Below are 66355 nucleotides of genomic sequence, written 5' to 3' on the forward strand. Positions count from 1 at the left end.
CTCAGAATCTCATGTTTGCTTAGCAGGTCTGTCACTGAGCCTTACCCCAGGCCAACAGGGAACATCTCTGTCAGTTACCTTTTTGTATTCTTTTATATTTAAATTCATAGCATTTATATTTAATTACTTATAAGCAACATATATAACTTTTATATTAAAATGGGAGTCTCTTCGAATCTGAGTAAGCTGTCAGAATCATAAAATTGAATATAAGTTTTCCATAATTCTCATTTTCACTTGAAAGCCTGACGTTCCTTCATCTGGACGCAGACACCTTCAGTTGTTTACCTGTCACAGTGCTATTCTGACTTTCCCTTTGAAACCACAGCCACCTCATAGTCCAGCTCTGCTCCTCTCGAGAACCCTGCCTCGTGCATGATCTAAGTAGTCAATACTTGTTGTTTAGGGAATAAAGATAAGAAAAAATATGTACATGTTCTGTGGACATGCAGCATTTGTTTATTGTATTTTTGAGCTGTGGTTTCCCTCCAGCCCAGCCCTGCCTCAACCTCCACTGTTCTGGGGTCATAGATATCTTGGTCATAGATCTATTGGTGGAGTCTGTGAACACAGAAGTTGCATCTGCACACAGTGTGACAACTTACACAGTGTTGTGTCACTGCCTTCTCGGCTCCTGGTAGTTTACCCACATTGCAACTGTCAGGACCATTATGAAAAGTGTGTCCTTGCTGAACCCTGGGTACAGTTCAGCTTCCATAGCTCATGCATTATGAGGCTGCTGTTTACTGTGTCCCCATTTACAGTGCCCGTTTACAATGGCCCCTATTCACAATGTCCCTGTTTCCTTCACCAGCCTCTCTCCCCACTGCCCCATCTCACTCTCAGAGCTTACACATTTATACGTCTACATCTTTTCCATGTTTTTCCTCTACCTTAATTTCTTTCCTGAATTTATTTATTTATATATTTATTTATTTATTTTTGCCCCTCAAGATGAAGTTCAGGTATTATTTCTTCCAAGGAACCTTATTTACTGTCTGAGCTTGGCTAAGTACTATTTGCTGCCTTTCCCATAAGAATGCCGTGTGCCTGTGTTCGATTTTAGTGTGTGGTATTGATAATATTTATTGAGTGCTGCTCTAGGCAAACACATGTCTTCATGATTTTTGTAAACTACTGCCATCTTTACCTTTTTTTTTTTTCATATAAAGTAGCTTATGTTTTGATTTTTGATATTCAATCCATCTTGAAGAGTCTGATCATTTAGCCAAGCATATGCTTTAGCGCTAAGCAGTACTTCTAGCACCTGAATCTTCATTTATAAAAAAAAAAAAAAAAGGAGGGGCAGGGAGGGGGGAATTACTCTCTATTATTCAGGTGAAGGTGGATGTATAAAATTCAGTAAATTTGTATTGTTGAAGAGCAACCTTGACACCACAATCTGAGGAAGACAGAATGGTGAAGCGACTGACAGGAGTCAGTGCTGGAAGCAGCTGGCAGTTCAGATGGGGGAGGGGCAGCCAATGATTAGAGAAAAGGGGAAAATTATAGACACCCACACAGTGGATGACGCAAAAGCAGGCTCTAGCAACTTCATACAGATGGACAGACAGACAGGCAGACAGACACATACATTCACACATTCACTCCAACAAACTGGCTCCAAGCATTGGACATAACATAAACACACACACACACACACACACACACACACACACACACACGGTTGCTGGCTGGAGCAAGCCCCCAGCAGCTCTAGCTTTCCCTTCAGTCAATTTACATCCCCAAGGACAAAGTTTCCTACGTAAGAAGGAAATGACCTCATAGCCACAAGTATCTGTGTTTCTCTCCACAAGTTCCTTACAACCCCACAGCAATAATTCTTTTGTCATTAATTAACATTGTTTAGACAAGGCAAGTCTATAGTAGCAAGCTTTTCCCTATGCTTGGCTGAAGACAGGTGGTGCTCTATATTTACTAAGGAACAGGTCATTTGTCTTACACCTTATTTTTGAAGTCTTGATCAGCTAACCTGATTAATCTGTTCTTATAATAGAACTTTACTCTTACTCATAACCTTCTTTTCATGGTGCACATAGGAAACCTGTTACCACACCCCTAGATCACTGATCATGGAACTCAGGACCAACCTAGAAGAAATGTTTTCTTTAGTCATTAACTTGTCCCGAGCCTATTTTTCTTGCTACTACAATGCACATGCTCACTGCACTCCTTTCTCTGCCTCATTCGGATCTTGCAGTCACACCCTCTTCTTGATTCTAACTTTAAACTGTCAACTACCCTAACTTAGCAAATGTATTTAAATCAGGCCATCTTCCTAAAACTACTTAAATTAGTAAATTCATAAAGTCATGAATTCATCTAAAAGGCATTATCTCAAGAACGTTTATCTTCATGTCGATCTGCAGGAAATTTGCCCAGTAGAGTGAGCTAATGTCCAGGAAGTAATCACCCCAGACTATAGGCAGTGAGGGTTTCCCGGTGTCTACTCACCCCACGCCAAATATGGACGTGTATAGTGATGGTCAACCTGAGAATCACATCAGTAGCAAACAGCAGCCCTGCGCTGGGCCTGTGCAGAGTGCACCCATCGCAGCCTTGCGAGTGGGGCACACCATGTTGAAGTTTAACAGTTCTTTTAATAAATAGGTAACACACATATTACTTTAGAAATAACTACAAGAAATTTTTGCATAAAATTCTGTCCCTTAATAAACATATTTCATAATACCATTTCTGGTAAGCATAATAAATATGCTGACATTAGAGGTTTTTCTTTGCTTGTTTTGTTTTGCTAAAGATCATGGCCCTGTATAAGACCATGTTAATCTAGAAATTATTAAAACTAGCACTTTATCACAGACAGAACTTCAAATAAGGAAATAAAATTCTCCAAAAATATTTAAGATTACCAGACACTAATGTTGAACTTGCTTTCAAATTAAATAATGCATGTTTGTACCACTAGATGGCAGTAGAATTTAAGAAATTCAAAGTTAATGTCCAGAGAGAACTATCCATTTAAATGCCTAGAATATAAGCTGTGCCATTGGAATATGACCTATAATTGAAGATACAGTGTGTGTGTGTGTGTGTGTGTGTGTGTGTGTGTGTGTGTGTGTGTGTGTGTGTGTGTGTGATGAAACAAAACACATGAAACTCCTTCACAAAGTTTGCAAAATGTTCATTGTAAAATAGTGCCTCCCTATTAACTTCCTGGCCATTGGCTCTATAAGCCATACCTTCTCCTGAGTCTATTAACAGCCTCCCTTCTTACCTATACTCTCCTGTGCTGTGAAGCAACCATAAGCATTGAGGGCTTTCTGCACAGGATACAGTTAGCTAAGTCTTTTATAAACCTTTGGAATGCTTGTTCCTAAGATATACGCTGTCAGGTGCTCTGGGATATCACAAACAAGGTTAGTATTCTCAGTTAAATCCCTCTACTGTGATAAAATTATATTCTCTGACAACACTCCTATTAGCCCAGCAATAACAAAGTATTTTTATGAGTAATACAGATTTCAAAAGTTGGTATTCTCAATAATGTATTAGCAAAAGCCATGCAGGTAGAAGCAGCTGCCACTTTACCCCTTTGTGTTCCGCAGGCTAAAGATCGCATTCAGTATTACCAACTGGATGAAGTCTTCATTTTTCCTTATGATATGGGAAGTAAGTGGAAGAACTTTAAACAGGTGTTTACATGGTCGGGAGTCCCTGAAGGAGATGGACTTGAGTGGCCAATACGAGAGGGCTGTGACCAGTACAGCCTTACAGTGAGTAGTTCCATCGCAAAGGCCTTCCTCTCTCTCCGTTGTGGTTACCTTGTTAACTCCCACTAGTTCCCGAGAGTTTGTAGTCATATTGTATGTAGTGCTTGAGTTTTCCATATGTCAAAATGAGTGTAATATCCATAGGGATTCTTAGCATCTCCTTTATTAAGCTCTTTCCTGAACGGTCTAGACTGCTGTCATGAAGTCCCAAAAAAAAAAATCTGACCTTTAACTACCTCTGTCGTGCATGAACACCTTGCTCGACCTCAGCACTCATGTCTGCCCCTCAGTTGTTCCTGCAGGCCGGGTGCAAGCCGGTATTTCCCCCGATGTGTCTAATACAATTCTATTAGTAGGTTCTGACTAAAGGGGAGACTCATTAATAATGAATGAGTTTTCTAGTTTGTCCATTAGAGAATCACTGTGCATCCCTAGCTCTGATCCCTTGTGAGCACCCCAAGAGTGCACAGAGGTGAAGACTTCAGAGATCAGATTCTGAGAAGGCTCCATCCCAAACTGTGGCTCAACTAACCAGTGCCAGAAGCTGGGGCTCGGGATACCTTAAACACTCTGATGGAAGGGGAGAGCCTGTTCAGTCCTGACACAGGATACTTACTCTCTCTCCTTCTATGTCTTCCAAACAGATAGAACAGTTGAAGCAAAAAGCGGACAAGAGAGTCAGAAGTGTAAGTAGCTTATTTGCAATGGCACTGATTCCTGTTTTCTCTAGTTGGGCACTGCGTTTCGGCATAGCTTGAAACAGTGGCTTTTATTAAATAATCTTCCTTTCTCTCACATTTATTATTTATTGTGCATGCATGTGCAGCACAGGGAGTGTTGTGGGCATCTCCTACCATGTGGGCGCCAGGGATCATTGTTTCCTTTATATTTGTTGAAATACAATGCAATTCACTTTTTTTCAGACTGTCTCACTTTGTATCCATGATGGTCTCAAACTCAGAGACTCACCTTCCTCTGCCTCTGAATCAAAGTGCTGGGAGCAGAGACACGTGGCGCCACGCCCAGCTGAGAATTGTGGCGCCACGCCCAGCTGAGAATTGTGGCGCCACGCCCAGCTGAGAATTGTGGCGCCACGCCCAGCTGATACTGTTGACTTGTTTTCTTTGAAATGCTTTAAGCTAGAAGTTCCTAAGTCATTTAGTCAGTGTATACTGCTGACCTAGAAAAATACCTTTAGTCAGCTGATGAAACCACATTTATAACCACACTGTTAGCTAGTGATGATGCCATCTGTGCCCTAAGGGGGTCTTAATTAAAAAATAAATACAATAAAAATTAAGGTCCTGTTTATACTGGCCACACTAAGCACCCTGTAGCCGCAGGTGTCTAGTTAGCAACCCATTTAAGACCAGAATGAGACATGCAGAGACTTCCATCGTTACAGAAAGTTCTCCCGAACACAGATCATATTCGTAGCAGATGTGTGCTTGAAATGGTGGATCAGAGAAGCCTGAAAACAAGAAATATCCTTCCCTGATGAGAAATTGGGGGGAAAGATGTCTTATCACTGGATAGTTTGGATCTAAACTTAATTTTTTTTTTGGTTTTGTTTTTTTTTTTTTGGGGTTTTTTTTTTTTTTGGTTTTTCGAGACAGGGTTTCCCTGTGTAGCCCTGGCTGTCCTGGAACTCACTTTGTAGACCAGGCTGGCCTCGAACTCAGAAATCCACCTGCCTCTGCCTCCCGAGTGCTGGGATTAAAGGCGAGCGCCACCACGCCCAGCTAAACTTAATTTTTTTATTCAAGCTTGAAAGAACTCAGATATGGTAACTACTGAGCTTATTTTTCTGACCACTGACGGCAGGTTCGCTATAAAGTCATAGAAGACTACAATGGTGCCTGCTGCCCTTTGAATAGAGGAGTGAGAACCTTCTTTACAAGCCCCTGCACTGAGGAGCCTCGGATCCGGCTGCAGAAAGGAGAGTTCATCTTAGCAACAAGAGGACTGCGGTAAGAGATGGGGCTGTCCCATCTGTTCAATAGGAAAAGTGGCATTAACTTCAAAAATATTTAATTTAACCTTTTAAATATTTCAGATACTGGTTGTATGGAGACAAAATTCTTGATGATTCCTTCATAGAAGGTATGGAAGTGGAAGGGTATGTTTAAAGTATCATGCATAGTCACATGTAAAATGTATTAGGGACTGTGTAGACATACAAGGATGCATATCTTACATATGTCTCTGCAGCTCTTACATCTATCAGGTTTTGATGATAGCTATCATCTAAGTCTTTACTTGACTATATAACAGATACTTACACAGTTCCCATAGGCATCTGTGTATAATATGGCAGATTAGAAGCCACCTGGACACAACCCAGTCAAAGACAAGGTCAAGATAAAAACATCAGACTCTCTTCCTAGAAGAGAAATATCTGGAGGAAGGCTAAGGTCAGGTTCAGGCCAGCATCTGACTGCATGGTGCTGTGCATGCGGGGCCTGGCCAGCAGCTTCCATGACGGTGCTATTCCCTTCTGGACATGGGTACTGTGAGAGGAATGACCAGGCTGTGGGACATGCAGTCTGTGGAGAGAGAGAGAGCCCTAGAGTATATCAGACTGCGGAGACAGAGGTATGGCTTATAAACTGAGAAGCTGCAATTCTTCATGGGCACCCAGAGTTCCTAAGGGAGAGGCGAGCTCTGCCACTGCATTGTGAGCCACATGTCTTCTGGCAGGCATGTCTGTCAAGAAAAAGAAATCCACAATTGCTTGGAACCTCATCACAGAAAGCCTTGCACTGGGAAAAAAAAAAAAAAAAAGCTTCAAAAACCAAAGTTGTGTTTGACGTGGAGCACAGGGGAGTGGTCTAAGACCTGGGAATTCCAACAGGAAGTGAGCTTTTCCACAGAAATGCCTCTCATCATGAAGAGATCACTGAATTTTTTTGAAATTTGAGACTAGCAGCCCTACCTGCAGACTGCTACAAAAGACAGCTAGGAAGAACTGTTGGCCAATGCCTTGTTTCCACCTTACCTATTTTCACTATTTTCTCTTTAGTTTGATCTCAGCTTCTGTGCTTCATTGTTGGGCTATGTCTCTCAGCAGGGTCTTGCCTGATGTTTCCTTCCTCCTCGATGTCTGACTTCTCTTCCCTCTAAAGCAAGCACTTTGATTCCTGCTTTGCTCATCCTCGCCTTCCTGCCCATTCCCTCTTGTTTCCCTACTTACTGCCGCACTTAACCTAAAAAACGACAAGTTACATTTTCCCCATTCAGAATCCTGTGCTGCTGCCTCAGGCCCCGTAAGGGGCACAGTTGAAGTCTGCATGTGCAGATGACAGCAATGCTGTCTTTCCATGTTACTGAAGTGAAGACACTAGCCAGGAAAACTCACATCAAACGAAACTAGGAGAAATGAGCAGAGGGAGAGGAAGCGGCAAAGGACACACTCATCTCAACAGATACATAGAGCACAGAAATGTGCAAGCCTCAGACCACAGCTGGAGGAAACCTACCCAAATTCACAGCTTCTCAGTCCCAGAAATGAAAGCTATGGAGATAGCTAAAATCACGGTGGGGAAAGCCTTCGGAGTCCTGCATTCTAGAAGGATCACTGTCCAGTAAAGACTGGAGAGCAGGTGAGGGCAGCAAGGAAACCAGTTCAGAACCTTGATGGAAACATTAGTAAGGAGATGTCAGTCACTTGGCAAGAAATTTAAAAGTGCAGGAAAAATTCAGTAAGTAACTAAGACACTGACAAAGAAACAAACAGAAATGCTGCAAGTGAAAGGCAATCCAAAAAAAAAAAAAAAAAACAAAATCAGTGGAAAGAAAGAAAGCAGGCGTCGGCAGGACCAGGCAGAGCATGGTTGTGGACGTAGGGCTCAAGGCAGTGATACTCTCAGACATAAAAACAAAACAGCAGGACGGAAACTTCCAAAACCTCTGAAATGCATTCAGGAAACTAAACCTAAGAAAAGAGACTAAAATTAGGAGAGAGTCTGATTTCAGAGGCAGTTTAGTCAATGAAATTAGAAAGTTTCAGAAACTTGAGAGGAAGAAATGGACACCCAGACATGAGATGCATGTAGAACCCAGATAGTCTTGGTCAGAGAAGAACTCAGTCAACAGTGTCAGACTCTTGTCAGTAACCATAAAAGCCAGGAGCACCTGGCAGGTCATATTCAAACACAGAAAGTAAACAGCTGCCAGCAAGGAGAACAAACTACAAGAAATGTGCTGGGCACAGGGAGCCCCTGCTCACTGCTGTTGGGATGGTAGACTGCTACAGTCCCCTGCAAACAATGTGGAGGATTCTCAAACTACAGCTAGAACTTCCGTATTACTCAGGCTGTGCCAATCCAGAGGATATATTTAAATGACTCTTCAGTCCTACCACAGGGACACTTGCACACAATGATTTATTCCTGAAGTATGCACAGTAGCTAAGGAAAAAACAGCTGAGATAGATAGTCACCAGTAGATGAATGGGTAGAGGAAATACATTACATACACACAGTGGAATTTTTATTCATCTATAAAGAAATGTTAAATGCTATTTCCAAGAAAATGGATGCAACTGAATTTCATTATGAGGCTCAGACAAACACTACAACCTGTTTTCATATGTCGATTCTAGCTGGTGGTTTGGGTATGTTTAAACAAGAAAGGATAAAACAGTTTTTAAAAGAGGTATTTGGATACAGACCTATGACATGAAAACAAACGGGTTATTAGGAAGGGGATTAGAAAGAAGATGAGGGCGGGATGGAAGAACCGTTATGAGAAAACTCATTACTCTGTATGCTGATTTTTAAAATTAATCAAATAAATTCTGATGGATGTTCTAGGCAGGAACCGTCTTTTGGCTATCGGTGAAAACTGAAGCATGGAACTAATATGCAAAAGCAGCTCGCTCACAGCCCAAGCTGCAGATAGGTCGAGACTGTAGGGAACTGTAGAGTCAGGAAATACATTACATACATCCAGCTTCCCTTCCCCTCCACTCTCACCCATCCCCTACCCCACCCCAAGTCATATTCACAACCCCTTTAAGGGGAAATTCCTTTTAAAGCTAAGGTTTAAATTTTAAAGATCAACCTGAGATGTTCTTAAAGAAAATACTTAGGATTAATCATAGTTTACCCCATAAGACAGCTTAGGTGATTCTGGTATAGAAATTCATAGCCAGGGAGCAGATGGCTGTGACCTAGTGTTCAGAAGATCATAGGTTCCCAGCAGAACCCGAACTACATAGCAGAGCTCTCTCCAAAAAAAGAAGAAAACAAGGAAAGGCCTGAGAGGGAAATGCAGAGAGGCGTTAGGAGGGTCATCCTTGGAGTGTACTGTGATGGTGTGCCAGAACAATCACCATATAGTTAGTGACCGCAGATCCAGTTAGGCACTGTCCAGACCACACTAGCACCGGTCCTAGTTGATGGGATAGGAGCTAGAGTCTTCCCATTTCCTAGCTTGGTAGGACCATTTGGAAACCTTGCCCTGGCCTGTGTCTGAGAGCTACTGAGGGGACAGCAGGAAGTCTTAACTAATCCTCACTGGAAGCAGTAGGACTTAATGTCACCTGGTCCTGCCGTCTGTGTCACTGTGCCATCGCTTTCTCCCTCAGGTACTTCAAGAGTAAGAGGGTGGTTTCCTAGAAACTGTGTGGAAAAATGTCCCTGTGATGGTGAATCAGATCCAGCCCCAGAGGGGGAGAAGAAGAACAGATAGCCACTGTTAAAGTGAGATCATTAAGTCTTCATTACTTGAAAATCCACATGTAGTACCTGAGAATTATGCAACGAGCCTACTCTGCTTAAGGTATTCTTTTCCTCAAAGATACCCTAGTGCCATGACTTCAAAAATTTTTATTACCATTTTGAAACAGAAGCCATTCTGCATATGCCTTTGAATTCCTGCCGTCTTTCCACTTCTTCCTACTGAAGGAAGGCCGTTCCAGCCAAGTGAGCAACTTGCCCTTTCTGTGTGCTGCACATCTGACTTCCCCTGCAGGTCTAATTCCCCACTGGACAGGAGCATCTTGCATGTGGTTATTCTGTTTCTTCCTCCGCTGACATTTCCTTCATAATCTTCTAGAGACTGTAGAACTTGTCAGATTCAACATAAACTCAGATTTGGTTACTTTTAATAATACAGATTTTGTCAAATCCAATAAAGGTCAATGGATGTTCTGTAAAAATTATAGTTTTCACACAAAAAGCATTGTTTTTAGTTTGCTTTTTGGTTTGGTGGTGGTGGTAGTGGTGGTGGTGGTGGTTTATTTTGTCGTCTGAGTAAAAAGGTTTCTCTGATGTCCTTATGAAAACATTGCCCTGCTGCCAAGTGTAGTCGTGTTGAGTCATGAGCTTTAAGACATTCAGTTCAGTATATGAACCTGTTACTGCTAGATTGACTTTACAGCTTTACATCTAGTGCAAATCACTAGTGACCGCTTCTGTCTACTTTAATATCAAAGCCTGAAGCTTGTGCAAGTTCTAGGATCTAAACTTACAGGTGAGCTTTTCGAAACAGGTCGGCAGAAGTGCAGGAGAAAGTCTCCCTCACTTGAGTAAGCTGATTGAGCATTCCTTAATTCTTGCTTTCCTGGAATTAAGGCCTCTGGGGCAGCCAAGCCTACAACACTAGAGAGGAGTAAGAAATGGGCACCTGGGTGCTCAGCAAGAAGCAGGTGTGGCTTTGTTGCCCTGTTGTAAGAGCAGCAGCTGAACATGAGTCAGATACAATTGTTTCTGAAGGCAGGATGCTCTTGAGTTGACAAAGCAGATGAGACAAGTCATGTGCCTGTGGGAAGTGTCTATATTTTAGACAAAAGCAGCAAGCATCCACACTGTGGTACGGCCTGGCAAGTTTCAAGACCAGGGAGGCAGCCATTGAGGTCAACTGGAGTAGAGGGCGTATAGAGAGGGAAATCAGAGCTGAGAAGGCACTAACCACCATGCGCCCTAGAGCTTAGTCCTGCTTTTCCTTTGTTTCTAGTACAGACATTGTTTCAGCCTTGCTAATAAGCTCAGGGCATGGGGAAATAGTGACTATTCTTGATCCAGTTAGTAGCCAGAAAGGAGTACAAGTTAAAATTAGAATACCACAGCCACGCCTGGTGGCACACACCTTTAATCTGAGCACTCCAGAGGAAGAGGTTGGTGGGTATCTTAAGTTGTAGGCCAGCCTGGTCTACATAGAAAGCTCCATGCCAGTTAAGTTTATAGTAAGACCCTATCTCAGTAGAAAAAAAGAAAAGGAGAAAGAGATTAACATACAGCAATGGTGGTAAAGGGGAAAGGTAAACTTATTTAGAATGTGGACCCGGATTAAAGGCCTAGTACTCAGAACTGTAGATAGGGTGAGAATAGCTGCTCCTATCTGTTTACCCCAGTAATTCCCCAAATTTGTACCAATGGTTATTTAATTTTGACACAGTTCTCATTGTGTAACCCAGCCTCAAACCTGCAGTGCTCTTGCCCTGGCCTCCTGAGTGCTGAGTTGTAGGTGTGTGTCACCGCACCTGGCTACAAGCCTATGTAACTCAGACACCCCAGAGAAGTGCCTCATCATTTTCAAATCAAATAATTCTAGCGTACAGACAACATTGAAAATCCAGCTGATTGTTCACATGATTCTTTCTTCTTCTTCTTCTTTTTTTTTTTTTTTTTTGTGTGTGTGTGTTTGTTTGTTTGTTTGTTTGTTTCGGATTTTGGTTTTTGTTTTTTCGAGACAGGGTTTCTCTGTGTAGCCCTGGCTGTCCTGGAACTCACTCTGTAGACCAGGCTGGCCTCGAACTCAGAGATCCTCCTGCATCTGCCTCCTATATGTTAGGATTAAAGGCATGCACCACCACTGCCCGGCCATATGATTCTTTTTTGATGCTAATTCTCATCACAGTTCACAAGACTGCAGGCACAACATAATATCTGTAATAGTTTATTTCAAAGATTTGACATTTACAAGTAGAGGCACCACATGCTATCTTACAGTAAAATACTGCAGGGACTGAAGGCCAAGGAGAGAGATCCAAAGCTTCCATCACAGAAGACAGGCCTGTAGTGCAGGCATCGCATCGACCTTGCCCACATTGCTTTGTTCCTAACTCAGGACAGTACTTTAGCGCTTGCTTCATTCACTGGACATAGTTTCCACTTCTTTCCCCACAGCTTCCAGCTCAGCAAACTGTAGAGAACAGACAATGTCAAAAGCTGACACTGCAAATAACACTTTAAAATAGCATTCCCTTCTGACCCTATCTGCTGTGGTTTAATATTCCCAACTTAGAAGTCTTAACTAGAGAATTTATACTTTGTTATACTTGACCTTGTTCCTTCATTGCATAAACTTTGATTACACTTAAGTACATAGAAGTTTGTCTTATAAATACAATTAGTATGGGTGGTAGGTTAAATTTCTAATTAGTAGTTTCATGGAGTAACTGAAAAACATGAATTATAACCTGTTAAACCAATGGTTCTCAACCTATGGGTCACGACCCCTTTGGGGTCACATATCAGTTATCTGATATTTCAAATATTTTTTTACATTATAATTCATAACAGTAGTAAAATTAGTTATAAAGTAGCAATGAATTTTTATGGTTGGGGGTCACCACAATGTGAGGGGCTCTCTTAAAGGGTCACAGCATTAGGAAGGTTGGTAACCACTGTATTGGAGGCCTCAGGAAGTGCTGAGCTGCTAGCAAACAGTTTTTATAAAACAGGTGTACCCTGTGACACTAGAACTGGTGATCAGTAATGAAGATAGCACTGGCACGGCAGTCGTGAGGAAGTGATACAGAACACAGGCCTGAAGAACAGCATGGTAATAAAGCAGCCCTAAGTTCTAAAATGTCCAAGAAGTCTGAGATGAGAGGAGGGTCTTTTATTCTGGACAAGGGTCTTACATTGTATGCTGCAGTTTACGGGCATAATGATTAAACAACAGGAATGATGAAAAGACAAAACATGGGATAGATTTTAGGCCATACTTCTGCAAGGCAGCAGAGTGGGCAGGCAGGCCCGGAGCCCTCATCAGTTAAGTACCTTCAGCTACTCCTCGATGCTCTCATAGAGGCTCTTGATTTGCGTCTGGAAGAACTTGGCAAGCTCTACTCGTTTGGCTTTCAGTGTCGGTGTCAGAAGTCCATTTTCGATAGTGAACGGCTCTGGATGCACAAAGATACTTTTGACCTAGAAGGTGAGCACATGCTGATGATTGGCACTTCGTCTGTAAAGTGATAAACTGCAAAATTTATTTCACTTTATAAAAGAAGCTGTACAGTGGGACAGTAAAGACACAGACTCATGCATTCAGAGATAAGGTCTTCTGCTGTCCAGGCTGATCTCCAACTTGGCTATATAGCTTTGGTCGATCTTGAACTTCTGATCCTTCCCCTCCCACCTATCACTGAGATCACAAGTATGTCTGTCCTACCATATCGGGGGTAATGTGACCCTGGAGACTGAATGAAACCATGCATGCTAGTCAAACACTCTACAAACTGAGCTATACTTGACATTTGTGTAAGTGGATGAATAATAAAGAGGGGGGGAAGAACACATAAATAAAATCTGTGCCCTTGGGAGTTACAGGTTTGAAACCAGTGTAAGTGGGAGCTTTACATAAAATTCCAGTGGTACTTGAGGGACCAGAATGGTATCAGCAGTACCTACCTGTTCAAAGGATTTCAGGCCACCCTCTTTCCCAATTTTCTGCAAGTCTTCTAAAATGGCTTCCTTTACACACTGAAACACAAAAACATCACAGCATGTATGCCTGAAGAGAGGTTTAAATGAACGGCTAAGCAAGAACCAACTCAAAATGCCTGAAAGATTGGATAAAATTGAGATACAAAAAGTATGTTGAAGCATATGTACTTTGCATTTCCCAAAGGAAACAAGGAAATGGAAAGGCAAACCGAGGGGCTATCAGGTTCTGTCTAAAGGCATTTTCCAGTCTATATTCCATTTTCTCTTATGCAGCATGTTACTGCTTAATAAAAAATCATTCTATGTTTTAAACTCTACATTCTAATAAAACTTACCAAATGCAGTTACCTGTCACAGAAGCAGAAAGAGTGTCCCTGCAGAGAGGAGGCTCAGAGAACCCAGAGGTGCCCCAGCTGGGAGAGCCTTCCCTCTGCTCCAGCAGGCCAGGATATGCATGCAACATTCTCTCACAGCCATGCTTGCTTAGAGAGCATTCTCAGTCATGCTTACTTGGAGAACATTTTGAGCCATGCTTACTTGGTTTTTGCACAGTTCTTCAAATGATCCCTTTACCCCGATCTTGGCCGCAAATGAGGGAAGTGAATCTGGGTCGGGAACCACCACTCCGATCAGGAACGACTGTGGGAAGGAAGTGGATTGTGATAGGTGAGACCTTCAGACTACTCTGGTACTCAGTTCCTGTCCCATTCTGCACTCCACTGCAAAGACGTTCTATCCAAACCTGACTCCTCGAAAAGAAGCAGTTGTCATTAAGAATCGAATCCCTAGCCAGTCCATTTTGAAATTTGCCCTACCCAATCCCCAAAGGACCAGTTTAAGTGTAACATACAAAGAACAGTTTTGTGTCAGAGGAGCTACTCAGAGTGGACACTAAGCGTCCCAAGCAGAAAGTCATGTGAGATAAAAGCTACCTCTTAAGATAGTTGTTTTAACGCCAACAAATTATCGCCTGGATGTTTATGATTCGGAATGTAGTTTTGTAGTTAGTATTGTAAGCTGGGGCGTCTTATCTGAACCCACCTATACAAATGTCTTATGTGGCTATGAGAACCAACACAGGCCATAACACTGGAGTATTACCCGTAAGCTCTCCCCATGGACAAAAACTTGCAATACTGGTCTGCTCCTGGAATAAACATTTTCAATCTTCTCTGGAGCAATGTATTCTCCTTGTGCCAACTTGAAAATATTCTTCTTCCGGTCAACAATTTTCAGAGTTCCATTCTGTATGAAGCAGATAAAGGCATCAGTGTTTTGAAGCCTTGGAGATTGTATCAGTAAGAAGGCCACGGGTGTTGTCCTTATTTAAAATAGGTTCTCTGGAGATTTCTGTGTTTCTCTTGGCTTTGGAGAAAGGAGAAGTGGCTTCCACAAAGCCTGTCTGTAGAAAACCAAGCAGCAAGCCTCGGGGAAAGCCCCAGGGTCCTGCTGGGTTATGCAAATGGCTGTGAAAACATTCTGCAGCCCCCAATTTCTAATAACTTATTTCCAACTACCCCCATCTCGAGAACTTTTTGAGAAATGGAGGAGTTATCTCTTCCTGCTGCCAGGTTACTTCCTGTTAAATCGGGGAGCAGGCTAAAACAGCTGGGTGCTGCTGATCAAGCCAGCCTGTAATTGGCTTGTTAAGACAGAAGCAGAGCTGGCAGGGCATTGACCACCATCACAGGTCATATGCTGCTTCATTTCCCTGAACTCAATTCCTGAGGCACTTATCTTCTTAGGGATTTGAATTGTATGATTGGGACATGGAGCAAACACAGTCCACTTGAGCAAACCATAAGAAGGGCTGTATACTGAATTAACCCTGGAACCATCAATGAGCCAGACTTAATTTAGACTGAAGTGATCAATAATCAGCAGCCTATTATCACTCATGGTGGTTGGAGGGAGCCCATCTTTTGCCTGCCTCCTGGGTTTAGTTTAGAGCAGGGACAGTGATTAGACAAATTTGTAAACCCAATCAATAAAGTATATCATGGGAGTCTCATGGTCAAGTATTCCGAACCTCTTAAATCTTGAATAACAACAAGAGGTAGTAGTTACAGCCCCACTCTCTTAACACAGTGAAGAAAACTTTAGAAGAAGGAGACCCTTGGGAAATTCCCCTGTGGGGCTTACACATCTTCATTATAACCATGCTGTTTCAAGAAAACAGATGAGATTTTCAGCCACTACTGCTAGTTGTTCATCAGCAAGCCATTCTATAAAAAAAAAGTCTCAGAACTTGGGAGGCAGAGGCAGGCGGATTTCTGAGTTCCAGGCCAGCCTGGTCTACAGAGTGAGTTCCAGGTCAGCCAGAGCTGCACAGAGAGACCCTGTCTTGAAAAACCAAAAAAAAAAAAAAAAAAAGTGTTCCACAGAGAGGAACTGTGAAGGTCATTGAGAGGCAGGCATTGGCCTATGCATACACATGGTTTAGAAGTCTGTTTTGATATGTCTCCATGGGTTAATTAAAAAGAAACACTCCTTTATTATGTCTAGACACAGCATCAATAGGACTACCTATGGTATACATTGTATTTGACAAGAAGTATGGAAGGAAGAAAAGCCTTTCAGTTGGTTTACTTTCCACTGTCTTTGTAACGTTGTGGTCAAAATCATGAAAGTGCTCCAGCCTAGAAGAAGGACTAGCTTTGGCAGCTCCTAATCACGTATTGGCCAACTTCTTCAGGATTTCACACTATCAATCCATGAGAGAGCTAGGACTAGAACACAGATCTCCCAACTCCTAAGCTAGGGTCTTCCAATTGGTATGCTCCGCTCTTTGTACTTGGAGGAAATGCCAGAAAAGGAGGCAGCAAACCCATTTCCCTGCAGCTGCCTTTGCTGATTAAGCTTGTATTGCTAATCCCTCTTGCAACAAGTAGATTATTCTCCCCAGTCCCATGGCAGAGAGCCTTACAAGTTAAGGAGAAATACCCACTGGAAGCCAGCGACCAATGTCCCCAGTGTGAAGCCATCCATCCTTGTCCAGTACGTCCTGTGTTTTCTCTGGGTCCTTTAGGTAGCCTTTGAACACATTGTTACCTTTGATGCAGATCTGTATACCAGACAGGAAAGGGGAGATAATAGAAATGTCTGCTACTTGTACCTTATAAAACACCTATTCCGAACAAATTCACTTAATGGTTTCCATTACAGTCCCCACTATAGGAAAATGCAACTCACTGATCTTATATTGCTTCCTAAAAGTTGAGGAATCAAACCCAAGCCAGGTCATAGATTTATTCTTTTGGACTAAGCTTCCCCACGTCAATCATCTGAGTGCTGGACATGACCTACTCACCTCGCCTTCGTTGTTTACTGAAAAGTAGTTCATGTCAGCCACATCTTCCAGCTTTACAAAATTGCAAGCCACTGGAGTCCCAACATGACCTAGAACATAGCATATATTCAGGGCTAAGCAACCCTAGAGCAAGCACGTTTCTAAGATGTTTATGGGACTGACTCTTAAGAGTGAAAGCAAGACTTGAGTTTGCCATTTACCACATTCATCCAGAACACCAGAATTATTTAAATTCCTAAACCATGGTTCAGCTAGACGACTTCTCCCAACTAGCAAATGGAAAACCCACCTGCTGTCCAGTCCCCAGGTGATGTAATTGAACATCCACCTGTGCATTCTGTTTGGCCATAAGCTTCAAACACCTGGGAAACCAAAGAAGAGCTTTGAGACTTAAGATAAAGTATGACTGGCCATCCCTTATGGCCAAGACAGGAAAACAAACTATAGAAACAAGAGATGAAAATAGTTTTGCAAAACCTCAAAGGCATGCCCAGCTGCTAGTTCTTCACAACATCTGGTCTCTGTCGCAACAATGTAACTTTGCCAGTGTAACATAAAAGCAGCCATAGACCATGTATAAATGAATGAGCTTAGCTGAGCTCCAGTAAAATGGCAGCTGTAAAGCAGGCAGTGGGGGTAGTACTGTCGTTGCTAACCCTCATATAAAGAAGATAGTCTTGACCAGAGAAAGGCTGGTGGCAGGAAGCAACTTGATAGGCAGTTTGGCCAGGCTGGTAGAAGTAGAGATACTGAACGATGGTGTTTCTGAGAAGAAGTTGGAAGAACTTTTTATTAATCTTTAGGGCTGACAGAAAGGTACTAAGAATAGCCAATAGAATGGCAATTTGAAAACCCCAAAGACCCTTCACTGACTGGTACCAGGCTTTTGATAATGGGTACATGTATGGGGACTAGTCTCTGTGAGGCTGAGCCTGTTTCTGTCCTGTATTTTGGGTGTGATATATGGTTGGCTGAATCAGCAACCTAGACACCCGTTTGGAACAGAAGGGGGAACACCCACAGCCAGATCCATATATTTCAGATGGATGAGGCATAAATGAAAGAAGTATAAAGCCATAAAACGACCAGAAGATGTGGGTAAAGATGCTCTTAAGAAAATGTGGGGATTAGATAGCCTTGTGGGAGCTGGAGAGATGGCTCAGAAGTGAGGAGCACTGGTTACTCTTCCAGAGGATCTGAGTTCAATTCCCAGCAGCTCCAAACCATCTGTAGCTCCAGTCCTACAGGATCTGCTGTCCGCTGGCCTCTGAGGGCAACAGGCTTGTGTGTGGCAAAAAACCTATATACATAAAATCATTCTTTTATATTTAAACAAAAAAGCAATAACAAAATTAAAAGGAAGAAAAGAAAGGCCTGTCTCAGCAATTTAAAAACCACTACAGAAAGCTTTCATCAATTGGCATGCATATCAATTCCATTTTTATATAGCTATGAACAAGGCAAAGGAAAAAGATAGACCAAGAAAAAAAATGTGTAGCATTATGGAGATTAATTTTTAAGTATGTAAGGAACTCTTAGCAATGTTCGAGGGAACTAAATCACCCACTGCCTGTTTTCTGTAAGGAAGTAATCCATGGAAGAAATACATGTGTCAGTGAGTAGTGAAGTTTGGTATCTGTGGTGGATTGAAAAGATTTGACCCCTGTGTGTCAATGCATGGCCCATGAGGAGTGGCACTATTAGGAGGCGTAGCCTTGTTGGAGGAGGTGTGCCCTTGTTGGAGGTAGTATGTCACTATGAGGGTGGGCTTTAAGGTCTCCTGTGCTTAGACTACCTCCAACAACTCAGTCTTTTTCTGCTGCCTTCAGATCAAGATGTAGAACTCCTTCTCCAGCACCATGTCTGCCTCGATGCTGCCATGTTTCCCACCATGATGATAATGGACTAAACCTCTGAAACTGTAAGCCAGCCCCAATTAAAGGTTTTTCTTTATATGTGTTGCCTTGGTCATGGTGTCCCTTCACAGTAATAAACCCAACCTAAGACATATTGATAAAAGAAATAGTATGAAATGAAGTATTTTGACTAGAGGCAACTAACTGGCTGAAAAACTTATCATTGGCAAGTGTGTGGGGAATAGTACTTTAAGTATTACCTGAGAGTGTATAAAAGACCTGCCTGAAGTTTCGTGATGTGCATTAACATGTAATAGGTAGGGCTGACAAAATGGGCAAAGGCACTTACTCCCAAACCTGAGAGCCGAAATTCCATCCTTGGGACTCACATGGTGAAAAAAGAGAACCCAAACTCTTAAACTGTCCTCTGACTGCCACACATGTGCTGTGGCCTGTGGACAGACTGACTGTCAACAGTGACTCATCATTTGGATGCTACTGGGAAACTGTGAATGACACTAACTAAGCTTTTTGGTAAGGAGACCAGTGGGGATGGCATGATGGGAGCTTTGGAACCCTGACTCCATTTATGTAAAGATTTCTATACTTGATACATGAAGAAGTGAGTAGTGGGGTCAGGGGTTTTCTTTTGTCTAAGATCTGAGTGTGGCCTTCTCTTCAGTGCCTTTCATTTACAATTTCATCGTTATTTGAATAGTGTGCTTCACTGATGTAAATGTGAAATCTTACCCAGCATCCCATTGCAGCCCTGAAGAATGTCAAGACTGGAGGGGAGATGGGGGCGGCTCCAGTGATCATGAGGCGAACCTTCCCACCCAGGCTGCGCTGTTTAATAGAAACAAAAAGAGCTGTTGAGCCTCTGTTCTTCCTTTTCCTCTACTGTAAAATGGGTGAAATCGCATGCCCAGCTGTCCAACGTGGTTGACTTACAAGCACATACAGTACAGCTTGGCACTATAGAAAATCACTTAAAATGCTTTCTATTAGAGCCATCACCATTCCTGAGAGAACTTGAGGGTTTGTTGTTGTTGATTTTTAGGTTCTTCAGTTTATATCACTTATAAACTGAATGAAACCATACTACAACTAAGTAAATCCAACTTAACAAAACTCAACTAAGACAATACTACAGAGTGCTGACACCTACATCAAATCTGCTGTACGCTTTCTCATTCCTCTGCAGTGCGAAGCTGCACAAGAGTGATCTCAAAAGGTGGCTCAGTGGGTAAGCATCTGCTGTGCAAGAGGACCAATATCCAGACACTTAGAGCACAAAGAAAGCCAGATGCAGTGGCACACACCTGTAATCCCAGCTCTCTTCTGTGAAGAGGTGGGAGTCGAAGGCAAAAGAATCCCTAGATGCTAGCAGGCCAACTAATAGCCTAGTGTATACAGCTGTGAACCAGAGAGACACTGTCCCAGACAAGAAGGAAGGTGAGGCTCAATATCTGAAGTTGTCCTCTGGACCTACACATACAGCATGCCACAGGCTTCCGCACCCCCACCCAAACACACATATACACAAAAGAAAAGAGGCACCAAGAGAAAGGTGGGAGTGAGTATCGAAGATCTATGAAGATCTCTAGTTAGGGTGCCACTGCAACCTGAGGGTGGGGGGTGGGGGGTGCTAAGTGGCAGCCAGCCCTGCTGTCCAGGATCTATTCAACTTACTTGGATCTTTGAAAACACGAGCTTGTCCCACAAACTGTCCCGCCGAATGATGCCATTTTTCACTTCGTTGAATTTACTGATGATAGCCAAGTTCAACAAGAACTTCTTCAAAGGTGTCTTGGCTTCATTTTGTACCTGGAGGGTGATAGGGCCTCTTGGTTAGAAAACTACTGGAGGTATTTATCAAGGCATTTGGTAATAGCCAAGATTCTAATAATTCCTTGCTTCATAAGGAAGTGACGAACACTTGTTAAGTTGCTTACTAATGACAAGCCACAGAGCTATATGGCCACACTCGGAAGCAAGTAACATCATTACATAATGCTCCAGACCTCAAAGACTCCAGGTCCCCAGGAAACAACTTCGATAACAAAAATAAACTAATCAAAAGAGATGGCCACCACCACAGGCTTAAAATCAGATAGGAAATCACCCTGGGCCATGACCCGGAAACAACTTCCATAACGGAGATAAACAAATTTAAAAAAAAAAAAAAAAAAAAAAAAGATGGCCACCACGGCTTGCTTAAAATCAGATGTGAGGCATTGGGCTATGCACAGACAGGCTGGGTCTCCAGTCGAGTTGAGGTCTGAACCCCAGTAGAACCTGAGTGGTGATAATTCACCTATGTGGGACGGTAGGTGTTCCCTCATATCTCCTGGACCTCTGGCTCTGTTGAAGTTACCGCCCCCCACAGCTCCCACAGGAGAAGCATGGCTAGTAGACAATGTCCCAAGCTTCTGACCTTCAGGCTACACTCCTCCCCAGTTACCTAGCAACAATAAGATAACAGCCCACCATAAGAGGGGTTGCTTGGCCCCACCTTGCTCTCTCCTCATTCTCTCATTCTCTTTTCTCACTCTCTTACTCTCTCTCCCTATTGCTCTCTCCCTCTTACTTTAGCCTTTCTCTCCTCTCTCTCTCTCTCTCTCTCTCTCCCCTTTTTCTCCTCCCTTCTTGGCCATGGCCGGTCTCACTCTCTCTCTTTCCACCTTCTCTCTTTCCCCCTGTCTTTCTACAATAAAGCTCTAAAACCATAGACTGTCTCTGTTCATCAAGGCCTGCTGTGCTTGGATGATGGGATAGGCTTTCTCCTGATGAGCCGTTTCTAATATCCCAATGGAAGGCCTTCCTGTGCTCCAGTCAAGGCTTGGACTAAGGACTCTTGCCTTCGTGAGAACCTCTCCCCCTCTGCCCTCTCTCCTGTAACTCCAGGGCTGAGGGTGTCACCCTGGGGACCCTGGTATCTGGGGCTGCCCCTTGTCCACCCCTCATCGAGTGGGGTCAGTGGATTAGATGCCCACCCAGGCCGAGTGGAAAGCGTCTGGCAGCCCTCCCGCGTCTGCCTGCCCAGAGCACAGGAGAAACTCTGGCCAGACGTAGGCTCTTCTCCCTTCCCACTCCTACCCCTACCCCTTTAGCCCACAATTAGATAGGAAATCACCCCAAGGCCGTGATCACCCTGGGGCTTTTGACTTAGTAGCCCAGAGAAAGGTTTAGGAATCTGGCTTTTAAGAATTAGTCCTACCTCTCCCTTCCTCCACTTTATGATATTTTTATATCCTCCTAACCTAGAGAATTACCATCATTACAGCAAATGTGCCTTTAGCCACATCATACAGAATCTAGCAGAAATCCCTAATGACGTTATTACTCCCCTTTGGGCTCACACACTTTGGTATCATGTTTCCCTGTTCATGTTATTTCCTCTTTTTCATGATCCTGGCATCATTGTAACCCTACAATCTATCAACACACTCCTGTGAGAAGAGTGGCCCCATGTATAGCAACAGGAACCTCTTTATTTTCAAAACTATACCCTAAACACTACTCCAGCCTTTAGGACCTCTCATACTAGAAGTTGCACTCAGAGACAGTAGAGCTCTTTCCTGTTCAAAACATACAGGATGCTTCTCCGACCTGTGCTTCTAATTACAGGCCTGGAGTCAGCTAGAGTTGTACATTCTTGCCTCCCAATTCAAGCCGGGAGCGTCCACTCCTGTGCTTGCGACATCATTTACCTGTGTCTGGCCATGTGATTCAGGTGCTGCCTACTTTATGACAGGCCTGATGCCCCTCTCTACCACAAACTGCTTACCTTCCACGATCTCATGACTAGCTCTCCTAACAAGTCACAGACAAAAAGCTAGGACCAAAACTGTATCTAATCAAATGTCCATTTTTTTTTATGAAATAAGTTCCAGATTAAAATTATCCATTATGTATTACTTATTTTAAAATACTTCCTTTCAAAATTAAAAAAAGTTCAAGAATATGAACCTTAACAACCCAATCTGATGATTCCACAGTCTGATGAGGAACTGACTGGGAGAGTGTAAACAGGGCGTAGCGTGTCCACGCACCATCTGCATTCTAGAATACTTTCCATGCCTACTACAGCTCAGTTTGGCCTCTGGTAAGATGGAGTACCAGTATCAGAATGTGAGAGGTAAGGTCCAAAGTACATAAGTAATGGTGTCATTCCCTTGGTCTCCTGGTCTATGGAAGAGAAGGTTTATACCTAAGCCTGGCTTCAAATCCCAGCTCTCAGTAGCCAGTTGCAGTCTAAGGCTTGGCTGAGAAACACACAAATTGAGCTTAGGATATCTGGTACCAGGAAGAAGGGACCCATCATAGACTACTGGGGTCATGTCAAAAGGACACAGAAGAATTTGACGGGCACACTAGGAACATCAAGATGAATGACTAAAATGAACGGAAAAATACAAAATAAAAACGAGTTCAAACTAATATTGAAAAAATCCTCACTGGTCACTTATGAGGATTGCTGGGGCATGAATTCATTATGCTTATGAGTAATAAATTAAGGAGAGAATAAAATATTTGTTAGGTCTTTATGGTAGAATGTAGCTAAGGAATGTAAAAGAAGAGTGTTGCAGTTAGGAAAATCGCCATTTTGCAACCTCAGTGAACAGTGCTTAGTGACAGCTAAAACTAGTGTGAGAGTTTATTCTGGCCCCTTTTCTTTATTAAATTCTTTAACAGCCAGGGTTCTGCTTCCACATTGTGATTCTGTGAACAAGCATGGTTTACTATGTTTCTTGGGAGGGTTAAATGAGCAAACACACCTGAAATGTTTACCTCCGTCTGGCACTTCAGCAAAAGGTTAGATTACTGGCACATACAAAGCCGAGGAAGAACGTTCCCGTGTGCTGGTTAAAAACTGAGGTACTTCCCCAAGTCTGAGTGCAGCACTTCCTCAGATCAGCAGTATTACCCAGAGAAAAGGCGCATTTCCTATGGCTTCTTACAGTTGTAGTTCTAGCATGCTTAGATAGATACTTGTCGGAGCTCAGACAGAGCTGGAATCAATTGTCAGGATCCAGTCCCTCCGAGCCTTCTCAGTATAATGCCAGCAGAAGCAAGTCTCATACCTTATCATAGACCCTGTTAAGGAGTCGAGGCACTGTAGGAAACACTGTGGGTTTCAAAGCCTTCATGTCATCAGGTAGCAACCGGATATCTCCTTGGAAGAACCCAATTTTGCCTCCACAGGAAAATAAGATACCCTGGAACAAGATGGAAGATGAGGCTCAGTGCCCTGGATCACTGAAGACAGTCCTATCTCTGATGGAAGTGAGAAAGAAATCAGAAGTTGGCAGGCATATCCCTCTGCAGAACACCTGCTTCCTGCCAATCTACATACCCAAGTAGGTCTCTGAGAGGCTCCCCCCAAGAAAGGGTGGAAACTTATTACTGTTGAAGTGGCAAGACAGATAACAGACTGTGAAACTATGGGTCCCACCCTCAGGTTCTGCCACAGCTCTGTGCCCCAGTCTAAGATACCATCCTTGGTGAGAAGTACTCATCTTGGAGCACTAAAGAAAGTGCGGCCAGTTAAAATAGAAAAACATGCCTTCCGTTAAGATGGTTCCCATTTGAGAAATACTAAAATAGGTATAAATTTCATTAGAAGCAACGTGGCATTTTGTACATCAGCTGAGCATATATGGGGTGAAGAGATGCTCAGGGCAAAGGGAGGGAAAATGCCTCTTTCCCACAACACCTGTGACATTGAGATGTTAGTGCTTCTGTCCTCAAACAAGCTTCAGAATGGCTGGAAATTTTGGAGACTACTCCAAGAAGGAACACACACTGTGTCTGCCAATACCACCTTATACACTCAAGTTGTATGTAAAAATGCTCCCTAGGAAGAGCGGACCCTTGATCTGGATCAAATGCTTCCACCCTGCTCCCTCAGTGGACACACTTTTCTCTAACCCTCGATCCTCTCAAAACTCTAGCCAACATATAAGTAAAACTGTCTGGAGAGTCAGCACGGGATTAAGAGAAGACAGGCAATGTGTGCCCCGTGAGGTCAGGAGCAAGTAATAGCCTCCTTAGTTATTCAGACTTACTGGATGAACTGATGTAAGTCAGGATTCAAAGAATCCAACGGTGTGCCTGTGCTTGATTCTGTACAGAAAGGATGTCCTTCGTCCCTGAATTTTGAATAAATGTGGAGCCAGCAAGTCGGGAACCCCCTTCCTACCTGCTAGGCAGGCAGGACACTCACCTGGACAAGCCTCTCAAACATATGAGCCAAGGGAAGGTAGGATATGGTCACATCATCAGAGGTGGGCTGGAAGATAGGCTGTAGACCGGGGACAAACGACAGTGGATTGATGTTAAGTTTCTCTTCCAGTAGAGATTTTAAAACTCCCTTTCTCTTTTTTCATTAAGCCTGTCTGTCTGACTGAAACCATCCCATCTACCTGAGAGAGTGGTAGCGTAGAGAAAAAACCCTTGGTATTTTGACATCATCCTTAAGACTCTTAAAATGTGTAGAACATAAACACCTCCCTGGGTACTTAGTTTATTATTCCACAAGCTGATATATCCTATAACCATTCAGTGCAGGAATCCTGAAACAATGAGGCTTGACATGCAGTCTGAAAGACTACATCAGTGTTTTCCATACTTTGCTATTGGTGTGGTTTACATGCAAAAGACCCTGTAGGCTCCTGTGTTTAGACACTTGGTCCCCAGATGGTACTACTGTCTTCTGGGGTTATAGAACTTTTAGGGGGTGGAGCCTCACTAGAGGAAAGGGATTACCTTGGGATGGGTCCCGAGGTTTTAGATTCCAGCCCCACTCCCTGTCTGCTGGTTCTTGATCCACTAATTTATGAAGAATCCCAGTTGCACAGGCATCACAATGGAGCTGCCTGGCATCGTGTCATTCTGCAAACTTTAAGCCAAGTAACATCCCCCCAAAAGTCACCTACATCAGGTGTTTTGTCACAGTGATGAGAAAAAAATAATAGACTTTTAACTGTGTTCCTCCTAAAAATCTTATAGCCAAGAGACATTTTAGCAAGGGCCTCTCCTTTCTCTGATCACTGACCTCCAGAAATTTGAGGAAAGCAGCCATGTTTGAAACAACATTTTCATGGGTTAGCATAGCTCCTTTGGGGTCACCTGTAGGAAAGCAGAAGTGAAGAGAAAGATCCTTAGTGTGGCTAATTTGTAACATTTGGCCTTGAAAGAAGCTAAATTCAGTTTGGTTCTGTTCTAGAGACTAGAGTTGTCCTCTTGACTGTAGCTTTCTGTAGACATTTATTTATTACAGCCTCTTTTTGGGAATGATTGGTGCCCCCAGAAATCCTCCCACTCCACGTATTGTGTAACTGACCTCTTCCTTAACCTACAGCACAGACAGAATCTCAGATGATAATTGTAAAAAAGAAAGTTACAAATAAACTCTTGCCGGGCGTGGTGTCGCACGCCCTAATCCCAGCACTTGGGAGGCAGAAGCAGGTGGATTTCTGAGTTCGAGGCTAGCCTGGTCTACAGAGTGAGTTCCAGGACAGTCAGGGCTACACAGAGAAACCCTGTCTCAAAACAAACAAACAAACAAACAAACAAAACCAAACCAAACAAACAAACAAAAAACCTCTTGTACTATTCACAGGTTTAAGACTTTATACCTAAGATCTCCCAACAACACTGCTGTGAACTTTATAAACCAGACATATTGGAACAGTCCACAATAAATATAATTAAACCTTCTACTAAATGTTGTTGAGTAAGGACACAGCCATCTGTGGAGAACCAACACTGAGTTACCCTGACTGAATGAAACCACCCCAGTGGTACATCCATTAAACCATCCCAACAGTATATTCTATGAAACTACTCCCATGCTACATCTGATTGAAACAGTGGAAGGGTAGAGGAAAAGCTGACACTCTGACACCATCTTGAAGACTCCTAAAGTCCACAGCATGCAGATGCTACCATTTGTATTCAGAGGAATCTGTTTCCTTATGCTTGTGTTTTTCTACCTGGAAACCCATTCATAAGTGACTCGGGTTGTGAGCACACATGGACAGGGTGATGGCATGGTAAGCTCAGGACTTAGCCTTGTTTCTGGCTCCCTGGGAGCTCTGTCAAGGAGTCACAGGCACTGACCTGTAGTTCCACTGGTGAAACAGATGACACTCAGATCCTCTGGCTTCGGAGGCTGGAGGAGGAACACAAGGATATTAGTCCACAGTGAACTGAGAGTGGACTATACGAAACTCAAACTCAGGAAGAACACTTACCACTGGTTTTTTGAAGTTCTCTTTGCCTATATTCTAAGTGCACAGGAAATCAAGGAAAAGAAAGAGTCGTTAAGGATGGACAGACTTATGACCAAGTCAGCTCTTCCTTCCCCTGTTCTCACCCTTCCAGTTTCCAACCTGGACTTAACCCATAAGCCAATGTTAATATACAACGGGAAAAGCATAAAGTTTTTGAAGAATGTTAATCTAAAGAAGGCAGACCTCAAGCTTATCGCCATTTTCTTAGGGTCCAGTCATCTAAGGCCATAATTAAACCTTTCGTGGATAATATAAATCATGACTATGCCAGGATTTATGCTATGCTCCTCACTTTCCTGAGCAATTCACATTCAAGAATTCATTTAACCCTTGCCAACATATCTGTGAGATTAGGACCACTTTAATCCTCCATTGATAGCTAGGGAGGGGTGTGGCTTGTTAACAGGTGGAAACTAGACCGGGAACTCAGGCAACTTGCATCAGGGAGCAGATTCGTAAACATCCTTGAGTTTCTCCACCCATACATTCTACACTCAGAAGGGCATACAGCTAGCCAAGGGTATCTGTCCACCTATGTCATGAGCTTTGTACTTGCCAGAGAAATTGTTCTTCAGACTTCTGACTCTGGCTTATGTCCACTATCCTTGAACAATAGTCCTGTGCTTGTGTGTAGATGGCCTGCATCCTGCTCATACTAACAAACCACCTACCTAGCTGCAAGCTGTTTTTGACTCATACCTCCGCATCCTGCAGGGATAATATCTCAACTCCACACTGCTCTCCTCTTTTCTTCAGGTCGTCATCAAAAGGGTCCATGAGGATGATCGTCTTCAGGCCTGGTGTGAGGCCCTTTTCCACATTTTCTACTAGCATTGTTGCCTTTTGGGGTGTATCACAGATGACCACGGGGATATCAGCTAAAAGCAGAAATCAAGCCAGAAGTCACCACACTATTCTGTTAAATACATGACTCTTTGAAAAAAAAAAAAAGTGGGATAGCGGTTAAATGTCAAAAACAGTAGGTTCCTGAATGAGATTGCATCTATAAATGCGATTTACAGAGTTCAAGCTGAAATACTCTATAGACTATAAAAAGGAAAAAGAAAAACAATGAGTTTAGCTGAAATACCAGCCCTTTTATTTTCCAATGTTGCTGGCACACTTTAGTGTCTAGGACTATGTAAATCCTTTCATTTAAGAAAACTCATTCTAATCCTGTCTCCTGGGTATATTCCTGCTGCTGCTTTGCAGCGCAGGGGACAAATGCGGAAGGTGAGTGCAAATGGACTCTTTAGAAGGCAGATGGTTTGTGATTCTCAACGTCATCATTCCTGTAGTGTGCATTACTCAAACAAAGCTACGCAGCCAGCAAAGCAGAGACAAAGACGCTCCCTTAGATGGCTGAAAGGATGCTGTTGCCAGTTGAACTTGGTCTCCTTTGTCTAACACTTCTATGGATTTACATGCATGTTGGTGCCTATTGTTTACATAGACTGAATTAAGCTTTCAAGCTATCAAAGAATAGGAAAGAATCCTTCCTATTTGTGACTTAGGCAAGCCTATCGCGTGCAGACTTCTATTCTATGTATTCAAAGTAGTCTTGCCTCTAAACTATCCTAGGCCATCTTAATTTGCCGAACCTCTTATCTAAGCATACCTCAGGGATTTTTGTAGTTTCTATGTAAATGCTATTCTAAATACTATAATATCAAAAACTAAGAAAAACTAAATAAAGAAAATTTAAGAATTATTCAGCATTAGGAAAGAATAAAATTATAAAATAATAGTAAAAACTTACCCCTGTTGATGACAAAGATGATGGCTTCTGCACCCAGCGTGTCATACAGGGGGACAGCTACCATGGAATATGTGTAACAGGCTAACTCAGAGATGACCCACTACAGAGAAGAAGTTCAAGTTAAGTACCAGAAGTTGACTTTGAAGAGCATTTATTCAGATATTCAACTAACAAATACTTATTTAGTGTACTTATTATTTTAAACCTTTAGGAATAGCCATAGGACTGTCACTTATCCTGCTCTAAGGAACATTTAAATAAATAAGTTAAGATATGCACAGAAATAACCATAAAACCAAGGTAGACCAGCACACAAGAGAAGAGAGCGGTAATTTCACCCATAAGAGATATGGAAAGCACTACTGAGACTGTGAGAGACAGAGACCCCTTTCAAGAGTAGAGGGCAAGATTATCTGGTCCTAGGAAGCTAGGGAAGCTGCACAGAACTTCAAAGGACTGCTAATATTCGAGATTAAAAAAAATCCATCTAAATACAGTGGAAATGAACACAGGAAAAAAAGCCATACCAGTATGGCCACACACAAGCATGACGAGTGTCACAAAGAGAACCATTGCTCACAACTGGCAGATTAAGTCTTACAGACCGATCTGCGTCCCCACCCCATTCCCCCAAATCCATGTTCAAACTCTAATCCTCTATATGATGTGAAGTTAAATATGAACATAAGAGTATGGCCATAATCCAGAGATGAAAAAGACACCCCGGGGAGTATGTGCTCAGAGAAAAGACAGAAGGAGATGCATAATGAAAGGCCTGCATATCAGTGGGGGCTGCATCAGGAGAAACTCTACTGTGGGCACCTTAATCTCAAGTTTCACTATGGCAGTCCTGGAAGACTGACTGATACACTGGCTTTGATGTTAAGTTCTTAGTCTAAATAAGGAGACTTTTTCTTACTGTAGCTCCCGCACCGGGGTACATAGTACTTTTCAGGACTAATTTTAAAACCCAACTAAAGCAATGGCTCTAGTAAATGCATGAGCCCCACGAAGTCTCTTTCTGAGGGTATTGGGCCTACTGACTTCATTGGAACGTGGGAATAAGATTATTTCCAACGATCTTAGTGTGTAACATCTGCTTTCAGCTCACTGTGGAAAGATGATGATGGCCAGACTCAATAGCCACAGATGCATTGGTTTACCAGGTCAAGTACAAAGTACGAAGTCTAATTCTAACACTGATTCGTCTTGTTCTCCAACACCTGCAAGATTTTGTGGAGCCATTCCTCTTTATTTTCCACATATGAAGATCAGAGTGACTTGAAATAATCCACACTGAAGTCCAACCACATAGGCTAGAGCATCAGACACTCAGCAGAGATTTAAGGATACTTGGAAGCCCAGCTCTTCTGGACCAGAAGAATAAGCATTTGTGGAATCTTTACATGGCTTGGGTAAAATCATCAGCAAGGGTCAGAATGCTGTATTGGGGGACATCAGTTTATATAATTAGCTTCAACATGGTACCTCTGGCCTATTTTGAGCAAAGATGCCAACAAATTGGTCCTGTGATGACTTATATCCTTTATGCAAAAGACAGGAGCCCAGGTACTCTGCTCGATCAGACACCTAGGAGAGAAGAGAGTAAGGGGTCAGGAAGAAGAGGTCAGGATCAAAACAAGGCCAAAGCAGCTCATGGCACACAAGCAGAGGCAGCTCCTACAGCACGAGCTTGGCTTACCTGTTTGTAGGAGATCCATTTGTAGGGCTGGTTTGGCTTTCTGTATCCCAAGCAAGGCCCATTGTCTAAAGCATAAAACATCGGAAGCAATCAATTCTATGCAAATCATTTGGATCAGAGAAAAGAGCACCCAGAAAAGGCCAAGATACACAGGGCTAAATCTAGCAAGAATCTGAATTTCTCTGGGGTCCATGAAATTCAAGGGCAAACATTTAGGAAACATTACGAAACAGGGTAGTTCAGTACTAATTCTGTAGCTACTATAAGATGGACATTCAAGCCACCAATAAGGGCAAGCCCATGTAACATGAATAAAATAAGCTGCACATATAAACACAAATAGCCTGTATCGAATAAGAGAAAAACTGAGCATCTCTACAATAAAAACATGCTACCATAAAATCAGAAAATAAATTATTCTCATTCTTTTTACAACATTAATACTTCTCCTTCCGTTGTTCTTACCCATGGTTCTGTACAGATGTGCTCACATCTTTCAGTACAGATGTGCTCACCCACATCTTTGGAACAAACAGAAGAATTTGCTGTTTCCCCTCCCCATTTGTTATAAGCATTTCCATGCTATTTTTCTCTGTAGAATGCCAACAGCCATCTGACAAAGGACTCTACAGTAGTTGACTTTATTTCATTGTGGATCTGTGTAATGGTTTCAAGTACCTCGGTCCCTCTAAATAGTGCTATGGCAAATACTGTCAAATTTATCATTTCAATTTAGAGTATTTCCTTAAACATTGTTCGTTAGTGTGAAATAAGAGGGTTAGATAGGATAGGTGGTGCCATCCCTGAGCAGATGGGCCGGGAGAATAGTAAAACCCAGGCAGGCAAGCATCATTCGTACCTCTGCTTCCTGCTTGAGGTCCAGCCCTGCCTTGCCTTAGTAACCAACTAGGAACGGGAAGTGTTAAGCCAATCAACCCCTACCTTCCCCAGTTACTTTTGGCCATGACTTTTGTCATGGCGATAGAAAACAACCCAGGGTAGAAGGGGCTGGGACTTTGGCACTCAGCTCAGAGCTTGAGTTGACCAAACTGTTGTAAACATTTACTTTTGTTCAACCAATTGAGTTTTAACACATTCACATAGATGTAAATTGTGTTGTTTAAAATTGATTTCTGGCTTCATAGACTTGAGAAGTTATTACTTTCATCTGTTTTAACAACTAATGAAAATAGATCTTTCCCATATTTTTATATTTTTATCTAATCTCATGAGTACACATAATTGTTTCTATGAGCATGCCTTCTAAGATGTGGAGTCTTAGATAAGAACATGTTTGCCTTCAATATTTCTCCAATTTGTGTCTTACACTGGACAGTAAGAGAATTCAGCTTATAAACCTCTAAACCACTTGGCCTTCTTTACAATTAGAATAAGTCTGGGGATTCTGGGAGTGTGTCTCAGTGGTAGAACATGGACCTGGCATGTACCACGCTCTGGGTTCAGTCCTCAGCACCACCAAAAGAAACAGACACGAATGAATGAGTGAAGAGTCCAAGAGCTTAGGCAAATTGCTGAGAGGAATTCAGGGCTTGCCAAGGGAATCACTGCTGAGATCCACGGGCAAACACAGGAACTTCTCAGTTGTGTGATGAAGAAAGAAGGAAGAGAAGCAAGAAAGAGATAGCTACTTCTATCAGGGAGATAAGAACAATGGCTAAGGAGACTGCCTAAGGGAACTCCACCACTGTCTTGCTGGTGAAACAACTCCAGGAAAGATCCAGAAGTAAAACCTCAAACCAAAATATTCCCTGGAGTATGACACGTGGTGATCTGCCCATTGACCACAGCCACTGAGCCTCAGGGACCCTCCGGAGAGATCCTTTGTCCTGCAATTAGTCACTAATAACAGCTACCTTTGATTGAATGCACGTGCCCCAGCAGGCACAAACCTACTCTTCCCCACTGTTGTCATCCCCATTGGACTAAGGACTATGGAGGGCTGGACTGGGCCAACTTGAAGTTCACCTGATAGGAGGGGGAGTCCACGGATGTGGAGGAGACTCTCACACCTTCTCATTACTTCCTAATTAATAAAACTGCCAGCAGAGGACCCTAGCCAAGGAGCAAGTCAGATAATTAGCCCAAAGGGCGACAGCTCAGATCTCATTAAAATCCATGCTCCATCTGCTTTTGCTTGCAAGCTACCTCCTACCTTGTTTAACTTACTCATCTGGCCTTGCTAAGGTTCTAAGGCTTGGCTACCTTCCAAGAGTGCAGGTGAGAACAACGCCATGACCAGGTGGACACCCAGAGCCAAGCAGTTTGAAGGGCATGCAGAATCCCCAGAACCCCTCCTTTGAACTTGTCCTAAGAATCGTAAGAATCATTAGGTCTCATTTTCTGGTATTCTGATTCAATGGGGGAAAAGAAGTTGAATCAAAGACTACCCATTTTAACCAGTATTCCCAGATGAGTCTGGGAGTCAAAAGTACTGGTTGATATATTCAACCACAGATAGCATCAGAACTGTCATTTTCTTCTATGGTAGTAGCCAAGCTGGTTTACAAGCCTGCATGAATAACCCATATTAGCCTTAAAATTTTCAAAAGATCCCAAATAAAATGTCTTCTCAGCCACATATAACATGCAGAATGCCTTGCTTGTAGTTGAAAAACAGCATATAGTCTAGGTGCTTAATAGACCTTCTAAAGACAGGAAACCACAAGGAAATTTGGTTTTAGCCATCTACACTCTGAAGCCCCAGAGAAGGGAAGGCTTGAATGTTTGATTTGCTTTTTATTATCTGCATGGAATTCAAACACATGCTGATTTCCACCCACAAGTGCTAAGCACAGGCCCTTGTGGAGACATCCTATGGAAAGTTTCCTTACCTGACTCTATATTTCTATAGAACCTAGGAACCATGCTGAGAGAAAACATGACTCATGCTTTATTGGGACTGACTCAATTCATATAATAAGATTATTTCCAGTTGCATTTATTTTCCAGTACACAAAAACAAACAAACAAACAAACAAACCTTCATTCTTTTCTAAGGCTGAAAAAATTATATTGTTTGATAAACTGTATTTGTGCAATGTATTATGCATCTAATTTACATTTTAAAAGTCATAGCATGGAGTCTGCTCTAAGTTTAAAATCAAAATTAATAGGCGTGTCTTTGGGTAAATACTGGGTCTTATGAGCTGTCTGTACTCTTGCATAAATATAAACAGGTAGCTGATAAGAATCTACACTGAACAAAAGAGGAAAAATAAGTTAAGTGAACTTCGAAAGTTTTCTATTTCTGTAATGAAACTCCGGGACTAAAAGCAACTTGGAGGTAGAAAGGCTTCTTGCACTTGCTGTCCAGGTAACCCCCGAGGGGAGTCAGGGCGGGAACCCAAACAGGACAGGACTCTGGAAGCACGAACCAGCCAGAGGTCATGGAGGGGTGCTTACTGGATGGCTCATCATGTCTTTCTTATCCTGCTTTGTAAATAGCACCCAAGACCACCAGCCCAGGAGTGACACTACCCATCATGAGGTGGGTCCTCCCTCATCAATCACTAGTTGAGAAAATGCCTGCAGGCTTGCCTGCAGTCCAATCCTATAAAGCCATTTTAGACATTTGCTATCTTAAAAATAAAAATACAAAATATACAAAGAAAATATATATTGTATATATATATATATACACACAATACATATAAAGTAAGTACTTACGTATGTATATATACTACATTTCCTTAATTCCTCCCTCTGTTCTTAGACACCTAGGCTGGCTCCATACCTTCCATACCTTAGCTACTGTGATGGTACTACAATAAATATTGGCTTGAAGGTGTCTCTGGGATGGGCTGAATCAGAGTCCCTTGGGTAAATATTCTGAAATAGTGAAGCTGGTCATTTGGTTTAGTTTTCTGAGGAGCTGATTTCTGAACTTTCTTGTAGGAAGAATGGGAGAAATGCTAATATACATTATATACTTGCAGGAATGTGCCCTTATGTAATAGTGTCATGTACAATGAATACACACAGCAAAAATTAAAAACAAGCAACTAATTTTTAAAATAAAGGCTAAAAAACAAAATAAATCTTTACTAATGAGAAATATCTATTTTTGTTAAAATATTGACCAATTTACGTAACAAAATCATCAAACGGCCTTCTAACCACAGTAAGTACCAACCCTTTCTACCTCCTTGACCTTGTGAGTGTCCTTGAACCTTGGAGTCCCCATTTCCTAATCTTTAAGATGGAGAGTAACAGTAATTAGCTAGTAGGCTGCATAGATAACGTGTATAGTTGCTGCAGAGTTAGTTTTTCTTGAGGGTCGTTGGTACATTAAAAGGGTGGAAGAGATAATCTCCACACAGGCAAACTGACACCAGGCAGAGTGCTGCTCAGGAGATAAAGGTACAGAGAGAGCTGCAAGCCAAGCAGTTGGGAAAGGAGACTTGGGCATCTAGCAATGGGCTCGGCAGTATGACCCATTAAAGCTTCAAAACTTCATTTGTTCGAAAGGAACAGAACAAAGCCTGTTTGTGCTTTGTTTTAGATGACTACTGCATGTGATGTTAAACTCAACCGTATGACCAGAAGTTTGATGCAGAAGTCAAGCTAGAACTTAGACCTTCTCTGGCTTTCCACTGTTAATCCCAACTCAGGTTGTTTATATGTATTTACTGCAAGGAATATATATTATCAAAAGAGGTTCTGTAAATAAATGTAATGTGTATCCAGCTGTCAAAACACCTGCCTACACAATACTGGCTCAAGCCTGGGCAGGCAGGCAGTTTCTTCTTGTGTTGAGAGAAGATTTAGAGAGCAGGGTGCATTGAAACCTGATGTGGAAGAGCTGAGTTCTTCTCTCTTCCCGGCAACCCTCATTCTGACTTGACGTTTTATGCCCCTGCTATATCCTGTGGCTCTTTGTGGGTGTAGAAGACAGTTAGGGAGGACCAGGATGAACCAAAGCCAACTGGGGTTTCTTTCAGACAAGGCCAAGTGACCAGGCTTACCAGACACAGCAAGTCCTCTTTGGAAATTTTCATACAACGTCTTGGCGTCTGAGAAGTAATAAAGGATTAGGTCATTGTTCTTCTGGAAAGCGCCCCTCCGTGCTCCTCCCTAGAACACAAGATCCAGTGTGAGTTTCTCTCCACTCTCTCCGAAACTTTCATGGGCTGAGATATTACTACGGCTGACTTCTGAAATCACCTGGACATTATCTTCCTCAGTCAACTTTCAAAATTAAATTTGCTCACTGAAACATTCATACCGCATATAATTTGATCCGACCACACCCATCCCCTTACCCTCTCTGGCTTTTCCTATTCCCACATCTTTCCCTAATTTCTCCTTTCATGTCTTTTTTTTTTTTAAAGCTCAGAATCTATATAAACTGAGGACATGAGTTCTCCATCACCTTGTTAAGGGGAAGGTTGTTTTTAATTGGAGAGAGAGAGAGAGAGAGAGAGAGAGAGAGAGAGAGAGAGAGAGAGAGAGAGAGAGAGAGAGAGAGAGAACAGCCCGAGGCATCTGGAAGCATCCAGAGCAGAAGACAAATGGATGACCATGGCCATCAGACAAGACCTTGGCTATGAGTGGATGAGAGCAGGAGCGGGGACGGAGGGACCTGGAAACAGACAGACAGACAGACAGCATATAAAAATAGACTTCTACGGAGAAGGAGTAGTGGCAGAAGGAAGTCCTTGAGCCAGAGGGAGTCTAGAGTAAAAGGCGCTAGGACCCTAGCCTGCAGCATGCAGCTGGGGTAAGACACCTGTCAGTATGAAGGATCCGGGAGGCCCTGCTTGGGCTTTGGTATGCTAATAGGTGCTAATAAGTATCACCAGCAGCCAAGTGTGCTCCTGCCAGTGATAAGGGTGAGTGGCTCCTTTGTTAGAGGGAAACTGGCTTCACAAGTTCCTGAAGAATGCTTGCCTTTTCTTCTACATTCCAGGACTACCTTTCGGTGTTGGAGGAAATGGAATTTCCCTGAGACCTGAACGCACAGGAGAGAGAGGGAAGAACAATCCAGGGGTTTGTAGGTCATTGCCAGTGACTACATCACTCAATGTCCTGAATTCTCGAGCACACGGCAGCTTCCAACAGTTGATAGTTCCCTCAGGGAAGGCAGAGCCCACCACCATGAGCCCCTTCTTCCATGCTCAATTTTCTAAAAAAGAAATCAATGTTTTTCTTTACTTATTGCATGCATGTGTGTGTGTGTGTATGGGTTGGTATGTGCACCATAGCACACGTGTGGAGTTCAGAAGGCAACCTCAAGGCGGTTCTCTTCTCCTACCATGTAGGTCTCAAACCTGGAACAAATGGCTGAGAGCCACCATATCAAAGCAGACCTGGCAGCCATGTTCTCCCAACATCCCTCAGTCCCTACCTGTTACCATGTTCATCTACCCCTTGCCCTCCTGGCCTCTTGGTCTAGCTCTTTCACTCCCCTCCCCCACCTCTTCACGTGAGCCAGCTCAGGGTCAATTTTTCCTCTGGACTCTCCCAGATGTCCTAGCCTCTGGCTATGCTCTCCCTCCTGTCTACAATAAACTTCCTTCTCCAAGTCTAGGAAGCAGTAATGCCCCTCCTTTTGATGCCTTTGTTTTCATTCCTCCAGTGCTGGAACCCAGGGTTGGTATATAGGAATTCCCTTCCAAGGAACTTGGCCTCTCTGAACCAAGCTGCTGACTTGACTATTCTAAGGTATGTATGGATCATTTGTTTCTGCTGACTCCTGCCGTCCATCAAATTTCACCGCAAATTCTAGAGTCCACCTTTTCAGCTGCTCCTCCCCTCTGCTTGCTCTAACAGTTCCTTGCCATGTGTGTTTCTCCAGCTCCCCGAGCCTTCTACACCCTCCCCAGGCTCCCGCCTGGACACTCAGCCCTGGCCTGCTGACAGAACAACTCCCCTTTCCCAGGCCTCTCATCTCTCTAGCCTCTCCCTAGGAACTGCAGCCCCGCAGCATCTGCTCTCAGCTCCTTCCTCTCTCTCTCTCTCTCTCTCTCTCTCTCTCTCTCTCTCTCTCTCACTCTCTCTCTCTCTCTCTCTCTCTCTCTCTCTCTCACACACACACAGACACACACACACACACACACACACACACACACACATTCAGGCCCCAGGGGATTGAACTCATGGAGTAAGCACCTTTACCCACTGAGCTATCTCAGCAACCCCTAGTCAATGTCTTCACTCTAAAGTTGTGGTATGGTCATGTTATAATATACATGTACAGACTCATACAAGTACATGTGTGTGAATGTCTATGTACATGTCTACGTGTATGTGTGTGTACTCCTAAGTATGTGAAGAGAGAACTATAACTCATAACCAGAGAGCTTGTCACACTTGGAACTTCACTGATGTCAGAACTGGGTGTTGTGCCTTTACAGGCATTCTTAAATTAAAGTAATTTATTGTGTTGGAATAATGTGTAGGTGTGCATACCACGGCACATGCATGGGTGGCAGGGGACACTTCTGGGACACTGCTTCTCGCCTTCCATCTTCCCACAGCTTCTGGGAATTGAGCTCAGGTCTCCAGCCCGCAGAGCAAGCATCTTAATCCACTGAGCATTTCACTAGCAAAAAGCAGATGTCTTCTCAGCTGTGAGTTATGCAGAATCAGAGTTAGTGGCTAACTCTCTGAGTTGACCTGCTGCTTATTATGAATTAAGTTTTATTAACACAGTTAATTTACTGCCTGCCTCTTACAGAGGGTCTGGTGCTTTAGGGGAATCAAAACATGGTAGAAGGAAACAATAGAAGCAGGGTGGGAGGAGCCTAGATGATTGAGGATGGCTTCCCGAGAACAGGAAGATGCATTGTTGAAGGAGGATGTGGAAGGTGAAGTGGTCAAGATACAAGTGTCAGTCAGTTGAGAGGAAGGCTGAAGGCTGGTGGCTTATAAATGGGGAGGGAAGTTGTGGACAGAGTAGGAGGGCTCAACTGGCCAGAGACAAGGATGCTCTTTTCTCTGAAGAGGAAACTGGATGAAAATGGGTTGTGCTTGCCGCTTGCGGAGGCAGAGGGAAGGAAATGCAAGGAAGGCACAGGAGGAAGCCGGGCATCTTGCTGAAAGCCAGAGGAATGTGCCCCGTTCAGTTTCCACCAGTGCGGACCAGTGAATATTAGCTGAAACTCAGACCTGCAGAAAGCAGCCATTTCAGAGACTGGATGTCTCCATGAAGCTGGCCTCCTAGCAAAGTCTCTCTAAATAGTAAGTAGTTTCATAGAACATATAAAAACTGCTCCTTATAAACAATTCACCTAGTTAAAGAGTTGGACCGCTATCCTTAGTTTACATCTGCATAGAAAGGGGCGTAGTTAGCAACCCACAATCTAGGCCACCACCATATATTACTGGTTTTATTGTGTTTCAAGGGAAATTTGCTAGAAAAAGACATTTGCAGACTGAAGGTTCACTTCCCCAGTTCTTTCCCTTCATATGTTACCCCCACCAGGGTTTGAATTGCAGTTTGTGCTCAGTCAAGGCTGACAAACTGAAGGCTGTTACCTCAATCCCCACAGATTGGTTGTCCAAGTCAATGAGAGGTAAGACTGGCTGAGGTCTGTTGATCAGCCACAGGAAGATGGCCGTTCCAAATGTCAGGAGGCAGATCAGGGCCGGAGTTGGAAGTGGGGAAAACAAGAAGTTAAAAATAAAAAGCATCTTTGTGAATACCAACAGGAAATTCAGACCTTAAAAAAAAAGAAAAACAAAGAAAAAGTTAAAGGAAGTGGGTGCATGTTTATGTTTTACTCTGTTTATAGAGGTGTACACATGTTCTTCTCTCTCTCTCCCTCTCTCTCTTTCTCTCTCTCTCTTCCTCTCTCTCTCATATGCTCTCTGAACAGAACTGGGCCTCTCTAGAATTTCTTGCACTGTTTACCTTGGCAATGTTGGAAATAATGGAAGCAGTCTCCACCCCAGCCACTTGACCGTCCTCACACAAGGCAGAAAGGAATCAAAGAAGACAAGTTAATCATTTCCCAATCTCGAGAACCAACTGCTTCTTTATTTATGGCCCACAGAGCCCAGAAGGCCACCTTGCCACCTAGCATAGTAGGGGAGAATGTTCAGACAGCCTCCCCTGCTCAGGCAGAGGCCAGCTCTTCCACATGGGCTCCCCTAGCATAAACTAAACAGTAGGGATCTCTACAGAGGTGACGTCACAGCTTTCACAAACCAATCATCCTGCATGAAAGACGCATGCTCCTCTGTATCCCACATCGCCATCTCAGAAGCCCTGGGGAACCATTTCTCTTGAGATCAACATTGGACGTACAGAGAAAGGCTGTCAAGAATGTACTCAACACGATGAACAGATAGGATTTGGACCAGGAAAGGCTCTTGAAGGAACTGGAGCACACAAGCTTCCTCTCGTATAGCTTTTTATAGCATTTCAGCCACCCCATAAGTGAGCCAGCCTTTCTGTCTGTCCTTTCATAAGTCTCAGACTTGGATAGGTTAGTAGCAGCCGATAAGTACTGATTATGCCCAGCACTGACCAGAGGTAGATACCAGCATCATGAAGTACTGTTTCACAAAAAAGAACATAAGCCTCAATGGGGTGGGAGGCAGAGACTTTTCCAATTCCACACCCTGGTTTTCCATCCTTCTCCAGGAAGGGCTATCATACATCTAGTTGTTTTCTTATTGTTTCTAGGCTTAGGACTCAGGAACCGAATATCTGGGACCTTACAGATCACAGCAAATGAAGTCCCAGATCTGCATTCTTCAAACTTGACTGCAACACACAGCAGAACAGCATCTCAGAGTCCAGGTCAATTGATCCTACTCAAAATCAAAGGGGCAAAACAAGCCCAATAAAAATCTTTGTCAGATCAGGATCTTAGCTATGCTTAGAGTTTTGTGTTAGGCATCTGGAACCTTCTTCCATGAAGGCAATTCTTCATTCCAGTCCAAAATAGCCTGAACACATCAAGGAGGAGGGTTCTTTTTTTTTTTTTTTTTGGAGGGGGTGGGAGTAGAGGAGGGACAAAAAAGAATTCCAGGTCCCTGTTCTCATGGTTAGTCCCTTGCCTAACTATAGGGTGGTTACTTTCTATTTTATGGAGGAAAACTAAACTCCAGAGTCTGAGATATCAGCTCTGAAACACCATACCTTCTACATTGAATCCAGGGGTAGAAAATAAAAGAAAAACAGGAGCCAGCTATTATCCAAGCTGAGGTGTGAAACATTAAGGAGCAGTCGTGATTCCCTGGCAGGGTTCTGACAGTTGGGGCTTGGCAATCCAGCTATATCTGGACTTGTCCAGCCATGAGGGACTCCAGGAGCCAAAGCCAGTAAGAGCAGCCAGGTAGGTCACCATTTTTAGGACAGCTATTTCAACCCAGAGTGAAAGGGAGATGACCCCAGGGAAACTGTGGCTTTGGCAGCAAGTAGCAGAGCCAGTTAGAAATCTAGTTCGTACTTGTCCCTACCTGCCTCTCCTGGGCTGGGCACGGCTGTTGGCCAAGTTGGATTTTATCACCTGGGGTTTCTACCTTTGTCGCAAGCACACCTACAAATAGATCCTTACCTGACATCTTTCAACGATGGAAACAAATTTGAGGCGCCAAGAATGTTGCCATCTCCTCTAGAGGACAAGCTGACCTTAAGTGAGAGATTTGCAAATTCTATCTTCAAAGCAGGGTCAGAAGATGAAGTGTCTGTCCAGTGGTGGTGGGTGTGTTAGAAGTGTAAGGGGTAGGAGGGCCAGTGGCCTGGGAGGTAACCCCCTGGGAGAAAGGACACTGGATACCCTTGACTAGTCTCAAGAGGGGCAAACGCTGTCAATCACAGCTAATTGTTACCACATAGTCACATGGGCCAAGAGTCACTAGGTTGTCAAATTTTTCCACTTAGATAACCCAGAACACTAGAAATCATAAAAACAAACCAAAAAACCCCTCAGTTTCAACGAGTAGGAAGCTTTAAAAGAAACTAATAAGAACACATCTACTGTAATTTGAACCATAGTCTGCCTGTATTTGGCTAGTCCTTCCAGACATACTTTGGTCATATTGCTTACAAAGAGAGAGCATCTGTCCATGCCACTCCAAACATTGGCCAGATTTACACATTTGAAGAGAATGAAAGGACCTTGGATATGCTGGCAAGGGATTTGGTGAGCTGAAGGTACTGAAGGGTCTGTGTATCTGCCAGCAGAAATGACTTCCTTGCTGACTGAGTTCCCAACTTAAGAAGATTCAGTCATTTTCGATGGTTTTCCTTGCTGCCCTTACTCTGTTTCAAATGTGTAACAAAACACCCAGCAGAATCAGCCCTGCTAATACAGACAATTCAGGAGCGTGCGAAGTCAATCACGTTCTTGCTGTACACGCACCAGTTCCATCCCCTGCACCCATGTAAAAATTAGCTTGTGGTGGCACAGACAACCCGAACAGTAGAGAGGCAGAGACAGTCAGATCCCTGGGGCTCACCGCCCAGCCAGGTTACCTCCATCCCCAAGCTCTAGGTCCTAGCACAGAACCTGCCTCAAAAAGTGAGGTAGCCATGTCCTGAGAAACCACACCTGGAGTTAACGTTGCCTGTGCACATCTGGATGTGTGCACTCTCCCTGTGCACATCTGGATGTGTGCACTCTCCCTGTGCACATCTGGGTGTGTGCACTCTCCCTGTGCACTCTCCCTGTGCACATCTGGATGTGTGCACTCTCCCTGTGCACTCTCCCTGTGCACATCTGGATGTGTGCACTCTCCCGTGTGTACCTGAATACTCACCTGCACACTCAGATGAAATAGCCCTGCATGCGGATGCTAAGGTTACCATTCTAGCATTTAGAATCTACAAACAGCCCCAGACGTGCTCAGAGAAACTGAGGAAGCCACCACTTCTCTTATCCTGTGTCCTATGTGTGCACTTGGGATCCAGGCCCCTCTGAAATCCCCTGTGAGCACTGGCATGGTGGCATTTATTCTTTACATTAATGTCACACCTCTGTGGGGAAAAAACATGCAAGGGAGAATTGCAATCATGGTAAGTAACAATAGCAACAACAAAAAGAGGAAGTATGTCCTGCTGTGCCTAGGAGATTCAGTCCTGACCACCTACAACACAGAGGAAACCACATTATACCCGAGGACACCCCAACTGGACAGCTTCCTCTACTTTTGCACTGAGTGGCAGCAACATGTCTCTACCCAAACCCCACCATGGCTGTGTCTCACCTCCTGTGGGGAGGCTGCACAGCCTTAGGCAAAGCCACCCATTTCCTAGCTTCTAAAGTGTCCGCGTCTGGGCTGTTAATGGAAACACAACTGCTGGCTGCAGACCTCTTTACAAGTTCCCTGAGCCAATGGTGCTTGAATGCTGCCCCCTTTGTGGAGTGGGTGCAACAATTACTCATTAAGTTATTTCATTTCATTTGAATGAAGATCTTGAGGGACCCTCTGACAGTATCCGTCAAACAGCAGGTGGTTTGCTATTGTGAATCTTTTGGGTTAATTTATTTTTTTCCTTGATAAGTCTCTTTCTTGTAAAATATATTTGTGTGCAGAGGTCTGGGTTGGATTACTAGCACCGCAAAATAATTCTTGAAACTAAATGAATAATAGATTGTGTTTTGGGGTCTGGAGAGATGGCTCAGTGGTTAAGAGCATGTTCTGCCCTTGTGGATGACCTGAGGTCATCCTTGCACCTACAGGGTTTGGAAGGGCTCAGAACCACCTGTGAGCCCAGCTTCAAGGATCGGACGCCCTCTTCGGGCCTCTGCAGGCACCTGCACACATGTAGCATTCACTCACACAGATGAACACACATCCACACAGAGAAGATCATAATTCTAACCTGATTGTATTTGTTTTACCTCCGTTCTGTTCAGAACCTCGCCTTTCAGTTGGGTTTCACCTTGAGCCTATGGATCCTGCTCATCTCATTGCCTGTAGCTCTTCCCAGGCCAACAGGCCTGTGCCCTGCTCAAAACCATCCCTGCTTGCCCTACTGAATGCTGCTTTCTCTTCATGGATCACTTTCTCTGCTAGTGCTGATATTGTGAGCGTGGGCTTGGGCCTGTTTCAGCCCGGGGAAGGCTATGCATGCTCACGATTCCAATCATCTGAAACAGGCCCAGCCCCTGTAATCCACTGCCTCTTCTGAGCTAACCTCCTTACCAGAACAGGGGCTTTTTATGTTGTTTCTTGCTGTGCCTACAGTATCTATACCATGCCAAACTTCTAGTAAACTCTAAGCTAACTACTCTTCCAGTTAGGATAACCTGTTCTAAGTAGTTTCAAGTCTTAGACCCCAAAAAGTCATGCCAGTCAGGTACCACCGTGGCACACATCCTGTAATAATCCCAGTGTTTAGTAAACCAAAGCAAGAGGATTACAAGTTCAAGACTATCCTGGGCTTATATAGAGAGCCACTGGTTTTTGTTTCTTTGTTTTTAGGAAAAAACAACAACAAGAAACTGGGTTGGAGAGATAGCTAAGTGGCTGAAGTACTCGCTGCACAAACATGAACACCTGAGCTAAATCCTAGATGCTACATTAAAATTTAAAAAAAGGAAGCTAGGTATGGCTGTGCATGCTCACAATCCCAGCTAAGGACGTAGAAGCAGAAACGGGTGGGTCTTCACAGTTCAAGGGCAAGCTAACCCAGTCCACTTAGTGAGTTTCAGGTCAGTGAGAGGCTATGTCTCAAAAATAAACAGGTGATTGATAGATGATACATGGATGGATGGATGGATGGATGGATGGATGGATGGATAAGATAGATAAATAGATAGGTAGATAGATATATAGGTAGATAGATAGATAGATAGATAGATAGATAGATAGATAGATAGATAGATAGATAGATAGATAGATGATAGACAGACAGACAGACAGACAGACAGACAGACCAGACCCATGCTTTTGGTATTTTCCATCTGACTCTTTCCCCTAACTCTATTACTCAAAATCTGCACTCCAACTCTTCTTTCTAATGGAAAACAAAACAAGAAGCAAGGTAGGTGGGACTTGAGCAATGGCACCCGAGATTGTCTTCTGGCTTCCACATGCATACACACAGCACACACACACACACACACACACACGCATACACACATGCATACACACAGCACACACACACATGCATACACACATGCATGCACACAACACACACACATTCACAACACACACAAACACATTCACAACACACACACACACACACACACACACTCACCCCAGCCGACCTTAAGAAGAATCCCCCCACATCAGTATTTTGGTAAAATAACAAGTTAGAGTGAGTATGAAGCTGGTGGAAAGGGTGACTTTAAAATACACACCAAAACCAGTTTCACCGAGTCTCTTTTTCCAGCTCAGAGGAATTGGAAAGAAGTGGTCTGTGGTTTGCTGTTTGTACAAAGTCTAGCTGACAATCACTATATTACCAGAACCTTAAGAATTGTAGAGGATAGGGCCAGCTATCTTTGTTTTCTATGCCTGGAGAACTAATTATTTACCATGCAGTAATGATATATAAATATTTGTATTTATGATATTTGTAATATATAAATGATGAATAAAAATAAAAATTATATTTGTCACTATAAACTTAAAAAGCCTGCATTCCAGAAAGTAACCAGGTCCATTTAGATTTAATTGGTTTCTCTGTTCTCTTGTTGCATGTATGGACTTATCCAGTGGTGAGTGAAAGCTCATTAAAATGGAGACCAGGGCCCTCGAGTTCTCAGACCCAATTAGTCCACACATCATTCCATCCTGTGGTTTGATTATTTTGTCTCCTAGAGACTATGTCACATGCCTTATAACTCCCCATGACTCCAAAGGGGTCATTAGGATGCTGAGTAGCAAAGTTCTGACCTGGGCTTCCCATTCCCCACTCAGCCTCTATTGTTATTTCCCTCGAACTCAGGAGGACCACATTTCCAGTTCTCAACCACAGAGTCTGTATTTCCAGAGAAAGCAATGGCTAAAGGTTAAAAGGGCACTGCAAGCCAATCGTATCATTAGTGTATCTAAAAGGATGGTATAGCCTCTTCGTTAATGGGAATGAAGGTGAGCTCTGTTTCCAGGCACTTGAGGGATGTCTCAAGGAAAAGGGGAAGTTGCATGTGACTATGGGAAGCAGAGACAGGAGGGTTCTGGGTATTTGACTGAATGCAAATCTAGCTGAATCAGCAAGGTCCAGTTTCATTGAGGGACCCTGCCTCAGATAGGTAGATAGATAGATAGATAGATAGATAGATAGATAGATAGATAGATAGGAAGGAAGGAAGGTGATAGAAGACACTTGCTGTTGGCCTCTGCATGCATCCATGTGTGTGCATTCCAGCACATGCAAATACATGAACATGTATTTACACATATCACACACAGTGTGTGGCATCATTTTTCAATAAAAACAAGACAAAACTTGATGGCGTATGCTCATGAGGCAGAATCAGGAAGATTATTTGAGCCCAGGAGTGGGAGACCAGCCTGGGTAGCATAGTGATTCCCTATCTCAAACAGAGCGGAAGTGGCTAACCAACCACAGAAGACTTGTAAGAAAATAGAGGCCATTAGGACATTTACTTTTGTTGTTGTGACACAGTCCAATAAGGTGGCCAGACACACTTAGCACACCAGGAAGCCAAAGTTTCCCATAATTCATACAAATAACTAATTTAAAATTCATGGAAAATGTCAGGAGGTGGTAGTGAATATCTTTAAATCCAGCACTTGGGAGGCAGAGGCAGGCAGATCTCTGAGTTCCTGGATAGCCTGGTCTACAGAGTGAGTTCCGGGACAGCCAGGGCTACACAGAGAGACCCAGTGTCGAAAGAAACATTGTGGAAAATAGAGCATTTACAGGAGCAAATGCAAACTGTTTAGGGGCGGTGCTGTGGCCCGAAGGGTAAAGGCACATTTCCTACCAAGGCTGACAACTTGAGAGTAAGCCCTGGCAACCACATGGTGGGAGGAGAGAAATGATTTCCAGAAGACATCACCTGACCTCCCCCATGCACATGGTATGTGTGAGTGCACACACAAATAACAAATGTAGAAGTTTAAACCAGGAAACAACTTCAGATCTGAGTCAGAGTAGAGAGCTTGAGAATGGAAAACGCGCCTGAGGTAGTTGAGCTCTGTCTCCTTAAATCTATGTATCTGCCACGACCCCGATACCAGCACGCTTTGCCTGGTCACCTGACAACTATTTGTCAAAACATCCAGACGAGTGAAATCAGAATCCAAAGAGTTCTGAAAAAATAATGGGATAGGGCACACATGTTCACAGGGGATAGGGCACACATGTTCACAGGGGATAGGGCACGCATGCTCACAGCTGAAATATTCACAGTGAGCTGTGAAAGTTTTCTAGCTGTTACTGAGTATGCACATCTATTTAGTAAAATAATCACAAAACACACTCAGTAGGTGTTGTAAACATATAGCATTTAAGGTCAAAATACATTTTGTTTACTTATAATAAATGCACTGGGATAACGGGCTAGCCACTCAGAAAATAGAGAAAGCTGATCACTGACTTGCTCCCATAAAGGAAGTTGAAGATGGATCAATGTCTTCAAATATAACAAAATGAAAAGCATAAATACGAAGGAGTGATATTATAGAGACATAGATTAAGGCACTGGTAGAGAAGACTGAAGAAGGACATGTAAACTGAAATCCAGAAATGGAAACAATGACAAGCGCAGTTACACAAAACTTTTAGATGGGTGTGCCTTGATCGAAGGTAACACAGAGAAAGTATCAAACCCTAAATATAGGCTAAGAGCTAACTCCTCCCACTAAACACTCAGCAGTCAGATAAAGTCAAACAAGGGCAGAGGCATCACGACCCTGTGTGCAGCCAAACAGAGTCCTGAAGCTGGGGAGCGACACAGTCAATGGCGGTTAGGCTTTTCAACAAAGACACACACACACACACACACACACACACACACTCGCCTGCTTGTCTCTCTTCCATTAAACCAGCAGAAACCAAAGAATACAAAAGCACCGTCAATTGCAGAATGTAAATTTGAGGCAACCTCTGAAGAGGAGGAGTTGCCCTCTGCCACAATTTAAATGTTTGCCCTTTGCCCTAGTGATTCCACCATTGATTTATTCTGCAGAAAAATATCAGCTCAGCAGTGGGCCTTAGAAACATTGCATGGAGTATAGCCTAAAGGATTTGGGCGAATCAGCCCATGAGCCCAGTTCCTGGTGTGCATCTTCTCTTACTCGGGGCAGGTAACTTATCCCTTGGGTGGCTTCTTGTCTATAAAATGGCAATAACACCTCGCTCACAGGCCGTTGCTGTGACATTAAAAACTAAACAGCTGTATATGTACAGTGTGAGAGCTATGCCCATCCAGTGTTAGGCACCAGGTTTAACATCATTAATGCCAAAGGATTGTTTCAAATACAAAAGTCCGGAAAAGTTTTCCTGTTTCGGTTGGTAACTAAACAACAGCACTTCTGTACAATGGAAGTCTTTGTAGGCAAACAGGTTCAAATGAATTGATAGGAAGGCAGCTCCAGGATCTACTGCCCAATAGAAAATGCATGTGGACCACTGTGATGGTCTTAGAGGCACTTCTGAAGTGCTTCTGAAGTGATGCTCTCCATACAAAGACAGGAAGTCGGGAACTTAGATTTTTAGGTATTGAATCATTCACTCAAAGACTTTTAAAGGACTCAACAACAGATCAGGTAATTATTATTGATACTGAAGGCACAGCTGTGAAATCCTGCCTTCATGGAATTGTTATTTTGTGTGTAGAGCTGGAGGTTGGGCATAGAAACAGGGTCTTATCGTGTAGCCCAGGCTGGTCTTGAACTCACAATTACACTTTAGCCTCCTGAGAGCTAGGATTACAAGCATGGGTGACTGACTGTGACTAGCTAAGTGGGGTTGCTGTCCACGGAAGAGTACGACGAAAAGCCCCAGTACTGCGCAGATCACTGTAGCATGGAGGAACACTGGCAACAAAACAGACTGAGCAAAGGGGACTTGGCTCAACAGGAAGAAGGTCTGAGCTTCGGTGGGGAGGCTGGAGTAGCTCCTGCTGGGAAGGAAAGACCTGCTGGTATAGATTGCTCAATCTGAAACTCATATTTTATCTACAAACTAATACGTACAGCGATTATCCTGCCTCTGACTCAGGCAGCTGATGTAGACTGCTCAACCCCAGATCAGTGCAGTGTCTGTGAGCACGCCTGGGGACACCACGGCCACCCAGCTTTGCTTCCATCAGCGCGGCTCTCCCTCCCCAGAACAGCATTCCACGGGAGCCTTTACCAGTGTGCGAAGCATGCCTCAGCCACTGAGCAAGGCAGCCTGAAACTGCAGCTCTAGAGATGGAAACTTTTTCATTCATCTCCCCAGCAGATAAGGATGCAGAGCAAAGGTGGAGTCCTGGGAGCAATGAATATCATTCCAAGTAACTGAGAATGGCTGCTGGGAGATTCTGACCTATGAGCCAGTAGATAATGTCCCAGCCACTAAGCAGCACCCAGGCTTTCAGGCCACCTCCTCATATTTGCCATGTAATCAGGCAGAGACCTGCTCCCGAGGTGTCCTGAAACACACACACACACACACACACACACACCAATGTCCTCAGGCGATCAGAAAAATGACATCTTGAATTTGTCATGAAGATCTTCAAGCAGAAGGGGACAACAACATCATAAAAGGAAGTCCTATTAAAAACTCACAGAAAGATCCACTAGGATGAGAAAGAACCAGGCCCTGTGGATTAGCCAGTCCCTTGGGTCACTACAGCCCCTCAGATATGTGATCTTTGATCCTGTGGCCTTACTGTCTGTCAACAGTCTCTTTTCCAGGTGCAATCACAAATGGCGATCCACCCAGAGGAGCTCATGGACAGAAAGACTCCCCCACACACTCTGTTTTTATCCAGGGTTGCAGTCACCCAACCTATCATACCATCTTTGCCAATTCTTACCTGTGTCTTATCGACCTTCCTCTAGAGTAAACATTAGCATCTAAGTAGGAGGGAGGAGAAGAAAGGTGCAAGGTGACCAGCGATAGGGGTGGGGGAGACTGCTGCCTGAAGAGGAATGAAATGATATTCTTCTGAATAGCATGGATCGTACATTAACAGCAGCATCCTTTGTGATACTTCATGCATGTGTCTAATGCATGATTGTTCACCTTCACCCATAACACTCTCCTCTCATCCTCTCACTCCCACTGTCCCCTGGGAAATGGTATTTCTAATGGAGATGGATAAAGAGAATAGAGATAAAGGCTCCGGGAAGGATTGGTGGGTGGCATGGCATCCGGTGTTCTTGGCTACCACTGCACCACTAGAGAGACACAGTCTTTGGCCAGTTGAGCCAAGTGGTATTTAATAAGACAACCATTGTTGATTCAAATGTCAACAGCCTATTAACTCAGTCACTTGGGATATTTGTGGAGCCACACACAGGGTGGTGGCAGGAAGTGACAAATCCCACCGGCATGCAGGTTGATAGAGGTAACCTTGATCTACTGTTCTGATTTCAAACAAATCACAGTCCAGTGGCCCCACCCTAGAGAAAAACTTGTCAAGGGGAACACCCCCCTCCAAAGGACAGCCCCACCTTCTTGCTGACGAAGTTAATTTTGAGAGAACAAGTAAGGAAAGGCATTATCACCCATCCCTTAGATTTGATAAGAGGGTCTGTAAAAAGATAGAATGGACAAAGTGCTGGGCCCTCATCGCTCCTGCTTGATAATGAGTGGATGATGCAAGAGGTTGTGAAAGAGGCCTTCCTGCTTGGGTTTGCTGCAGACTCAGCTCTCACACTACCTGGCTGAGCCAATGGCCAAGTATCAGCAGATCTGAAGTGCAAGCATGGAGGCTTCACTGCCAGGACTCTCCTGGGCAGAGGCAAACCTCCAAGGTCAGGGCTTTTCTAGACTTCAGAGCAGCAGATCTCTCATTTACTGGGCAGGTGGCCCCAGGGACAGTTACTCAACATCACTGCTGCTATCAACTGTGCCAAGCAAAATGCTCTCATGCCTAGTGCACTATTGGGCATGTGGCAAGTCCTGGGGACATGGCTCAGTCAGTAGAGTCTTGGCTGCACAAGACTGAGGGAGGACCTAAGAGAGATTCTCAGAACCTAGGTCTGGGAAAAAAATAAGAAAAAATCAAACGAAAGGCAGGTGTGGGTTGGTGTGAAACAGTAGATTGCCGGAGCTCGCTCAGTCTCCTTGTTGAGATCCAGGCTGATGAGAACCTCTGTTCCCAAAGAGAAGGTGGAGAGAACCTGTGGAAGAACCCCAGAGGATGTCCTCAGCATGCAGGGGTATGTGCACACCTGTCTACGCACGCACCTGCACAGACTTACCTGCACACACACCTGCAAACATGCTTACCTGCACACACACACACACGCGTCTGCATACACAAAGAGTTTCTTTTTTTCTCTCTTCTACATGCCTCCATTTTCACACCCTTACCCCTCCCTATCAGATGACCTGTTGAAGATGTCTCAAAAGATAGGGCCATCATCACCTTGGTTCCTCTTACAGACAAATGTCTTAACAAGTTGTTGTTACTATTGAAACACAGCATTTGTAACTGGAGGAGACACAGGGCTATCTCTAATTCAGCCCCACTCCCTTCCCCTCATCTCCCACAAGCCACTCAAAAAGCCCACCATCATCGTTGTAGAAAAGAATGACCCAGGCAGACTGAGAGATCTGTAAGGGCAGCACACAGGCTGGATGACCATCCAAACCCTATCAACTCATGTATTCATTCACATACCAGGAATGTAGAACCTAGGAAAAGTCCAGCCCTATGCCAGTGGGAAGGGCTACTAAGAGACTGGATCTAACTTCAGGGCAGACCCAGATGTACTGACCACAGAATGGCGTATGAGCTGTGAAGGCTGAGGTTGCTGCTGGGGTCATACCATGCTTGCCGTGTGCTGCCCGACTCAAAAGTCACCTCTGGCTGCACCCAGCCAAGAGTCAGTGCATCGGCTAGGCTCAAGTATGTGACGGAGTAACAGGTAATATACTTGTGATTTTTAAAATACTGCTAATCCTGGGGCCTGAGTGCTCTTCTGCCTGGAGGAGGGAGAAGCTGCTCCCTCCTCTTCTTGTTCTTTTTTTTAAGATGAACTTCCTTTTAAAAAAATTAAACATTCTAAAGTGAACCCTCTAGCACGTTCACCACGATGTGCCGCTGACTCGTCTATTTAATTCCAAAACATTTTCGTCACACTGAAAGGAACCCCTGAGCGTGTGAGGCAGTCACTCCCCCTCCCACCATCCTCCCAGCCCCTCCCTGACAACTAGCCTGTCTACATTTTGTCTTCACAGATTTGAGTTGGGAGGGTTTTCAGAAGAGTAAACATCTGCCAGTTTCTTATTCTTTGGCCCACGCAGGAAACAAGACTCATCAGAAGAGTCTGTTGAAGAACAGATCACCCTCAGAGCGAAGTGAGCCCAAGTTCAGATTCTACATCCAACCATCCATGATGTGTTGGGTGTCTGTCTTTCTTTCGGGTTTTTTTTTTTTTTTTGTTGTTGTTGTTGTTTTTGAGACAGGGTTTCTCTGTATAGCTCTGGCTGTCCTGGAACTCACTCTGTAGACCAGGCTGGCCTTGAACTCAGAAATCCGCCTGCCTCTGCCTCCCGAGTACTGGGATTAAAGGCATGTGCGCCACCACCGCCCGGCATGTCTTTCTTTCTAAGTCTCACATTTCTACCAAGAATCTGCTCCATAGGGTTTTATTGAAATTCAAAATAAAAGTCCCCATAAGATTCCAAGCAAGGTATTCCCCAACGACAGCAGCATTTTCATATTCCTAGTTCCAGAAAAAAATCTCAAAGAGGGGATGACCATATGAGTTCAATCTGGTACCCAAAATGTCACACAGGAACATCTTTTTACAAGTTCAATTTTTAGGCTATCCAAAGAAAGGCTTTATCCTAAAAGTGAGTGAAGGATGGGCTTTAAAAATAAAACTGTAAATATTTTATTTTTGAAAGCATCAGACTGCTTATAGTTCCAATACAATTGACAACCTGCTTGCTTTGTGAACCTGGGGAGGTAGGGTGTCACCTCTCTGACACTTTTTTTTTTTAACCATTACATAGAGAAGCCACCCACCTCAAAACAACGTCTTGCTCAAATATGATATCTACTATGTGCTGGCAGTCAACTCAATTCTCTGCCCTTCTGTAGCATACTGTCCCAGGATGTGCCTCTTCACTGTGACATAGCACTGAGGTGCACAGAAGCACACTGATATTGTGGAAGGTATCCTTGCCCTAAAGAACTAGCATATAGCCAGGCATATAATCCCAGCACTTGGACAGCTGAGACAGGCAGATGGCCAGCCCCGCCTGCCTAAGAAGTAAAGTGAAAATCAGTTTCCAAAAAAAAAAATAAATAAATAAAATAAAATTATAATATAGCTTGGCCGAAATTTCGTTTATCTGGACAGTATTTTTTTTAATTAAATTGAATATGCTTCTCTGGGTTATATGAGCTGCAATTTTTTCTAGTGTCTCCAACACCAATATCCCATAAATACACCAGCTACTTTGCCTGCCTAAGCTACCTGCTTTTCTCAAAGAGCCTGCATTTACAGCTATTGCTTTATTTAGTCTATTGTGCCTTTTTATCGGTAGAGACGGACACATGAGTGATGCTCACAAGATTTTATACTGTTCCTTCCAAGGTGAATTCTAAAATTACCTGAAATAACTGCCATGTGCACAAAGAGGGCGGGGTCAGAATCCACTGCCTTCTATCTCCAGTTTTTAAACCTGACCAATGCTTTATTTTATTTTAGACCCTGCCTCTTACAAGGCACCAATCAACTGTAAGTAGGAAGTTTAGATTCAACCCTGCCATTCAGACTAGACTGTCAAAGGGGAGGGGGAGGGGCGATACCACAAGGAGGTATCAAAGCCCAGCCCGTGCAGCCCCTTTTCAAAGCTCTGGCTTCCAAAACCCTTTAAGAGCATCTTAGATCCAACCAGTGTTTATAGCTCTGAAAAGAGACCCAGCTTCATTCGGCCTGTATCCCCATCTCTTTGGACTGATTCCTTGGCTCTTACCATCAGAGGGAGTCAAAACTCAGTGAAAATCAGGGTTAACCCCCCAGCCCACCCCAGGGAGCTACGCCGCCACGTGCTCGGGTCTGCCAAAAGGTCTCTGCTTGTATTCCACCCCTTAAGAGAAAGTCCCTCCCTGTGTCCTCTTCCCCCTTCCCCTCACCCCTCCTGATGCAGAGGAGCCCTCCACTCCCAGGCAGAGAGAGCATGGCGTGCACACGTGGAGGCACAGCAAGCTGTGAATTCCAAGCAGCTTCCTGAAGTGGGCAGGGAGGAGGGATTCGGGATGCCTCTGTCACGCGTGCAGGAGCCCCGTCCTAGGATCACACCCGGCTCCAGATCCCTTACCCTGGGAAGGGCCGCACGCACGCCTTGGAGCTTCCGAGTGGGGCTTTCTGGCTCCGGCTTCTTGCTAGCAGGAGAGCCCCGGTCCTTCCTTCCTCACCCCGGGCTTCTCCGCGGGCAGGGTGACTTCAGAGCGTCCATGCAGGCAGGCAGGCAGGCAGTCTGGCTAGTGGCCCCACTTCTGCCCTGCCCTGATCTGTCCCAGCCAGGCCATAGCCGGGCTTTCTGACATGCTGGTGCTGGGGACTTCACTTCCTGGTTTGGCTTTTTTTTTTTTTCCTCCTCCTTCACAACTGAAAGTGGAAGCGCTTTTGACTAGGAGGAGACAGATATCCAAAGCTACCCTAGCCGGTTTTCAAAGCCTTTAACCTCAATCCCCAGGGGCTGAAACACGAGCCACCTTTGCATCAACACAGTCCACCTGCTCCCGCTGGTCCCACTAGCTCTTCTCCAAGATGAAAATCCAAATGAAAACGAGTTGAGGTGGCCCTGGGTTCATTGCCAGAGAAACGGAGGTGACGTTGTTCCCCGCTGCGTTCGCAGGACAGGAAAGTCCAGCTAGGGGGACCTCCGCCCTTAGGTCAGATGCAACACGACTGTCCCTTTCTCCGTGTAGCTCCTTTCGCCAGTCCCCAGACCTCCCTGATTCAAAAAGCCAGGCACCTCTGCACCTCGCAGAGACAACAGAATAGATAAATAAGCCAGGAACCACGGGGTTAGAGAGCCATTCAGTTGAAGCGGCTCCCTTTCCGCAGACACACCAGCTCAGCTCCGGCTCTCACCCCGCCAAATTTAAGGATGAAATGTGTTCTTTGACCCTCTCACACCTCAGCATTATCCGGGTTCACAGTTGTCTTAATCGATCACCCTTTGAGGTTCTGGTCTCCCAGGGACACAAGGAGACCTCAGAATTGGAAGAGAGATGACAGGTTCTGCTCCCTCCCTCTCCCTCACTCCCGCAGCAACCTCACCAACAGGCAGAATCAAGTAGCATTTTCCCAGCCTTGATCCCTCCAAGGATTGGCAGGAAGTTCAAGGTGAAGACTTCACTAGAGTGCTAGCCTACCTTAGGATTCCTTCTTTGTGCAGAGAGCACCCCATACCCACCCACCCCTGCTATAAAGACCAGGAAAAACAAACCGGTGCCACACCTCAGAGACCTGTAGGTCTGACCCCTTGGGAAGAATGGATAGAGGTGCCTCTAGCTTTTGTTTAATTTTGGACCTCAGCTTCCCAGGAGACTTTTCTTCCCCCCCCCACCCCCCTTCCCAGGAAAACCTCAGGTGGGGAAGTGCATGCCAAGCCTCAGATGCCTATCTAGGATCTATCTATCTCTGGTTTCTAAGTCCTGTTTTATCCCATCTCCCATGGCAGGAGCACACCAACTAGTCTAATTGTTGTTTTTGACGTCATGGATCTCTAGAACTAAGTGTCCGTTTCAGCAAGGGCTGGGTCATCCTAAGGTCTTGTTGTCTTGTCTTTCTATCCAGTTCCACCGCATGGTAATGACACTCTAAATATTTCCCACATGGGGAGGATTCTGACATCGCCCAAGATTTCTATACTATGGAGCAGACTGTAGAGACAGACTGACCTAAGTCAACTATAGCTATACCACTAGCTATACTAGTGGGTTAGGTATACTACTCCCCTTATAGGAGATGCTCCTAATGTTACCACATACCCTGCCCTTAGGATGCTTTCCAGACCCTAAGAGTGTCACAACCCGGAAGCCCTTCCTCCCTCCAGAGACATCAACAATTGTTAAGTGGCTCCTCTTAAGAATTTTTGAATGGAAGATGAAAGAAACCTGCATCCTTGCTCCATCTTTACCCTTTACAAAAGGCTTTATGCCCTCACATTCTCTTCCAATTCTTTTGATTTTTTTTTCCTCTCTTCTAAGAGTCAAGTGGCTCAAATGTTTTCCTTTCAAATTGACATCTTTCTTTGCCTCCCACACAAGTGAGCTGAGAGATTATCACCCCTGTTATGAAAGAGCTTTAGTCAGGTTACAGATGAATACACACTTACCTTCTCTCCCCACCCCTTATCTATCTACTCCCTCTAGCCCATAGGCCAGAGAAGGCAGCTTACCTCTTGAGAATGGTCACAGCGGCTAGGTTGAGGAATGGCTTCTCTTGCAGCTAGCTCTCTCTGTTCAGCACCACATGAAGCTGCCTCTGCCTTTCCACGCTCCAGGACGAGGCGCACCTGAAGCCACTGGATCTTGCTCTGAGTGTCCTGCCAGCTGCTCTGGAACCTTTGGACCTGTTACGATAGAGGTGCAAAGGTAGACGTTACCTGCTCACTCAGAGTCACCTCTGACAGAAGTGGAGAATTTGGCAAAAGGTTAAACAAGAGATTATTAGGCAATGGACTTAAGAGGGGGAAGAAAAAAAATAGAGCAATTGGCTCAGAAAGCTGCCATTGAATGGGGTGGAACTTTATAAAGTTCAGACTTCAGGGAAGGGGCAGGCATGCGTAGTTTTGCATAGGAGTTTTCTCCCTCCCCCCCCCCCCAATCTTTGGATCTGAGACAGCAAGAGGCTAGACTAGACAATAAGGCAGAGAAAGTGCACCTTCACTTCAGGAAATGGGGAAGTCACTCATAAAGGCTCAGGCTGTGGCTATAAGATCTGGACTGGGTAGAAGTTTGTGTTTGGAGATGAGCCTTCTAGGAAAGCCAGGATATTTCCAGGATGCCAAAGCAAAGAAACAGAGATATCCTGAAGTCCCAGAGTGTGAATCAAAAGACAAGTCAAAGTGTCAGAGAGTGTGGGGTGATGGGACCAGGCAGCCCTACTGGCCCCTAGGGAGACACCAGAGGCTGTTGCCTCATGACTCAGCCTATCTTCTTCCTTCTATCCATGTGGAAGGTGCGCATCACTACACTGTTACCAAATCATTAAGACCACAAAGGTATCATCACAGAGATAAGAGGCTCTGTAGGCCAGGCAAGATTTTACTTCTCAGGGGAGGACAATGAACCCTATTCAAGAGGACACTAAAACCTTATAATCAGGTAGCAGATAACCTCGGCCTGAGGCAGGGTCACAGATGTCCAACTCTGTGTTTGGTCCCTCGGTAATGCTGTCCCACTGGCCAATGGATAGCTAGCTACTGATGATCTGTTAAGCTTGAGTGCTTTCGCTGTACCTGGCCTGTAGTATAGAAAGGCTTATTTTTTTTAATGTACCTGGTCAGGAGACCAATATCAAAATCAGGCATCAGCACCACTTCCTGCCCGATTCTGTATGGGGTTAGCAAGTTAATAACTCAGGGGTCTTCACGGGCAAGATTTTCACCCAGGTCGTAAGTGCTTGGACCTCAAAGGAGATCTCAAAGGCCATCTCTTCCTAAAGAGCCCCAACTTAAGTTTCCTTACACCCAGAAAGAAAAGGGCTCCTAAGAGGCTCTGGAGAGCCCTGTGAGAACCTCTGGCATCGGTGCTACCAGACTGGACCAGAGCCAAGGTATTCTGATCAGCAAACTACTGACTGAACACCCGCTGATAGCACATTCTCTAGAGAGTGAGATGCACCAAGCCATGGTTTCTACACTTTAGTGCATGTCACAATCCCCCAGAGGGAACGTTACAACACCATTGTCTTCACCTGCACCATGTTTTTTTTGATTCAGTAAGCAGGAGCTGGAGCCTGAAAATCTGTATTTATATTAGTATCAAGGGATATGGGGTTGCTATTGTGCTGCAGTCACCCTAGATTCATGTTTGCACCAACCCTGCTTTGAATAGGACCAGATACTTGGATACCTACAGGGGCTGTATTAGGGATAGCCTTGGTTATGGCCACTTTTGACCTAGATGTAAACTCATGCTTTTAGAGACATTGGCCAGTTAGCTGAGTCCCAGCAGAAGGCTTTGGCTGAGCAGGAGTCCTGCCACTGACTGTCCATGCCATCTTTACATAGACCTAACTCAAAGTCACGCAGGGTCAGTACAGGATGACCCAAGTGGGTTTAAGTATTGGCATGATTGAGCCATCAGTGACTTAACTTAGCTTCATTAGTTAACTTTACCCTCAAGGGCATCAGAGACTCCAAAAGGGGATATGCTGACCTATGGTGAAAAGCCCAGCGTCTGGGCTGCTAATGCTCTAGCAGGCCACACCATCTATCTCTCTCTTAATATGTATATTATATGTAGATACATAATATATATTATATTACTGCTTTATATATGTCATTATATTTTATATAAATTATGCATTACATAATATTAGCATTATTATCTATTATATCTATTGCATATGTGTATATGGTATGTATCGCTGCTAGGTGCGTTTGCAGGTTGTGTTTGCACACATGTGGAGGTCACAGACTGATATTTGGTGTTGCCCTTGATTGTCCTCCACCTTACTTATTGAGACACAGTTCTGCCTTGAACCCAGAGCTCTCTGGCTAGTCCACCTACTCAGCTTGCTTGGTGGGAAATCCCCCCATTCCAACCCTGAGAAGCTCTGGGATCACAGGCAGGTCTCTCTGTCTACCTGGGGCTTACATGTGTGCTGTGTGTCTGACAAGCAAGTGCTTTTCCATTGAACCACCTCCCCAGCTCCCACACCATCTCTTGATGAACCACTGTCTCTGGCATGTCTCTTCAACCACCATGGTTAGACAAGGCTTCTTTTTATTTTTAATTTTTTTATTAGGTATTTTCCTCATTTACATTTCCAATGCTATCCCAAAAGTCCCCCATACCCCCCCCCCCACTCCCCTACCCACCCACTCCCTCTTTTTGGCCCTGGTAAAAACATGGTAACTCTTCCAAGCCACCTCTTCATCCCTATGAGGTGTGACTGTCAACAAGAGTTTCCGACATTTAAATCAATAGATGGTAGTCAGCTGCCATGATGAATACTTCATGGGACTCTCAAAATCACGTGGACAAAAGTTGCAATTTTTCCTGGACAAGAGAATAAAACTCAGATGGGACATGCCACCTCCCAGAGATCTTATACCTTGGACATCAGGGTATGATGGTGTGGGGAAGGAGGACAAACATATTTGTTTAAAATAATCTTAGGATATTGTATAATAATTTGTAGCATTCAGTGATTTCCATGTTGTCCTTTAATAGTCTGGCATTGCATCAAGTGTTATTTAAAATGTTTACTTTCTTCCAACACTGCAACATTTTTTTTTTACTATAGAGGTTATTTCAAGATCCTGCACAATACTGAATCTAATAAGTTACAAATGAAAACTGAAATTTCTTCTCTTAATAAGATTCTAGTCTCAGAATCTAGAAAGAATGCTCTTAAGATTCAGGATTCTGTTTTAGAATATTTTGTTTGGTTCAGATTGTAGAATTTCCACAAAATAATGCTTCCCTCAGGTAGTTTAGGCCAGAGCAAAGATGACATGGGCTGGGGAGGAAGTCCAATGGCAAGAACTCCCTGGGCATGGGGATCCCAGCACAGAAGGAAGAAGAAAGAAGATGAAAAGAAAGAGGGAGGAGGAGAGAGGGAAGACGACGATGACACAAGGAGCCTGTAATGGCTAAGAGATGTGGAACATGTAGATAAGAAAGATCTTAGACTGAATGCTTGTCCACGTCAGGCAGAACGGCCCAAGAGCAAACAGAAGCAGTGTCGGAGCTGTAGAAGAGACAATTCGTGTCAACTCAGCAATGAAGGGCCAGAAAGGAAGGAGCTGGGTTGGTGTGCCCCAGAGTTCACGGACTAGCAGGTACAGCTGTCACAGCGAGGTCTGTGAGGGCTGAACTTTAGCTTCCCACATGGCAGAGCTGACGCTGAAGTTTGTCCTCCACTGAGATATGGAAAGGAGGGGGCAAAGTACCCTCAGGCTCTCTCTTACCAGGGCTCTCGTGGCTATTGGAATTCCATGCCATCCTGTTTATCTGATAGCTCAAAAGGCTAATGACACTCAAAGTACATTCTCAAGGCAGCAATGGAGGGATAGCTTCATCCTCAGTGCAGACCCTTGAAGAGGCCCTCTCAACACCCGCAGGAGAGAACATACCAAAGCACTCGCCAAGTGACTGCCCTGCACAGAGAGCTTTGTAGCATCCCATCTAATCTCGCTGGAACTCTAGGAAGCTCTTATTGCCCTTTGAAGGGAGATGAAAGTCTCCTCTTGTAGTAAGAAGCCCACGAATGTGTTCAAAGTACATGGCCAACAGTTGGAAGAACCTCAGGGTCAAACTCTGAGCTCAGGTAATCTTGGTCCAGAGTGCAAACATATCAAACACATCTCTGTAGTTCAATGCCATTAGTTCTACAACTCCCTTATTCTCCTGTGTGTTCTTGAGAATTGTCATTGATCCCTTGATAAACATTAAGAACCCTTGCTCTAGGAGATGGCAACCCCATAGGAAAACCAGCAGTGTCAACTAACCAGGACCGCTGGGAGCTCCCAGAGACTGAGACACCAACCAAAGAGCATACAAGGGCTGGTCCAAGGCCCCTGGCATATATGTAGCAGAGAGCTGGCATGTCTGGCTTCAGTGGGAGAGGATGGGCCTAAGCTTGCAGAGACTTGATGCATCAGGGTGGGTGGCGGGATATGGGAGGGCGCTGCCTTTTCAGAGGCTAAGTGGAGACCGGATGGGATGAAGAACTCTGTGAGAGTGAACTAGGAGGGTGACTAACATTTGGGATGAAAAGAAAGAAAGAAAGAAAGAAAGAAAGAAAGAAAGAAAGAAAGAAAGAAAAAAGCAAGAAAGGAAGGAAGAAAGAAAAGAAAGAAAGAAAGAAAGAAAGAAAGAAAGAAAGAAAGGAAGGAAGGAAGGAAGGAAGGAAGGAAGGAAGGAAGGAAGAAAGAAAGAACAAAGGAAGGAAGGAAGGTCTGAGAGAGAGAGAGAGAGAGAGAGAGAGAGAGAGAGAGAGAGAGAGGCTGTACAGATAGCTCAGTGGTTAAGAGCACTGACTGCTCTCTCAAAGGTCCTGAGTTCAATTCTCAGCAACTACATGATGGCTCACAAACATCTGTAATGGGATCTGATGCCCTCTTCAGGTGTGTCTGAAGACAGCTACAGTGTACTCACATACATAAAATAAAGTAAATCTAAGAAAGAAAGAAAGAAAGAAAGAAAGAAAGAAAGAAAGAAAGAAAGAAAGAAAGAAAGAAAGAAAGGAAGGAAGAACTCTTGCTCTAAGTCAGCAGGACCCAATAAGCCATTGAAACCAGATGTCAAAGTGGCCACCATTGTTTCCCTTCATTCAAAGGAATGGACAGCGTTTCTGCTACTGAGCTGAGCTCATTTACCCCCCAAAGCCTTGCTTCACACACCTGCAGGGGCCAATGAGTTACACATTCTTGGTAGGCTCTCCACCTGCAGGTCTTCCTTCTTGATAATTTGTTATGCCACGAGGTGCTTTAACTCCACTCCAGGTCTCCAGTCATCCCTGTTTCATTGGGGGCTTCACAGAGGACCAGAGGGAATCTGATACCACAGCCCGGGGTCTGCAGCTCTTAATTTCTCTCATTTCCAGCCACCAACAGCAATCGCTTGGGCATGCATTATCTTGAGGTCACTTGTTCATTTTTTTGTGGGAAGTGTTACCCACAGATGTGCAGCTGGCTGACTAGAATGGTGTTTGCACAATAATAGCAAGAAGCCTCACCAAATAAGGTTCATGAACCCCTACCCATAACTTAACAGTTTCCTTTAAGGATTGTAACCCCTGGTAGGTTGAGCACACTACTATAGTAGATGGCTCCATACCAAGGAATATATGGAAAGCACAAACTGGATTCACAGGAAGTGTGGCTATCACCCAGGGGCCAGGAAAGACAGTTCATAGAGAAGATTTACAGCTTCACTGTCTAGGACCTGTGGCCCCAAGCTACAGGTGGGTCCCAGGCACTTGTAATGAAGTGAGTCTAAATTGAGACCTAAAGATTAAATATACACTGAATTTGGGGAATATAGTATGAAAAAAAATTAACAAGTTTTCAAATGCTAATTGCGTGTTGAAATAGTAATATATGGGATATAAGTTAGTGTTCTTACGTGTGTGTGTGTGTGTGTGTGTGTGTGTGTGTGTGTGTGTGCTGGGATGCGTGTGTGTCTGTAAGGAAGACCTCAGGCTCCCCAGGTGGGCTAGGGTGGCCAGGCTTCGAGCCTCATGATTTGCTCATCTTAACCTAAACATGCGGTCATATGCACCCATCAAAACACACCTGGGAGTGAGGGATCAAACTCAGAGCCTCATGGTTGTGTGGCAAGCACTTTGCCCAGTCGGCTTTCCCTTTTTTAAATACATCAGCTAGAAAGATGCCAATGCCAAATGCATCTTGCATTGCATAGTTTTGGGATCATGCTGTTTACAAGAAGCCAAAGGTCCTTTGACTCAATACATATAGAATAGTCATACGTGCTGATGTTTATAGCACATGGAAACTTGACTACGTGAGCTTTCTCTTTTCTTTCTGGTGACCAGCCCATGCCTTGTTATCGGTGATGTATCATCGCTACCTATGCCTATACATTAGAAGCCGTGCCAGCAATGCCCTTTACCTGCCCCTCTGGCTTCTGTAGAAGTGACAGGCAGCTTTTCCCTACAGGACAACCCAGTCTACAGAGATGATGATCTGGGCTTTAGATACAGTCCTTTGTTAAACTCTGTTGTTTATTGCTGTTGATCTGTGCACTATGTGCACTAGGCACTATGATGGGTGATTTCCTGTTGCTGGTCACATAAAGTCAGCCTGGCTAATTACAGACAAGGGAGTTGAGGGTTTAACTTGTCCAAGCCAGCTTGTGTCTCCTCCCACAGCCCGCACTCACAAATGATCTGCTGTACTGCCTCCTATGGGAGAGAGGCAGTGTGAGCTCAGCTCCTATGTATCACCATAGACCTGGAGGTGGAGCAGCCTCCCTCTTCCCAAGTACTTAAGGATGCCTTCTGCTTTACAGTGCTGGTTCCCTGAACTTACAGCACGGGGTGAGCCACCCTGAGGGCCTGGCTAGAGGGCTAATTCAGGGCCTTTAACTGGAATTGAGAGGAAATGCCAGGAAGTGGGAGGCCCTCTGTTGTCCACAGACAAGAGGCAGATGAGGGTGGGGGAGTCAGGAGCGACATCCTGCCAGGCATTCTATGACTGTCCAGCAGAGAGCTAAGGGCCAGATGCCAAATGCAGGACACATGATTCTCTCAATTCGCACAGATGGGGAAACATTTTCTCATGAGTCAAAAGCATGTTATCACCAGAGAATGATGAACTGGGATACAGTTGACTGGCTCAGTGTTTGGGATATGTGTCCATAAAAAGTTTGTGGGGAGCCAGGCATTGGTGGTGCACGCCTTTAATCCCAGCACTCGGGAGGCAGAGGCAGGTGGATTTCTGAGTTCGAGGCCAGCCTGGTCTACAGAGTGAGTTCCAGGACAGCCTGGGCTACACAGAGAAACCCTGTCTCGGGGGGTGGGGTGGGGAAGGGGAAGAAATTTGAGGGGGATGGAGGAGATGGATCTGTAGGTAAGAGTGCTTAATGTGCAAACATTAAGATCTTAATTCAAAACCCCAAGCACCCATCTAAATAAACTGAGCATGGCTGCATGCCCTTGTAACCCTGCCAGAGGGCAGAGACAGGCAGAGACTTAGAGCTCATTAGCCATGAAACTAGTGGGACCAGAGAACTGGTTTAGTGGGAAACCCCATCTCAGGGGAGTCAGGTAAAGATGGCAGAGGAAGGCACCTGATGTCCTCCTCTGGCCTCCTCTCACATCGACATGCTATGCACACTGACAGCATGAACACACAAACATATATGTATGCACATACCACACATGCATACACACACACACACACACACACACACACACACGAGGTCTTGGAGGCCTGGGATGTAGACCAATGTAAACCACTTACCTATCACACCACAAGCCCTAAGTTCAATTTCCACTTGCCAAGAAAAAGAAGAAAACAATTTTTGGGGGGGGGGAGGGGGAGAGGAGGCAGAAATATGTTCAATGCATAATATATGCTTGAATAAAAAAAATTTGTAAAAGATCTTGGAAAATCTAAAGTCACAAGAAAGTAGTATGCAATCGCTTACCTCACTCTGGGTCCTTGAATTTGTTTGGCTGTCACAAATCCCTGAGCAGCCAGCTATCCCCTTTGCTAACTTCTGACCGTCTCTGTGCCATGGTTTTCGGGTCAACAATCCCGGAAGTAGAATCAAAAACTTTGAAGTAAATATTTAGAATTCTGGATTTTAGGATAGCATAGCAGACTAAGTTGGGATTCTGAGGATAGCTGGGGGGAAAGCTTAACTATTGAAAGCATTGACCAGAAGGCCCAGATCTTCAAAAGCGCCTGCTTAGGTGTCAAAAACACATTCCTTGTGGAAACTGGTGTGGTAAGTATAAGAGGAGTGGAATACTGGGATAGCTAGCAGAGCCCTCGGGAATGGGGAAGGATTCTCTTCCTCTTGTGTGGGGCCTTTCAGGAGCACTACCATTGTGCCATTAGCTGCCAGTCAGAGCCAACACCTGAGCCTCCATCTTCCAGGAGTGATGGACATAGTTTTTAAAGCAGTAGTCTTTGAATCCCGAGGAAATTGTTCTGTGGCAAACCCAAGACATGGGATTCCCCCAGTTGTCACAACTCTTCTGGCTTCCCAAACCCTTGCTATGAACCAAGCCTAAGGATCCAGTGGGAAGTTGGAGGTTCATAACCCAGACAGGCAGCAGCGACTTCCCTTGACTTCAGGTGTGGTTAGCATAGGCATATGCCTGGAGGGAACCTGTGAGCCAGGTCTGAAAGAGAACTCTCCCCTGTCACTTGGAATGCCATCCCATAGAGTCTTTGGGATCTTAGGGCAAGAAACTATCAAGTTCACGGGTCTCTCTCCTAGATTCCCACTGCACACAGAAACAGACAGGCTCCATGGAGTCAATGTCTTTCCCCATAATAGGCCAGGAGTTGCGTATGCATGCATCCCACTGTCTGTCTCTCTCACGTGCCATCTCATTCCAGGTAAGCTAAGTTCCCTTTTCTGCCTCTCTTTCTCTTGGAATAAAAGTTTGAGTGGATTTATTCCAGACCCTTCCCATTGAATCTTACTGAATTCCTACTAAATTGAGGTCTTAGGTTGACCCTGATATAGCTGTCTCTTGTGAGACTAGGCCGGGGCCTAGCAAACACATAAGTGGATGCTCACAGTCAGCTATTGGATGGATCACAGGGCCCCCAATGGAGGAGCTAGAGAAAGTATCCAAGGAGCTAAAGGGAACTGCAACCCTGTAGGTGGAACAACAATATGAACTAACCAGTACCCCGGAGCTCTTGACTCTAGCTGCATATGTATCAAAAGATGGCCTAGTCGGCCATCACTGGAAAGAGAGGCCCATTGGACACGCAAACTTTATATGCCCCAGTACAGGGGAACGCCAGGGCCAAAAAGTGGGAATGGGTAGGTAGGGAAGTGGGGGGGAGGGTATGGGGGACTTTTGGGATAGCATTGGAAATGTAATTGAGGAAAATACGTAATAAAAAAATATTTTTAAAAAATTGTAGTCTCATAGTACCCACACAAAGTCGGTCTGAGAGGGATGGTGTTACACTCATGTGAAACCAAGCCACAGTACTATCCGAATTGCCCAAGGCAGAGGATGCCAAGGGATTGGAAGAATTTGTAAGGAAGGAGGTATTGATTGGGATCAAGACTTTGCACATTACCTCTAGGAGGAAAGACATAGCCTCTGTGTTCTGTGGATTTTGTGTTGTCCATCTGAGTCAGGTCTGGGCTAAGTGTCTTTAAAGGATTACATCCGAAGGGAGAGAAGCAGTGAGCAGCCATTCTTTCCTTCCTCTCAGTGCAGACTATTGGGGCTTCTCAAATCTTAGTCACTGAGACCTAGTTCATCTAAGATAAATGATGACCTCCAACGCAATGTTCCATGAGCACATTCTACATCAGAAGGTCTGGAGTGGGGCCCTGGAATCTCTGCTTGTAACTGTCAGGAGACTGGTGGTTTGGAACAGGAAACTTTAAAGATCATAGCAGACTATCACGCTAAAATATCTAAGTATCAGATGAATGGGAGGAACCAGGTTTTACCCAACTAAAATCCATGGAAGGTGGGAAGTTGACCATTTAGAATGAATGTGCCTGGGAAATGTCTAGGCCATCTTATCTGGGATGGCTGTGGCCTTCCAAGAGCCTTGTCATCCTCTGATATGTAAGACAGTAAAGAGCTGGCTATCCCCCTACCCTAATCTTCTTGCCATGATCTATATAGAGAGAAGGTCAATATTTATTGACCCATGTTCCTCTAAGCCCAGGAGAGAGAGAGAGAGAGAGAGAGAGAGAGAGAGAGAGAGAGAGAGAGAGAGAGAGAGAGAGAGGGTATACCTGGTTGGCAGTAACATTAGTTCACCTGTTCTAAGTGTTTTCTATAAAATGGACTGAGTAGACAATAGCTTCCATTCTTACTAGATCTAATGTTGGTGTGTTGTATGTTTGTGCATGCGTGTTCATGCATGTGGAGGTCATTAGATATCGTCCACAACTGCTCTTCAACTTATTTTTTGAGACAGGGTATTCCACTGATTCAACTAGACTGGCTGGCTGGCTAGCCACAGGTCCTCCTGTCTCTACCTGTCTTGAGTTGGGATTACA

General features: G+C 44.2%; 2 protein-coding genes across 4 annotated transcripts in view; one reads left to right on the top strand and one right to left on the bottom strand.

The window, feature by feature from the left end:
* Window positions 1-9941, top strand: part of Zdhhc6 (zDHHC palmitoyltransferase 6) — a 17921-nt gene extending 7980 nt beyond the window's left edge. For both annotated transcript variants that reach the window (XM_021151456.3, XM_021151457.3), the window contains 5 exons: window positions 3591-3758; window positions 4400-4441; window positions 5580-5725; window positions 5812-5858; window positions 9346-9941. In XM_021151456.3, the coding sequence (XP_021007115.1) occupies window positions 3591-3758; window positions 4400-4441; window positions 5580-5725; window positions 5812-5858; window positions 9346-9449 (507 nt within the window). In that variant the 3' untranslated portion in view covers window positions 9450-9941. The remainder of the gene's footprint in view (window positions 1-3590; window positions 3759-4399; window positions 4442-5579; window positions 5726-5811; window positions 5859-9345) is intronic.
* A 1700-nt stretch (window positions 9942-11641) lies between these two features.
* On the bottom strand, window positions 11642-56007 carry Acsl5 (acyl-CoA synthetase long chain family member 5). 2 transcript variants are annotated; one of them, XM_021151496.3, is made up of 22 exons: window positions 55840-56007; window positions 38859-39043; window positions 35345-35453; window positions 30360-30424; window positions 30146-30247; window positions 28658-28757; window positions 27598-27776; window positions 26860-26892; window positions 26726-26777; window positions 25659-25732; window positions 24828-24905; window positions 23686-23820; window positions 20291-20425; window positions 19349-19444; window positions 17032-17104; window positions 16743-16831; window positions 16380-16496; window positions 14534-14677; window positions 13970-14071; window positions 13397-13468; window positions 12767-12913; window positions 11642-11903 (listed from the first exon to the last, which is right to left on the bottom strand). In XM_021151496.3, exons 2-21 carry the CDS (start codon window positions 39012-39014, stop codon window positions 12773-12775), a joined length of 2052 nt encoding a protein of 683 aa, XP_021007155.1. In that variant the 5' UTR covers window positions 39015-39043; window positions 55840-56007; the 3' UTR covers window positions 11642-11903; window positions 12767-12772. The 2 variants fall into 2 exon arrangements, with proteins under 2 accessions (XP_021007155.1, XP_021007156.1); XM_021151497.3 differs by lacking the exon at window positions 55840-56007 and adding an exon at window positions 53749-54268.
* Between the last annotated feature and the right edge of the window lie 10348 nt (window positions 56008-66355).

This window comes from Mus caroli, unplaced genomic scaffold (genome assembly GCF_978045245.1).
Source record: "Mus caroli unplaced genomic scaffold, Mus_caroli_1 scaffold_20, whole genome shotgun sequence".
Classification (NCBI taxonomy): Eukaryota; Metazoa; Chordata; class Mammalia; order Rodentia; family Muridae; genus Mus; species Mus caroli.

Bases quoted from the DNA above. Each gene is read 5' to 3' on its own strand.
- Acsl5 (XM_021151496.3), bottom strand. From the start codon at position 39,014: ATGCTTTTTATTTTTAACTTCTTGTTTTCCCCACTTCCAACTCCGGCC. The intron at 30,248-30,359 runs GTAAGCCAAGCT...CTTCTCTCCTAG, and splicing joins AATGGATCTCCTACAAACAG to GTGTCTGATCGAGCAGAGTA. The intron at 26,778-26,859 runs GTAAGTGTTCTT...TTCCTCCTCCAG, and splicing joins AGAACTTCAAAAAACCAGTG to CCTCCGAAGCCAGAGGATCT.